General features: G+C 39.6%; 1 protein-coding gene across 1 annotated transcript; it reads left to right on the forward strand.

Annotated features, from left to right (window-relative positions):
* The first annotated feature begins 19,190 nt into the window (after window positions 1–19,190).
* Window positions 19,191–48,198, forward strand: EGLN3 (egl-9 family hypoxia inducible factor 3). Its single transcript, XM_049766837.1, has 5 exons — window positions 19,191–19,880; window positions 39,216–39,335; window positions 41,422–41,558; window positions 46,334–46,407; window positions 47,136–48,198. The coding sequence occupies exons 1-5, from the start codon at window positions 19,524–19,526 to the stop codon at window positions 47,165–47,167; spliced, it is 720 nt and encodes a 239-aa protein (XP_049622794.1). The 5' UTR covers window positions 19,191–19,523; the 3' UTR covers window positions 47,168–48,198.
* Window positions 48,199–72,089: the final 23,891 nt, after the last annotated feature.

Below are 72,089 nucleotides of genomic sequence, written 5' to 3' on the forward strand. Positions count from 1 at the left end.
GTCTTTACTCTTCTCCCTGACCTTAAGGATCACTCCTGATGGAGTTTGGGGAAATATCTGATGCTTTAGGGACTGAAAATAGGTTATGATTAAAACTTAATAGAAAATAATTAAAAAGAAAAATGTTGGGCTTTTGTTTGTTTGTTTGTTTTTTTTAGACTATACTTGGTGATGCTCAGGGTTTACTCCTGGCTCTGTGCTCAGAGATCATCCCTAGCTGTGATTAGGAGACTAAATGGATTTCAGTCTGGTTGCATACAAGGAGAGTGCCCTACTTGCTCTGGTCCTAATCATAAGTTTGACATCAATTTTAACTTTCATCTGCTCTTGTTTGAGATACCCTTCATTCCAGGGCTTATATGAGGAATAGTCTCTGTTCTATAACTTTTTTCCTTCTGTTTCCTTAATCATAATGCGTTCCATAATCTAAGCTTTGTTGCTGTACATTATATTTGTACTCATTGTATACACACAGGCAAAGTGTCATGACAATGGATTCATTGGGGTCTCTTTTTATAAACAGAAAATTAATTCCTGGGTTTTATTTTTGGTGTATTTTCAATTACTCCTCTATCCACCCCATTTGCAAATGAGTACCTTTGTTCTAGAAATGAATACAGTGCATATGTAACCAGTGAGTAAATCATGAAATTTAGAACTTTCTGCTTGTGTGGCTAATTGCACTGCTACGTGATTAAAGCAGGACCACGTCCATCTACAAGTAAATCTATGGTGAATGTAAAAGAGCATTTTAGGATTTATTTTCCTAGTAGATGTTTTCCCTCTTCGTATAGGTTCCAATTCTAAATTAGTGTAGTTGTTAAGTGAGGAAGAGAGATAGAACCAGAGAAGGTTGCCCCAAGGGAAAAGGAATTGGAAAGAAATTAGGGGATCAAAGCTAAGTATGCTGCTGTCTTCCTTTGAGAAAACACTAAGATATTACTTGGATGAAACATGGCCTTCAAACAAATATGATGTTGACTTGGCAGAGGAGCAAAGCTGAGAAAACATTTGCAACTGTATTTCTGTTTTCCTCCTTTCAACCCAGTCGAGCATACACTGGAACTTCTTTACCCAGCTGAGGCACACCCCAACACTCATTTGGAGATCTCCCTGCTGCCTTGTGCCAACAGGAAACTTAATTTTTTCTCTGAAGGAATGAGAGGAAGGTGTTCTTGAGGTCGGACTGGTGAAGATCTCACTTACTGGCCATGTGGACGTGGGGAAGCCACTGGGCTTTTCTGAGCCTCAACTTCCACAGCTGTAATGTGTAATGTGTAGAACTGCTATAAACTGCAATGAGACAGTTTCCAAGCACAGAGCAGTTTCTGGCCTAGAAAGGTATGTGCTGTTGGCAAACTCTTCTGTCTTCCTCCTTCTCTTACTCCCCTGGAGGCCCCTTTAAGTTCTGGTACTAGGCTCTAAGCAGCCCTTAGTTTTTTGTTTGTTTTTTTTTTTTCTTTATTTTCACATCTCTGTCAGATTCCATGGTGGCCTGTTTCTAAATACATGTGACATTGCCTATTATTTTGAAGATTCTTATGCTGGAAAGTTTATGGTTGTTTGTCTTCCCTCCCTCCGTCTGTCCATCTGTTTGTCCCTCCCTCCTTCCCTTCCTCCCTCTGTCCTTCCCTCCCTACATTCCTTACCCCTAAGCATCCTCTCTACTGCATTCTCATTTAGGAATACTCTATCGTTGGACTTTACCTCAGCTCTAGAGAAGGCTTCAAAATAATTTTCTGGTCAAGCTCCTTAGGATAGTCTTTACTCTCACTGTTCTAGATCTCTGCTACTAAGTGTAATCCAAACTATGATTAGGCCTGTGGATACTTGGTTTATGCATGCATATTAATACCTGCTATCTATTGAGTAGCAGTACATCTGTTTTCTGCATCAAGATAAAAACTATGGGTGAAAAAAAGATGTGTTCTTCACCCTTAGGGACTCATGGATCAAAGAGCTTGAGTACTAGGATATGAAAGCATACTAAAAAGAGAAGTCACTGAAAGTAGGCAGTCATTTTCACATAAATTCTTTATCACCTTTACCTTTAAAGATATCAGAGGAGCACAGAACTTCCACATGGGAGAGGATAATGAAAAGAACGAGAGAGAGAGAGAGAGAGATAGGAAAGAGAAAGAATAGCAAAGGGAAATGTGAAGAAGAGAAAAATGAGAAGGATTAAACCAAATAGAAATAAATCAAGAATGTAAAAGGAGAGAAACAAAGATAAAAGAGAAAATAGGGTAATATGAAATACCACAGAAAATATCAGAATTGTACTATACTTGAAAAAGGTAATGGGCCTAGAAAAAATAAGACAGAGTGTAATGCATTTCTCTTGCATGCAGCTGACTTAGTAGGTTCAATCTCTGGCACCCCAAATGGTCACCCAAACCCTACCAGGAATGATTCTTCAAGCATTGATCCTGGAGGAAACTGAGCACTGCCAGATATAGCCCCACCTCTGCCTTTAATAATTAAGTAAAGTAAAAGGCAACATTTGTCTATTTGTTGAACTCCTAATGTTTGAGTTTTCTCTAGAGTATTTTCATCCAATTGTGTTAAATTTTTGTCTAAAATTCCAGTGATAGGGACTGACTGATGAATAATACTGATCCCATACTGGCTGACTCTAATGATAAAATGCTCATCTACTAATATATAGGATTTAAAATTATTTTCCTTTTTTTTTTTTTTTTTTTTTTTACATTGACTTTGCTTCGTTGCTGGGACCCTAAGCTAATAAGTGCTTCTTTCCAGAGTTTTCCAAACCTTTAAGCTATGGATCTTGTTTCATCATCCCTCTTCATTGTGTACCAACCACATCTGGCTTATGTGCCACATTCTTAGAGCCCCTTTAACTGACATCCCTCTGACATACCAAGCATGGGGCCTTCTCAGTGGAGTGCTTGTCTCCTGCCTTGTGCATGACATTTAAGTTTAAGCTCAGATGTCACCTTTCTGGAGAGAGTTCCTGCCTGACCTCCATAATAAAGATAGCCCAAATTTGATGGTTAAATTTAATGACATTTAAAGAAATCTAATAGCAAAATATTTGTATATACCTATATATATTGGCATACATATATATCAATAAAATAACTATGAAGAACACTTGCCATGCATGTGTAAAATCCTGGATCTTATCTGTAGCCCTACAATAACAACAACAAAATAACTGAAAATATTTGTATATTATTTGTATATAGTATGAGGCTAATTTTCCTAAATAATAGATTTCTACAATTCAGTAAGAAAAAGGCCAATTAAGCTACTGTTTATTATGAACAGTACATAAAAAACTCACATTATTGTTCAAGTATATAAAAAATTTCCAAAACAGAAGAAATAGCATTTTTATTAGATTGATAAAGATGAAACAAGTATATTATATCACCAGAGTGTTAGAAACAGGGACTTTTAACATATCTCTGGTTATTCTATAAACTAGAACACTTTTAATAATGGCATTGATTTATATTTACCAAGATTATAAATACACAATTTCCTAAGTAATTTTTGACTTATAGAAATTTACCCTATAGGTATGTCCCCAAGTATAGGAATGTCTATATGTACAGTGTTCCATGGCAGTGTTGTATAGAAGCAAAGAACTGGCACTAAAACATCACTATATCAACAGGAAAATGGGTCCATAATGGTGCCTTCCTATAATAAACTAGCATGCTGGGGCCAGAGCAATAGAACAGTGGATAGGACACTTACCTTGGTTGCGGCCTGAGTTCCATCGCTGGCATCCCATATGGTTTCTGAAATCCCCAGGAGCAATCCTTGAGTTCAGAGCCAGGGATGTGCCCTGAGTACCACTAGGAGTAGCTCAAAAACCAAAGCAAAAATTAAAAAATATTTTAATTAAAATAAAATAACATGGCATGCAGGTTTGAGAAAGAATGGGGCAGAGGGTCTGTGACTCTGCTTTATTTTGAATACATTTTGAATTGACTGGCTGGCATGTTCTATTTTGTGTTCCTTTTTTGTTAAAGGAGGCCATTAAAAATTATTCAGCTTCAGGTGTCTTCAAATCTGGATTTATTCTTGGTTGTCACACACCCAAAGAAATGGCATATTCTGCCACCAACCCTTCCATTCCACAGGGAGAGGAGGGGACGGGGTAGAGGATGGTTAGGTGGCATAGGGAACAAAGAAGGGTCAAGGCTGAGCGACTGAAAAAGTTCCACAAGGGATTCTAAAATGCTCCACCCCTTTCAAATTCAGCTGAGCTGTAATGTGTTCTCCAGATCTGAGTCTCCATTCATGAGCAGTCCCCACTGCAAGTCCCTTCTGAGGCTAAACCATTCTCCCTCTCAAAGGAAGATGAACTCCTGCAGCTAGAGTCCAGGTCACCTACATTCTTTGTCTGCTTGGTTCCCCAGGCCTTGAGCTGGAGGCAGTTGCTCACTTTAACACAGGTTCCTATCCTTGACTCTTCCTTTTTCTCATTTGAAACATGGCTGCTATTTTGCTTATTGTTAGTAAGAAGATGGTAGTGTCTCTAAATAGCAGCTCTGAGCAGTTTTTATCTTTGAAAAATCATCTGGGTATTTCCCTTGCCTCTTTTGTGCCAGTTGTTTGGAAAATACTGGCTGCTGTGGGGGTTTGTAAACATTTTCAGGGAAGGGAAATAAACCTGGGTGGCAGGAAAGATTAGTCTCATAAATCAAAATGTGAAGTTATGTGTTTGTTTGCAATAATTACTTTTCAATGCTAAGGAGACAGAAAGCTTTGAAGTATAGAGTCAATTTCCCATGTATTTAGTTAAATAATGATGCCTTGACTTTTCTTAAATACCTGTCTTTCTCCATATTTTCCTTCCATTCCCTTCTTTTCTTTTCTTTTTCTTTTTCTTTTTTTTTTGGGGGGGTGTCACACTTGGCAGCGCTCAGGGGTTACTCTTGGCTCTACGCTCAGAAATCACCCCTGGCAGACATGGGGGACCATATATATGGAGGCAGGGATTCGAAGCAAATGACCTATCTCCATGCTATCTCTCCGGCCCCACCATTCCCTTCTTTTCATCCCCATCCTCATTCTCTTCCTTTACCCTCCCTTTTCCTTCCTCCCTCCCTTCCTTCTTTCCTTCCTTTCTTCCCTTCCTTTATTCCTTCCTTTCTTCCCTCCCTTCCTTCCCTTCCTTCCTTCCTTCCTTCCTTCCTTCCTTCCTTCCTTCCTTCCTTCCTTCCTTCCTTCCTACCTTCCTTCCTTCCTTCCTTCCTTCCTTCCTTCCTTCTTTCCTCCTTCTCTTCCTTCCTTCCTTCCTTTTTTCATTCCTTCCTTCCTCCTTCCTCCTTCCTTCCCTCCTTCCCTACTTCTTCCTTCCTTCCTTCCCTCCTTCTTTCTTCCTTTCCTTCCTTCCTTCTTCCTTCCTTCCTTCCTTCCTTCCTTCCTTCCTTCCTTCCTTCCTTCCTTCCTTCCTTCCTTCCTTCCTTCCTTCCTTCCTCCCTCCCTCTGAATAAAAGTAGCATAAAGACTATAATGATTTCTCTTTTATTGTTAATATCATTTTGAGATACCTCTCAGACTATTTTCATCTGACTTGCTTTCCCATTCAGGCAGTCTTCATCCTGAGGATTTCTATTCAAATCTACAATTAGTTGAAGAAGGCAATTAACTTTTTTTTTTTTTTTTGGTTTTTGGGTCACACCAGGCAGTGCTCAGGGGTTATTCCTGGCTCCAGGCTCAGAAATTGCTCCTGGCAGGCACGGGGGACCATATGGGATGCCGGGATTCGAACCGATGACCTCCTACATGAAAGGCAAACGCTTTACCTCCATGCTATCTCTCCGGCCCTGGAGGGGCCGAAATGACAGTACAATGCTATTTATAAGGTATTTTCTTTGTTAGGTTTGCTTTGTACAAAGCTGACCCAGCTTCAATCCCTAGCACCCCAGAGCCAGCCAAGAGTAATTCCTGAATGCGGAGCCAGAACCTGAGTACCACCATTCATGATGCCCCACCCCCAAAATGGAACTGAATCTTGAAAATAGTTCTATTCAGAGGTATACTCAGATCAAAAGACCTGCCCCATTAGATAAAGGAAATATTATCAGAAAATCCAATTTCTGTTGCACTTCACAGTTTATTCCATTTCCTACCCAGGGAGAGCTAGTAAGCCCCAGAAAGAAGGCTAATGCATACTTAGATGGAGCTCACCAGACCAGGTGCCACACCTTAGCAGAGCTCTTGTCTGGGCCTAAGAGGTCTGTGGCTGTGGCTCACCTGAGGAGGCAGAAGCAGCTTGGGGAGGGAAAGGAAGCACACACAAAGTCAGGTGCATGAGCAAAACTGAATCACAGGGAGGGAACAATTCAGAACTCAGTCTTCTGCCTCTAGTTTCTACCAGCTGGTCTCGAGGAGAAGCTGGGAATGCCACCAACACCCACAATGTACTCCTTATGTCTCCAGGCCAGGCAGAGGTCCAGGAACTCTCAAGACAGCTGGAAACCAGAAGAGCTATTAGTTCCAGAGACCTGAGATAGAACAGAAACTTTTCTCAAATGAAGACAGGAAGGTTTCAGAGATGCCCCCCCCCCTTTTTTTTTTAGCAAACCTAGAATGCTCTCAGCAAAGTAATGCCTTACTGCTGTCACTCTAAAAGACTGGGTCCTCTCTAACACTTGTGTTTCATTCCCAGGGTCTTAGCACTGTCAGCCTTTCTCAAAACAGCCACCAAAGCAAACTTTTATTTGTATTATTTTGAAGCACTTAGCAGTGCTTGGGGGCTATTCCTGGCTCTGTGCTCAGGATAGATCTCTCTAAAAACATTCAAGCATTTGTCACAGGGTCGGAGTAATGAAGCTTGGGCAACTCAGAACTTTTAACGTTCTAGTGCTTCCCTTCAGATTTAGCTGCTTAACACCAGCACCCCTCTCCTTGTCTAATTTTGTATGACCCGAGGTAGTGTAGAAGGGAAGACATCATCATACTTTTTTCGCCTTCCTTAAGGATTCTGAGCTGTCAGTGTGACCCTGCCAGATCCTTTTGATATTGGTGTTCTCAGGTCAAGCATTGCCTTTTCAGGGAAAGTTTCTCTCACTGCTGACTTGATGGTGTCCCTACCCCACCTGTCTTATGCCTGTGTCAGGCTTTTTTTTTTTTTTTTTTTTACATTTCTGTATCATTACCTAAAATTATTGTGCCTAGTTGTGTGCTTTCTAGCTGACAGTATCCTGTGCCTGTTGGTCTGAGAAGTACAGGAATCCTGTCTGTCTGGTTCACCTATGCCTCCTGCACTTTGTGTGGTAGCTGGTCAACAAAAGGTACACACTAAGTTTGTAAACTAACTGACTGTTTGACTGCCTTGAATTCATTGAATGTCTCAATGAAGAATACAAGAAAGCAGGAGATATAAAAGTTTAAAAAAAAAGAAATTTGATTCTAAGTGGAATTCTACTTGTTTATAGAGCCTTCAAAGTGATTTAGAGCCCATGCTGGATAACTAAATCAGCTTAAGCTAATGAACTTAAATCAATGTAGGCAAAAGCAGATTAATCAAAAGAAGAATGTAAATGAAATAAAATTTGGTAGGATATTTTGCTACTACCACTTGGGAAGATTTTTTCTTTTTAGTTCTTATCTTTATTCCATTTGGTGTGTTTTTCCAAAATGTTGTATTTTGCTCTTGCCTACTTTGTAGATGCTAATTAACTTTTGGCTTATTTCTTAGGAAAACATGATTTTAAGAGCCAATAGAGTTTATGGAAATAGGGCACATTTGTTTTATTTCTGTGCATATATATTGAAAACTTTAAATATACAGCATTTTTGTAGAGTGTAAATTGAACATATGACTAATACGGTGGGCTCAAGAAACACTATGGTGGGCATAGCTCTGCTTTCAGTCTTCTGGAAGAATGAAGTTAACAGACCCATTCAAAGGAACAAATAGCAAGTTAAGTTTGGATAGAGACTGAAGAACATAAACAAGGAATTGAAGTGGACAATGCCCACCTTTGCCATTTTCTTTTGAAGAAATATGATTGAAGGAAGAGAATGTACCTCCTTGAATATCAGGGGAAAGAGTATTCTCAGGTGAAGATACCACATATGTAATGTTGTTGAGACAAGGGAGCTTGGTTTGTTTCAAGAAAGAGTAGTGTCATTGGCTCACAGTGTGTGAAGAGGAGATCCAGTGATTATGGAGGCTCAAAGGCCCTGTTAATAATTTGGGCTTTGTTTTAAAAGTAGAGGATTTATACAGGAATGTGATGCCATCCTATTTCTGTCTACAGAAGGAAGATTGCCCCAATCTTTGGGTTGAGAGTGACTTAATAAGAGTGGAGGTTAAAAAAAAAAGGACGGAGAAGGAGAGAAGAATATTCAGGAATGTAGGTGAAAGGAGATTATGGTCTGGATCAAAACTGGCCATGGAGATAGGAAATATAAGTAAAGTTGAACTAATACATTATATGTAGCATTGAGAAAATGTGTTGAATTCCATGTAGAAGTTGAGTGTATGGAGAATATCAGATATGAAATGATTTGAGAGTGAACTTATCCATCAGTATCCACCTAGAAAAATAGAAGTCAAGACAATTTAGGAAGAGGGGATTTAATGAAAGACTCAGTTAAACATGTTGGAAGGTTGGAGGGGAATAAAGTAGAAGGTTTGGTAAACAAGAGACATGCATCTTTTAGAAGTTTGGATCCTGAGTCTGAGGGAATGAATGAAAGGTGGAGAGATTATCAGTATTGGAGTCCAGGAGTGGATGTGGAAGCTGCTGATGCTGTTAGTACTGGCCACTGCCCCAACCAGTGAAGCTATTCCTGGAACTGCTGAAGGCTTCTGGAGTTCACAGTGGCTGCTTGCTACCATACCACTAAAAGAAGATTTTAGTATTTGTAAGGGTCTCTCCATTTCATCCATTTTCTCACTCGTAACATTTAACTGGGACTGCTGTCAAAGGAGTCTGGGAAATTTATGAGATTCCAGTCACTTTCAACAGAGCAGGGTACAGAATGGCAGGAATGGTACCTAATTCCAATGAGTCAATGACTGCCCCACAGAAGAATTAAAGTTTTGTTTTCAGTAGAAAGAACCCATCCAATAATCTTGAACATTTATTTATTCCCTCTGTTTTTTAAAACAAGGGGTTCTTGCTTTACATTCATTTTTGCAACTCACTGTACTCAATGTATGCCTTATGCATTTGCGAGATGTTTGCTTTGTTCCCACAGAGCTTCTGATGTTGCATAGTTATGTCCTATTAGCACGTCCATACTCTAAGTATAAAAAAGGCATTGTTGCCTATAACTATATTTGCAACTTAAGAAAATGGCTTACAAAGCATAACTTGTAACTTCCAATTAGAAGAGATAGAATCTTTTTCAGAAAGATTATTTTCAAGGTAGACTCTGACTCTCATGAGAATATTTGCTTTGGGTAAAAAAGAGAAAAGAAATCAATTTAATTAAACATAAGGCGAATTTCCAGGTCTTTTCTTACCCTGTCCACTTTCTTTGTTGAGAAAAAGAAAACATCACCAGTTGTTTCAGAGCTGGGAGTGTTCTGTGTAGTAGTGGGGAGAAGCTTTAGCCACAAATGACCTTAGATGGCTCTGCTTTCCCCATCTCTCTTGGACTTCTAAGAGATAAGCACATCCCTGGGGTGCACAGAAGCACTGTCTCAACTCTGAGATGAGACACAGGGTCTTCAGGAAGGAGATAAATTGTCATGACTACTGGGTAATCAAGTCAAATGCCTTTGTATGTAAGCAGCTGCAACTGTGGCTTAAATGGTGCAGAAGAAGATCAGAACCCTTTCAAGAGGGAAATTAGCCTGTGTTGCTTCAAACGTGAGGGGATGTCTGTCTCACATAACTGGAAGCCCAGAGTCACACACTGGATCCAGGAATAGTTAGATAAGTGTCTCAGTGATGCCATTAAGGCCCTAAGTTATCTAAGTACTCTGTGCTGCCTTTCTTTGTGTTAGCTTCATCCTGAGACTTGGCTGCCTTCATTGAGACTCTGTGGCTGCCAGGTGCCATGGTGCTGCCAGCTTCCTTTCTGCAGTGTTCAGTGGGAAAAAGAAATAGACTTGTTCCTTCAATATAGATTCTTCTCTTCAGTTCAGGGATCCAGTGGTTCTCAGTACTGCCAAACACAAAAACTTCCCAGAGTGCTTAATAGTAATCAAATACTTATTTCTTTTATGTCTCTTTGCTTATTCATTTATTACTTTAGAAGTATTTGAGTTTTTGTTTGTTTATTTTTTGGTTTGGTTTTTGGAATGCATATGAGCTTAAGACTTACTTCTGGCTCTGCACTCCTGAATCACTCCTGGCAATGCTGGGGATTGAACTCAGGTTGGTTGTATGCACAGTAAATTCCCTACCCATAGTACTGTCACTCCAGCCCCAGTATTTATGTACTTTGAAAATTGCTGATATCTAGACCTGATTCTACAAATACATTTATTACTCTAGAGTGGGGTTCAACAAGGGGAAACTTTCAAAGTTCCCAAGTGATTCTATTTGGGGTTGGAATGGAGTGGTTGACCACATTCAGCAGTATTTAGGGTCTAATCCAGGCTCCATTTTCAGTAGTGACCCCTGACAATGCTTAGAGAATGATAGTCACTACTAGAACCTATACTAGAACAGGGTTTAGCCAAAGAGATTGCAGGCAAGGCAAGTGCCTTAGTTTCTGTGTTATCTCTGTGATCCCATCCCAAGTGATTCTAATGTGTTGCCCAGGCCTAAGGCCATTGGATCAGGCTGGCTAAATTCTCCTCCCCCATCTCCTAATAGCCCCCACTCAAGACCAGTGGCCATTAAGATAATGCCAGGGATTTATTGATTTAAAAAATAGATCTAGCAGTGTGGACAACAAATCAGCAGAGACAGCTCCTGAGATCTTGTTGGGGATGCAAGCTATTGGACCCTGTTCTAACCTACCCGCTGAGCAACTCTGGGGTAAGGCCCAGAAAAATATATTTAGACAAGCTTGTCAGGTGATTCTAAGGAACACTGACATTTGTGACCCATGACCTCAGGTTAGTTACATCCTTTCTCTGGAGTTAATAGGAAAGTTTGTGGTAGACTAAAGTGAGTTCTATTAGAAAGTGAACCCCAGGGTCTCTGGGCCTTCAGCAGTTCCTTTACCATGTCCAGGCCTGAAGGAAAAGAAGGCTGGAATCAACCTTTTGTATTCCAGAGTTCTGGCTATGTGGAAAGGGCCCCTAGCCTGGGCCTTTGCAGTGGGCCATCAGGAAGGGCAGAAGGAAAGCATGTTCTATAGGTAGCCCTTCCTTCCTCTCTTGGGAATTTATGAATAGTTCTGCAGGAATAAAGACTGAAAGGACTGACTTGGTACACACGTCCTCGAAAACATTGTCTACTTACTTCAATCACTATACAATTTCAATAGGATTCTGGAAAAGAAAAGGTCACTGAGTAGGAACAAAAGAAATATGAACACAAGAATGACTTCAGTGAATACATAATATGTCGATATTGGTTCAGAAATTGTCAAATGCACTATACCTACACCAGATGTCATTTTGGGGAGTACTGAGTATAGGGTATAAATCTTTACAACTTATCTGAAAATGTTAACTAATTCTAAAATATAAAGGTCATTTAAAATAAGTACATGTAGAGGTGAAGTTCTAATAAATGGAAGCATCTTTGACAAAGACTTTATAAAACCAAAAGTTTCTGTAAATTGTTCTGTATTAACATTTGCTTGATGCTGCTTTAATTTTATGATCAAGGACAGGGTTTTACCTAGGGCAAATGCTTTTTGAGACACTTTTCCACTTAAACAATAACAACAACTGAGTTTGGTAAATATTAATAAATATTCTTGATAGTGCTTCTGAGAATCTGTAAACAGCTGACATTGCTGCAGAGCATGAGAAATAGGCTTAAACATGTTGGTATGCTTTGGAATAATTAAGAACGTAATAGAATGTTACTTTTTAAAACATTTTGCCACACCTGGCAGTTCTTAAGGCTTACTCTTGTCTGCACTCAGTGGATCACTCCTGTAAAGATCAGTAGTACCAGTGATTGAACCCAAGTCTGCTGCATGCAAGGCAATCACCCTATCCACTTTTACTTTCTCTGTAGTCTCCTTAGATATGAAAGGAAAAAGCTAGCTCAGCTCCATAGGGAATTTGGCATAATCATACGCATCTTGCTCTAAACACAATTCATAGCAGTTAGCTCAAGCATAAAACCTTCAGGCACAACGTTGGTTCAGAAGTTCCATTTAGATGTTCTTTCTGTGTGCTGAGGGATGAGCCATGGAACCTGGTGGTCTGAGGTGTGGCTCATTACACCCGGTTCATTCAACATACTGTACATTGGTGGATTTGTGTGGGATTCCTGGAAATACTGGGCATAACTGGAACGAAATAAGAAGCAAATCCTAACATGTAGTTTGGAAGATTATTCTTAACATCAACTGAATCAGTTATGGTAAGCTCTGCTTATCTACCTTCTTACTAATAAACATAAGATATGCCAGTTAAATTTGTCCTTGCAGGATAAGAGTGTTTTAATTAAGAATTATAACAAAAAAAGAATAACTTAAGGGTAAAATATTGCTCTGCCTTGCAAGTGGCTCAACATAATTTTCCTTTTATCTTAACTACATTGAACTCTCAGATATTTTTAATCTTTCAAAATAAACTCATTTCACTATAATTAGAATAAATTCTGAGAAATAGCTTAAAAGAAATGATTATTTAACTTCACAATCTTCGATATCATTTTCAATGTAGCATTTCTGTTCGATTTGAGGGACACCTTTAAGTTTACAGCTAAGTTCTATGCAAAACAGAATAATGAAAACCAAAAAGTTGACCATATGTGTAAAAACATTAAAAACTCAAAAAAAAAAAGAAATAAATGTAATTTTCCAGATTATTTAGGGAAATAAACCTTTTGGAAACATTTTTGACAAAGCAATGGCATCAATTATTTATTTAAAAATTATTGAAATTACATATAGTTATTTTACAGCAAAAATGCTTTGTTTTTTTAATGTTAGGTGAGGTTCTGTGATTTTCCATACTATTAGTTATGGTTTTGTATGCATACAATCCCAATACCATACTCAACACACATGTTCCCATCTCTCTCTCCCAAGGACTCTTTCAATACCTTCTGACTTAATTGTGTGGATCACTTTTCTCACTGTGTTGTTATTGACTCTTTGTTGCTACCTTGATGTATATCTTTAAATCCTCACATGAGAGAGATCATTCTGTATTCCTTTCTTTCTTAGTAACATTATTTAGCATGATATCTTCTAGTTTTATTTATGTTGTGGAAAATTGCATGATCTTGTTCTTTCTTAGAGTGGCATAGTATTCTATTGTGTATATGTACCATAAATTCTGGATCCATTTATATGTACTTCGGCATTTGGGTGGTATTCATATCTTGACCATTGTTCTAAGTGCATCAGTGAATATAGCTACGCACATATAATTTTTAAATTTATTTTATTTTATTTTTGGTTTGGGGGTCACACCCAGCAGTGCTCAGGGGTTACTCCTGGCTCTCTGCTCAGAAATCGCTCCTGGCAGGCTCGGGGGACCATATGGGATGCTGAGATTTGAACCAATGACCTTCTGCATGAAAGGCAAACTCCTTACCTCCATGCTATCTCTCCGGCCCCTGTACATATAATTTTAAATTAATGTTTTTGTGCAGCACTATTTACAATAGCCAGAATCTGGAATTAACTTAAGTGACAGAGGACAGATGATGAGTGGATAAAGAAACTATGGTACATATACAATGGAATACAATGAAGCTGTTAGGAAAAATGAAATTATAAAATTTGCTTTTATATGGATAGATATGGAGAGTATTATGCTGAATAAAATGAGTCAGAGGGAGAGGGATAGACATAGAATGATCATACTAATATGTGGTATAATAAAAAAGTATTTCGTATAAAATACCAAATACTTTTGGTATTACTTGTTGTATTTGGTATAATAATACCAAAGACAACAGAGATGAGGAATAGGAGGACTAGCTCATGGTAAGAAGCTTGACACAAAGAGTGGGGAGTGCAGTTAGGGCAGAGAAGGAACCCCTATGACAATGATTTTGGAAATGATCACTCTGGACAAGAACAGGGTGCTGAAAGGAGATAAAGTGATATGCATAATACCCACTCAGTACCAATATTGAAAATCACAGTGTCTAAAAGGAAATAAATGAAAAGAGTGTAAGAGGGAGAGAGAGAAGAAAAATGTCTGCCATAGAGGCAGTTTGGGGGAGTCTGGGAAGGAAACTCGGGTACATTGGTAGTGGGATATGTGCACTAGTGAAGAGATGGCTGTTGGAACATTGTTTGGCTGAAACTCAATCATGAACAACTTTGTAGCTGTGTGTTTCACAGTGATTCAATTAAAAGACTATTAATTAAAAATAAATAAAAATTAATGTCATTATGTTTTGGAGATAAATACCAAGGATGGTGGTATCACTGGATTGTCTATGAGAATTTGCTCAGATTTTATCCAGCAGTGTTATATTCTATTATTGGCTTACTTTGGGTAAGTTCTTTTAGTGTCTCTAGGTCTCCTTTGTTTTCTTGTTTGTAATGGAGAATAATATTATTTCTATTTATTTATTATTTTTAGTAATTTATTTGTGGTTTGGGGATCCTATATGAAATAACTCTAGGGCTATTTTGGTTTTGTGCTCAGGGATTACTCTTGCTCAGGGGTGGCAAACAGAATTTTGACCCTCACTCAAAATGGCAAAATGCAATATGTATTTAATATATTATTGTTCAAATTAGATGCTTTTGTATGAGTGTTTGTCTGTTTTGGCAGGTCACTGCGTGGTGTGGCTCTCTGACTCTCACAGTTTAAAATTTTGGCTCCTTGTTTCGAACTTGTTCGCCACCCCTGTTCTTGCTAGTATTCAGGGGATCATGCAGTACTAGGGATCAAACCTTTGGATCTCCTGCATGCCAAGCATGCATTCCAGTCTGTTGAACTATCCTTTGGTCTCAGTAACTCTCTTTCTTAAAAATTAACTATAAAAATTAACTAAAGTCATGTTTGTTATTCTTTTAGCACTGTCTTAGAATGCTACAAAAAAGGTTGATAAATAAGATAAGCTTTGTGCATATCAAATGTGCAATGTTATGATAAACCTCTTACTCATGAGACAAGGAACTAAACACAAAAAGTGTTCAAGAAACAGTTTGGAGGGAGAGTTTCTTAAGAATGGCATGATGTTGAAGAGGCAGAAAAAATTTTGACCGTTTTTTTGTTTTTGTTTTTGTGTCACACCCAGCAGCATTCAGGAGTTACTCATGGCTCTGTGCTCAGAAATTGCCCCTGGCAGCCACGGGGAACCATATGAGATGCCAGGGTTCGAACCACCTTTTGTCCTGGGTTGGTTGCATGCAAGACAAACCTCCTACCACTGTGCTATCTCTCCAGCCCCACAATTCTGACATTTTTTATAGTAAGTGTAAAAAGATGTGCTGGAACCCTTCTGTGTTAATGGTGGGAATTTTAAATGGAGCAGTTGCTATGGAAAGTGGTTTCATAGTTCAAGTAAATATTGAGTTACCATATGACTCAGAAATTCCACTTTTATTATAAACCTGAAAGAACTGAAAGCAGGTACTCAAATATTTACAAACATATGCTTACTGTTCACAATAACCAAAGAGTACAAACAAACTAAATATCTGTAAGGTTATGATTGAAGGAACAAACTTTGTGCATCTATACAATGGAAGTGATTGAGCCATTAGAAGGAACAAAGTACTCATACATGACACAAGAAAGATGATCATGGGAAACATGGTGCATGAGAAACCACGTCCACATATCCTGAATACAACTATAGGAAATATCTAGGGTTGAATCCATAAACCTTAGAGAATGGTAATAGATCAGTTGATACCAGTGGTTGGAGTTGGTAGAAACTGGGAAGTAATTGCTTAATAGTATGGGGTTTTCTTTTGAAATGATGAAATAAAGGTGTTTGAAGCATATCCTTAGTAGTATCAGAAACTCTATACATAGAAAAATCATTCAAGGTCTCTTCATCTGGAGAGTTTTTATCTTAGGAAAAGGATGGGACTCTGTAACTACATGTCTTTCTCCCAGTTCCAATTCCAAGGCAAAGAAATCCAATAACCTTCTTTATCAGCTTCTCAGACTCACATTTAGAAATCTGCATCTAAACTGCAGATGTGCACTTAATTAAGACAATGTTGTCATAATTAAATTATGAGGAAATCAGTTTGTTTTAGTTATTATTAGCAAGAACATTTTAATATTCATGATCACAACATAAATGAACCCATAAATAACAAAAACAAATGTACTCGAATGATTAGCTTGGGGGTTTCCACTCTGATGTTTAGTTAAAGTGTCCACTCAACTTCTCACTACTCCCCTCTGGGATCACACATAGTGCTTCCAGCCAGGTCCCCCAGTATCACAGGCTCCTCCGCCAAGGACCTGGGCTGGTAACCTAGGTTGATTAAGAGGTCCTGGATAGATGATGAGGTATCCTAGCCAAACAGACATAGCAGTATGGGATTGAGTATCTTTTTAAACTACCCATACTTTGTAACCAAAGCAATCTCTGACAGATTAAGGCTATTGACCTTCTACACAGTTGCACTAGTTACAACAAGACTCACCAGAGTTTTATTATCTTACTACTAGTACATTCTTTCCATTGTAGTTGGAAGCACCCACTCCTACAATTGAAAACCCTGGGTCAAAATGTTTATTTTGGGAAGTGAGTAGGTAATTTGTTGTCTTTTCCTGACTACCCTCTCTTCCCCCACTCCTACAGATTTCAGATCCACTATAATTCCTCCTGTAACTCTATAGGTATATGTATAAATAAAGACCCTCTGGGTAGGAAAAATATTCCAGCCAACTCCAAGATTATCAATCATCTCCCTGTTCTGACTTTTATGTTTTAAACTTTCTTGTAAATACAGTGCCCAAAACTGTAATAGTCCTAAGATATGGCAATTAGGCTACATGCAGACCGCATCACCACATCAGTCGCATAGGTCCTGCTTAGCCCATCTAATAAGCCTCTGGAAAGAGAGATAAAGGGATTCCTTTTGGCTTCTCCAGTGCATTCTCTGAAGCAACCCGACACCCTCCCTTCCAGTGCTTACTTCCAGTGTCTTGTTCTGAAGCAGAACTCTTTCCCCTGACTTCAGTTAGAAGAACCAGGAGACAAGTCCCCTTTCTAGAGCCTCACAGACCCCCTCACAAGGCCCCACGGAGGTTCTGCCTCAACCCTGTTGAACAACCTAACATTCTCATCTAGAACTCTCTCTGAGGATATCCTCCAGTCCTCAAGCATATAGGCCTCTTCCTTCAGGTCGGCTATTAGATAAGACGGTTTCCAGATATGTCTGAAGTCCACCATGCATCAGAGTCCAAAATAGGTTCTTGGCAACTATTTATTAGGCATTGGTAATTCAAGGATGGACCCCTGTCACTGAGTTGCCATGGGAATTTAGAAGATGAAAAATAAGTTTTAGCCCACTTGAACATCTGCTGAATTTGGTGTTTTTCAGGTAAAAACTATGGCAAAGAAACTCTCATGGTGTTACTAGATGTTTCACCAGAATTTCCTGCCCACTCATCCCCGTCCCCTCTGAAATATTTCTCATGTGTTGCTTTCATGCTCTACTCTGATCTTGGTCTGCACACCATTCTTCTGCTCACACTTCTTCATAATGGCAGAGAGGAGAGGGCTCTGAAAGAAGTCAGAATGAAAAGGGCAGATTTGGTACAAATAACATCTGACCTTAAAAGTAGTATACTCCCAGCTGGAAAATTTGGAGTCAGGTTGAGACTTGCTTTCATGCTACTGACATAGTTTGATTTGGGTCTCTTGAGTTCTGCTAACCATTGAATGTGGCAACACACACATACAACTTGTACATTCAATTCTCATCTTACAACAATAAAAGTTTCTATACAATTAAAGCCCTGGGAATGGCTTTGCATGTGATTTATAAATATGACCTTGATTCTGATCCTTGGTATTCATTTGGACAGAAAAACTATATATAAAAACAATGCTTTCAGAAAACTAAGAAGTTTCCCAGTGGTGTTCAAACCACCCACTAAGTGAAATTTCTTTCTTCCTTTTTTTGAGGATTTTTTGAATCACACAGGGTCTGGGGAGTGGAGGGAGAGCTTAGGGTTATTCTTGGCTCTGACTGGGGGGGACTGTATGTGGTGCTTGACATGCATTAGAATAGAGTTTGCTGCATGCAAGGCAAGTACCTTGTATTTGCCTTCTACTATCTCTCAGCTCTCTCTCTCTCTCTCTCTCTCTCTCTCTCTCTCTCTCTCTCTCTCTCTCTCTCTCCTCTCTCTCATACTTGATTTAGGGGGGGTGACATTTAGGCTCAGTACTGGGGGACCATGCCATTTCAAGGGTTTGTTTAGACACCCTATATGTTTATAAGGCAGGTACTGCACCCATTGAGCTCTTTCATGTTTTTTGCAAGTTCTTGTGGGAAAAGTGAGATGAGAGAGAGACTCAGAAAAAAGACATTGGGGAAAAGGGCGCATAGCCATGTTGACTGTTACAGAGCATGAGGTTGGTTTTGAAGACAGATTTCTGAAACATTTTGTCTTAAGAAGCTGGACTGTAACTGAGAACACATTTGTGTCTCTCTGGGGTTCAGCCAGTGAAGCCCCAGCATTTCTCTATTGTGCACACACACCCTCAGTGAACAGAGTTGAGAAAAATGCTAGTTTGACTGAAAACCGGATTCCTTCCACTCTGGAGCGGTTTGAACCTCTAGACCTCAACCAACTCAGGAAAGGAAAAGCGGGTGAGGGAAAGAGCCAGGTGAGCCAAGATCACTCTTCCTCTGTGCTTTTGACTTTGTTCAAAAACAATCCAACACTGGAGGCCACAGAGAGCGCGGCTTGCAGTGCGCTGATACTTTCGGAGTTCGGTTCCAGGTTTTCAAAGTTTGCTGCGGGGAGTTGTATGCAGAAATAACATGCAAACCGTCCGCACTGTCAAAATCCCCTCTATGGGCCGCCCCTCCCGGGGGCGCAAACTAGCCGGGCCGGGGTTTGCTCACAGCTTCTCGGTGCGGAGCTGGCTGGCTGCGGGGAGGCCGGCTGCCGGGCGCGCGGGAGGCGGTCCCGGGGCGGAGCCTAGGCGGGGCCGGGGAGCCGATTCCACCGGCTCCCGGGGCCGGACCTCAGCCTCAGCCTCTCCCGGCCCGGGGCCGCCGCCGCCTCACCTCCCAGAGGGGCTCCCCCGACTCTCCGCTGGGTCAGTCCGGCGCTGGGTCGCGGAGCCCCCGCAGCCCACACTTGGGGTCCCCGCTTGCGGCCTTCCCTCTGCCCAGAGAGCGTGCAACTTTCCCTTCTTCCCGGGGCTTTGGCGGCGGCGGCGGCGGCTCGCGGACCCCCCGGGCCACTCACTGTCCCGGCGGCGCGCGGGGATCGAGCCCGCTCGCGGTCCCCACGGTAGCTGCCCAAGCGCCGCGCGGCGCGCGAGATGCCCCTGGGACACAGCATGAGGCTGGATCTGGAGAAAATCGCCCTGGAGTACATCGTGCCGTGTCTGCACGCGGTCGGTTTCTGCTACCTGGATAACTTCCTGGGGGAGGTGGTGGGCGACTGCGTCCTGGAGCGCGTCAAGCAACTGCATGGCGACGGGGTCCTGCGCGACGGCCAGCTGGCGGGCCCGCGCGCCGGCGTCTCCAAGCGACACCTTCGGGGCGACCAGATCGCGTGGATCGGAGGCCACGAGGAAGGCTGCGAGGCCATCAGTTTCCTGCTGTCCCTTCTCGACAGGCTGGTCCTGTGCTGCGGGAGCCGACTGGGCAAGTACTACGTCAAGGAGAGGTCCAAGGTAGGACGCGCCACGCGAGCACGGATGTCATCTCGTAGTAGCCCTTGGCGGTGTGGCCCGGGCACAGCTGCCAGCCAACTTTAGTTTCGAACCCAGCGGAAGAAGTATAGTCTGGTGCCCCCGCTTCTCCACCCCAACCCGGGCTAAGTTGGATCCCCCTTGCACACAATAACAGAAGAACCTGCTAGTGTGGGTGCCGTGCCTAGAAATAGGGTGTGGAGTGAGGGTGTGGAATCCGGACACGCCGAGCTTGGTGTTTGACTTTGAGATGGATGTAGGTGCCCGAAAGGTCACCCTGGAGTGATGAGAAGCTTTGCGTCTTTGTTGAAGTGCGGAGTGCGAACACATCAATTTAAATGTCCCCAAGCCCCTCATTACTGCTCCTCTGGATTGTGCTCAGAACAGAAGGGTTCCAGCAGAAGCACTCCTAATACCCTCTGCAGACAGCTGGGCTTTTGGAGTGTGGCACTTGGCTTGTTGGGAGTTGGCAGGTTTGCAGAGAGTTGGCCCATGAAAGGGTATATCTCCCTTCTCCTAATTGCTGCCCTAGGCTCCTTGTATCCTTACCAAGGATACGACACCCACAGTTGACTGGGAAAGTTCTGTGGTTCTGAGCCAGACCTGACTTCCTATCTATCAGTTAAGAGATGATAGAGGAAAACTACCTCAAACAGCTGGTTAAGTGATCATGAGAGGGTGTCAAGTTCCTCTGACCAGAAAGCATGTTTTTCTTCACATGGCCAAAGTGACCCCCTGGTGTGATTTGTTTCGGAATCATTTATAGGTAGATGGGTAGAAACATGGTTGTGCAGCCATTGATGAACAGACAAGGCTTTGAGATTGCCTAGTCATTCAGTCTCTCTACCAGTGTTAAATTAATCCTGTCAGCTTTCCTGAGTGGCAGTTTTGAATGACTTGCACTTCTTTGTGGCCTGGTCAAGGGGCATCACAGTGTGGTAGAAAAGTTCCCAACAGAGTTGAGACGAAGATTGAGACAAAGCCTGAGAGGCAAGGTGAACATTGACCTATGAACCTTTTAAAAACAATATATGTAGCATTTCTTAAGTTAAGATTTGATTCTGTGATAAAAGCCTACGATTGTTAATAAAGGGCAAGAGGTGAAGAATGGAAACATGAGAAAATGAAGGGTTTGAGGCAGATGAATAGACAAGGAGTAAACTGATAATACTGTCTATACCTTGGAAGCCAGGCAGATAGAATAGAATAGAATAGATACTACTCTGGATAGAATCTCTGAACGAATAATTATTAGTCCAACACAAATAAAGTTAATCATGAAGGGGAGACAAATAAAAGCATGCCTCTAAATTTTAATATGAAAGGAAGTTATCTGGATTCTCTCAATTAAGGTTTCTGTATTCCTCGACTGTCCCATCACTTTGGTGGCAAATGAGAAAGCCATTAGTCTGGATTAGTTTTTTTTTTTATTATTTACTTTAGTTTTTAAATGTTTTTCCTTATTTAAGCACCACGATTACATACATGATTGTAGTTGGGTGTCAGTCATAAAAAGAACCTCCCCCCCCCCTCACCAGTGCAACCTTTCCACCACCAATGTCCCTCATCTCCCTCCTTCCCCACACCCCAGACTGTATTCTAGACAGACATTCTACTTCTTTCACTCATTAACATTGTCATGAGAAGTAGTGTAGTCATCTCTCTAACTAAACTCAGCGCTCTATGTGGTGAGCTTCACATAGAGAGCCGGTCCTTCCAGCCCTCATCTCTGTTGTCTCTGGGCATTATTACAATAATGTCTTTTGTTTTTTCTTAAAACCCATAGATGAGTGAGACTATTCTGCATCTATCTCTCTCCCTCAGACTTACTTCACTCAGAATAATAGATTAGTTTGGTTTTTGCATCAGATGACCTTACATACAGGGGTGGAGGCTGGAAGAAGCAGCTAGTTTCACCAAGTGAAGGAGCTTCCACCTGGAAGGATGATGACTTTTGAAAGTGTCTCTTCAACTCTGGTGTGAGGAATTTCTACTCTGTGTTTTATAAACTCATAGTTTGCTGGAGGGAGGTCAGAATTATGTGGGAGATAGCTGCCAGAAACATATTATATTAGAAAGTTAAGCATTTTTATGTAGATATAACCTAATGAACAGTGGTATGTGGTCTGAGGCTAAATAATATTTATTTCAGAAGTGAAATAAAAAGCAGTGTTCATCTAGGTAGATCTCTAGATGTGATGCTTCAATTATGGGTTACATTTGGGGGTAAAAGAAGGAACAATGTTTCAGCCAACCCTCTCAGAAGCTACGTTTCAAATTAAAAGGAGAAAATACACCTTTTATTTGTCAATTCTAGACAAATCCTAGCTCTCCTTTGACTGTTTGAACTAAAACTCTTCATTCCTATTCTGAAGGAAAATCATCTCGGATCAGGATACTCTGACTAAGTAGAACTAAATGCAAAACATGCTAAGCAAACAATTAACAGGGTCAAGACAAAAATGAAATCCCAAAACAACAAAAACCCAAAACAACTTGACTTGCTTGAGTAAAAAAGTTTCCCAAGTAATGTCCTATGGACTTGGGTTTCTTGTTTGAATTTTATTGGTATCACTTCAAATTAAACCTTTCTTTTTTGCATTTCCTTCCCAGAGTGTCTTGTTTTGGGATCTGCTTCCAAGGGAGGTATACGACTCAAGTTTCCTGCTTTATCCTTTAAGCAGGTTTTCAGTAAAAATGAAATCTTTAAAAGGTAGAATTATTAAGTTATTGAGAAACATTTATTTGTACTTTTTATTTGGGAAATTTCAAATATAAATGTGGAGAGACTAGTCATGATGAATGCCTTTCATCCATCCATTTCAGCCAGTTTCTCTCTCTGTTTTCATTTTATTATTATCATTGTTGTTGTTGTTGTTTGGGGGCCCACATCTGGCAATAATACTCAGGGTTACCGACTCTGCACTCAGGAATCTGGCTTGGGGATGCTGGGGATTGAACCCAGTTGGTTGTGTGCAAAGCAAACACCCTACCTGCTGTACTAGCTCTTCAGCCCCCCCTTTTTTATTTTTAACCATTTTTAGGTACTGTAAATTTGGAGGAATTATATTTAGTTGTTTAATCCTAATTATGCATAATCCTAATTGTATAATCCTAATCATAAATAGTGCGTTCATCCTAATTCAATATTTGCCTCCCTGGAAGGAACTATTAAGGGTTTCACCTTGTCAGAAAAGTTGTTGCTAGTCAGAATTTGTTTACCTTTATTATTATTATTATTATTATTATTTTTTTTTTTTTGAAACATAAAAAGTCGGCCAAAGCCTAAGCCCATTTGGGGAAGTGGTTTGGTAATTTACTACAGCAGTATGGCGCCCCCTAACATTAAGCATGATCATTGCTTTCAAGCTATCAAAAGATTTATTTGCTACTCCCTTTTGGAGAATTTAGATCATATCCAAGATAAATATTGGTTATAATTTTCTCCTTTTACTTTGGCTGCTTAGATACTGAAAATGGCTGTTTTCCAGAGAACGTGTAATTTATGGAACCAAAAGTTCTTCTGTTAAACATCTCACTGTAGACTAACTAGGAAGTAACTTTAATAATAATAGCAACCTTTCATTGAGCAGTTTACGCTGTCTGGCACTGTGCTAACAACTTATAAAATACTTTCTTACTTCATCTCAAAACTGACCAAATTTTTTGGTCAACGACACAAAATCATTGTCAAGAAGTATTTTTTCACAGGAATTAGGGTTTAAATTTGGAATTGCTAACTGGAACAGTTGCTTAGTTTTCACCAAGTGTAAATGAGGGGAAATAGTATGTTAAAGCTATTTTGGGGAGGGTTATTAAGAGAATTAAGATTCATGAGGTGATTAGTAGATTCAGAATGTACCTAAATGTTAGAAGACTGTAAGAGAAATTTGAGTGATAACCTAAATCTTACCCAAGATTTTGTATTTTTTAACGGTGATGCTCTACTTCTTCATCCTTCCACTTTTCTAGTGTATTGTGCAGGGTATTGTAGAGGTTGGGAATACCAAGCTGCACAGCCTTAATTCCCTGCCTCATGCAATTCATATTCATACTTTTAAATTGTAGGATTTCCTAGTACATACTTTAGTAATTATTACACTTGAAAAAGACAAACCCAAAAGCCTGGAGATCTCACAAAACTAGTACACATACTATCTATACATTCTAGAAGCCTAGAGTCCTTCTCTAGCATCAAATGGTTGCCTCCTACTACCTTCTTGCCTCAGCACTACTTGATGTGACCCTCAAACAGAAAAGACAAAACCTAAACATTGAAATGAGTCAAGTACCTAGAGAAAAGAAAAGCGGAACACAGTGTTAATGTTACAATTCTTATGTGCAGAAAAAGTATTCGTTAACAGAGTTGGGGATTGAGTTCTCTTGGAATAGTTCTGGACAATGGTAGTGGTGTGGGGTTTGTTCTGTAAACTGATAGTTTAGTTCTTTCCTGAAAACAAGACTCAGGAATGATGAGTGAGCAGTAAGTTATGCTTCAAGGAAACTGTTGCAAAGTGATGGATTTGTTCCTCCCGTTCAGCAATAACAGTTTTGGCCCACCCTTCTTGTGTGATGTCAGGAATATATATTACTCAGTGGAGCTTATCATGGTTGCAAGCTACTTTAATCAAAAGTGGGATCATGTATTTCAAAGATCACGATCTCTCTCAAGTCCCAAGTGCAGGAAATGTAATCAGAGTTCACCAAGGACTGGAGCCAGAAATTGGATCCAGACATCCCTAAGCATCTTGTCAGCTGATATGTTCATTCTTTTCACTAGGGAGCTTCATGGCTTCCATCTTTGCTTCTCTGCATGTGCTTTTTTATTCTCACCCTGTTCATTCTGCTCAGGAGTTGCTGCTTTTCAACATATATGATTCAAGATAGCCTACAAGGCTGCCTCAAGAATCAACAAACCCTTGACAAAATTTCCAAACTATTCTCATTCCCTGGGAAGATATCTGATGGTATCTCTTTTGCTTCAAAAGTCCTGTCAGCCTTGGTAAAGGGTGGTATTCATGCATGTAGATTTACACATATGTTACAAATACTGTTGTATTTATATTGTCCCAGAAGACCTTTGTGCTCAGAGTCTGTCTGCATGAAGAATAGGTATCCTAAATGGCATTTCCTCAACTGAAATCTTACACAGGTGTGAGTGAGGTGTATTTTTTTAGGGAGAGGAGATGCTGATTTTGATGTACTGGCAACTCTTTGTAAGGCAGTGAAGGGTTCATACAAAAAGTTGACATTTAAAAATAACTAAGCTCCTGAAGGAAGGAAATGAATCTAAGAAAATAATACATATGATGTAGCCTCAGAACCTTTACTATGCAAAGGTCTTTAATAATACTGGTGTTGAGGGGCCGGAGAGATAGCATGGAGGTAGCACGTTTGCCTTGCATGCAGGATGGTGGTTTGAATCTCAGCATCGCTTATGGTCCCCCTGAGCCTGCCAGAAGCGATTTCTGAGTGTAGAGTTGGGAGTAACTCCTGAGCGATGCTGGATGTGACCCAAAAACCAAAAAAAAAATACCAGTGTTGAGGGTTGGATATCAGAAAGCACTTCTGTTCAGTGAAGTTGTTTTTAGATTTGGATCGAGGAGCTTCCAACCCACATTTCTCACAGGGCTGGGGTATTTGGTGTTCTTGGGCTCCTGCAGAGGTGGTGTAGTGAGGAGAGATTCTGTAGGCTTAGGTGTGCTCCAGAATCAGGTAGATGGGGAGACGTAGTGTGCTGGGCAGTACAGCTACATCAGTCTTACTTGGAAAATTAAATATATTTCTAACTTAAAATTGATCAGCACCCTTAGCTGAAATACCCTTAGACCTCTCACATGCCATGAATTATTTCCCTTTTTGATCTTAGTTGATTTCTGTACTGTTTCTTCAGTCTTTCCTGACTTCTCCTGTCTCTGGCTGGAAGAATGTTAAACTTTGCAACTAAGAATTGCCTGAGCAAGTTACAACTCAGTTCTGGAAACCCCATGGTTGGAAGACATCTCTGATGAGACTTAATGGGGGCAAAGGTGCTGATGGAATTTGATCTCTAATTAGCAGCACATGTGAAAAGCATCCCTGTGTTTCCCACATATGTGCTGAGGGGCCAAGCACAGAGGGTACTTTTTCTGTGAACCACAGCTGCTCAGTTTGGCACCATGTCTACTTTCCACTCACCTTTGACACCTCTGAGACCTCAGGTAAATTAAGTGACATTTTGACCTCTGTCCATTGAACACCAAGGATTATTTGTTAACCCTTACAGCAAGGACTTGATAATCCTTTATAGCAGCACTTTGTAGCTGTTATTTAATATTACTCGAAGAAATGGGTGTCAGTTTTTCGCTAGCGCTTGTCAAGTGCACATGTTCTGACAGTAATGATAGTTCAGATGTGTTCTGCTGGGAATCTGCCAGGGGTGCCCAGCGGGTAGCTGAATCCAGAGACACTGGAGTTGTAAATGCGACAGACAAATCATTTTATGATGCCAGATGAAGGAATTCAGCATTGGCAGGTTGCCAGGAGCCGTTATGTCGGTTCAGATTCAGAGCTTTGTGTCTGTTTGCCAAGAGAGATTAGATAGCTTGATTCGTTATAGGTAGACCGTGTACCCTTGTTTCCCTAGATTATTTCCATCTTAAACCAAAATGGTACTTAATTCAGTCTTGTATTTTCTTTTACCATTGACTGGTGGGTGACTTCCTGTGCTTGCTTTTGGTGAACTGGTGATGGACTCGATGTCAGTTTTTTTTTTTTTTTTTTACTGTTCTTATCCTGGCTATACAGAGGTGTCTGATACGGTATTAGATTAATTTAGTACCTTCATGTTTGGTACAATGTTAATACCTCTTTATTAAATCAAGGAAAGTTGGAATTTTGTTGTTGTTAGGAATAGAGGCAGGAATGAGGGGCTCCCACACAATACTCAAGAGGCCCTGGCGCCCTTCTGGGATATTCAGTCAGCCAAGGGGGTCAATGGTTCAATGTCAAGGTGTACCAAGGGGGTCAATGGTTCAATGTCAAGGTGTACTGTTGGGCCTGATAGTGCCTGGGCCTTTCAGGGCTACACCCAGCAATGACTTGACTGGAGAAGGTCTGGTGCCATGGATTAAACTGCCTTATGGTCTCTCAGCTCAGGTTTTGGGATCCTAGAGGTCACACCTTTTACTGCTGGGGGAGCTTTTTCTAAGATGGTACTCAGTTTTTGTTCCCACTGATACTGGGAGACCATATGGTGTAAGGAATCAGGCCTCCCGCATATTATATGTGAACTCTAGTCTTTTGAGCAACCACCAAGATTTTATTCTTTGGGTGATTCAGTGACAGTATTTTTCAACATGAAGTAGAGTGCTCATAGCATACTCAATAATAATTTTTACTTCCAAAAAGAGGCCAAATATTGTAAAAAACAGTAACACCAAATACAGAGAATCGGAGCATGTGATTGTGATTTTGATTATTGGCTAACTAGAAAAAAATTAAAACTTAATTTCAAGTATTAGTGAATCCTTGGTTCTGTTTGGGAATTTGAAAATGTTCTGAAGTTTTTCTGATAATTCTTTCCTTGGAAAGCATTAGAAGTACTTGGAAGTAACAGTACTTTTTTCAATTGTATAAAGATTTTTAGTGCTTACTCTGTGCTGGCTCTGTACTAGCCTGAGGGACTAGTACTCAGAAATCTCAATACTTACAAAATTGCTAGTGAGTCCTTTTTTTTTTTTTTTTTTTGCTTCATTTTGGGGCCATGCTTGAGGCTATTTTTGGTGGTATTCAAGGGACATCGCAGTGACATCGCAGTGCTGGGGACAAATTGGAGACAGTAGCATGCAGACACCTTAAGCCCTGTCCTGTGTCTCCCAGAGGCCAGGATCTTTTTAGGAGGTGGGCTTGCTTCTCTATTCAAGCCACTTTTTACAGGTTAAATCGAGTAATAGGAGCAGATGAACAAAGTATTTCTAAAACATAGACTACGGAGGACTCAGGCAGGAACAATTTGTAATTTGTCCTGTTTTTCTTTTTATTTAATTATTTATAGGTTTACTGGGGAGCCTCAAGTTTTATCCTTGTTATTAAATATTGGATTTCATTTTTAAAGGAGAAATCATGCAGAAATATTTTGAAGTGTTTGTATTTATGGCACTTGAACCATAAATCACTTGACTGCAATTCTCATTCCCTTTATAATCCATTTCCATGTGCTTTTGCCAGACTGTCAAAGTCAACAATAATCATGTCGTTTCTCTGTGCTTAAAACAACAACGGCAACCACCAGGCTCTCTCCCCATTGTCCACTGTACATGTTGCGAATTTCTTAGCATGCCTTCTGACCCCATCTGACCTTCATGCACTTAATCTTCCACTGACTACCTTCCTTCCCACCCAGACCCTGAAATTCTGGAAACTGATTTGACCGATAGAATACGTTTCCCCCACTGTTCTCTACTCCTCAAAACTTATCCTTGAGTCTTCCTCGCTGAAATTGCCCCCTCTGCTCCAAGGACTCTGGGAAGCTTTATGTAGGCCCTCTCTCCACATTTATTTATTTGGTGGCTTACTCTGCCCTTCGTTACTTATTTCTTATTCATCGAAGGCAGGACTCTCAAACCTAATACATACTTTTATTGTCTCAAACAGTCTCTTATAATTCATAAGCATTTGTTGATTAAATTGCATCTTTAAAAGCCCTTTGATTTTTAAAGGCTGTCAGGGTGTCCAAAAGCTATAAATATTTTAGAGAAAATAAAAGGGTTTGCCAGATGGCCCCTGATTTGATGCCAGAGTGTGAAAAGATTTTATTCAAGTAATGTGCTATGAGAGACCATCTCAAAGAAAAGTTACCCCACTGCTTCCTTAATTCTGAATTTCTATGCTCAGAACATACACAGGTCACACAGCTCCTTTGTACAGCTCTCCTTCAGATAGGAAAGGGGATCTGGTGATGTGAGGCTGAATTTAGCTCTGCCCCGGTCAATATGATCTCAGGGTATCCTTTCCTTCTTTTTATTTATTTTTTTTGGTTTTTGGGACACACCCGGCAGCGCTCAGGGGTTACTCCTGGCTCTATGCTCAGAAATCGCTCCTGGCAGGCTCAGGGGACCATATGGGATGCCGGGATTTGAAGCACCATCCTTCTGCATGCAAGACAAATGATGTATCTCCATGCTAACCCTCTGGCCCCTATCCTTTTCTTATGAATAAAGTTGATGGTTGATTTTTTTTTACTTATTTGTTTGTTATGGTTTTTGGGGTCACACTTGGTGACACTCGGGTCACTCCTAGATCTGCGCTCAGAAATTGCTCCTGGCAGGCTCTGGGACCTTGTAGGATGCTGGGAATAAAACCCCGGGTCCGTCCAGGGTTGGCCATGTGCAAGGCAAATGCCCTACTCCTGTGCTATCACTTTGGCCCCTGATGGTTGATTTTTATTTGTTTTTAATTTAATTCGATGGGGCACAGTGTTGCTCAGGGCTCACTCCTGGTTGAACCATAATTGGTGAAGAGAATCAAATCAGGTTTAGCCATCTACAAAGCAAGCACCTTTGTGCTTGCTGTACTATCTCTCTGGCCTCTTATCTTTATTACTTTTTACTCCCTTACACCTTTCTTTTTCTGTATGGCGATGACATTGATCTGCAAAGCTCTGTTTTAGGATTACCACTTCACATCTCTGTCATGTTGTTTACCATACATCATCCACCACTGTGACTTTTAGTTTTACATTTTTTAGCTTAATTTGGTCTAGTACCTTTTCCTAAGCACAACAATGGATGTGCGACATTGTATTTCATCTCCCTCTGATCTTGGACAGGTCAGTGCTCACCTACTTCATCTAAAACATACATGTAATAATATCCATCTACTTGTAGGATCATAAAGAATTCATGGAAAAATCAAATAGATGCTTTCAATTTCTCACTCTGAACTTCTGAAAATGGGTATGTGTAGTGCTGACATGATATGCAGCTCTGTAAAGCTTCTGTGTGCTTGTCCTCTGGCTTTAGGAATGACAGTGTGCAGGCCTGTGTCACAAACCAGTGTAGAAATTCCTCTCACTTCCTGTGTTCCCCACCACCTGCATTTCCCTGAATTAATCAAGCTGCTGTCTAATTTCTTTAGAATTGAGGTCTTGCACAAAAACTCTTTAGTTTTGCCATAAATAGCCTTGAATTTTAGAGTGTGATGATCATAGGCACTAGCCTCACCACCACCTGGACATTTAGCAACAATTGCAAATTCATGGACTTCTCCCCAAATCCCAGTGAGGGTTTCATCCATGTTCAAATTTGAGAACCAGTAAGTAAAATGAGTCGAGCAGGTTAAATAGGGATGGTGCTCTATCTTCCTATAGTTTTTGAGTAGAGAATATCAGAGTTTAAACAATTGACCAGATCTGAGTTTATTTATTGCTAAAACCAAAACTAAAAATATTTTTAGGTCATTTGGGAAATCTCTAAGGAACCCCTCATCATATGTTAATGAAATAGTAATGTTTTCTAATATTTGGATCAATAAACTGAATTTTCAGGGGTTTTTGGTGAGGTGGCCTGGAGTTGGGCTTTTCCCAGCTGTGCTTAGGGCTTGTTCCCAGCTCTATGCTAGGGATCTCTCCTGGTAGTACTGGGGGAGCCTAATAAGATGCCTGGATTGAAGGAGGGTCAGCTTTGTTTTAAGGAAGGTATCTTAATTTTAGTAGTATTTCTTCACCCAGAGTGATTTGTTCAGAATCACAATTGCAGCAAACTTTTCCCCCTGTTGTGTTAGATAGAAGGGAAAATCTTGTTAATGACTGCAGAGTATTTGCTCCCCTCTGTCAGAGTCCAGTACATTGGGAAGGAGTTAAAAGGGAGGTACTCAGAGGGCAGGCCAAAGGCAGAAAGAGAAAGTAATTTTGGATGAATGAAAGCTGGAAAATTGCGTGTGTTAAGTAAATGATCCTGTCTATTGAGAGCCTATGGTGCATCTATTAAGTGTTAACTGTGAACACACACTGAATCCTACAGTGGCCTTTGTTCCTCTAGTCTCATATGGTTGCTGGAAGAACAGTCTGAGTGAACTCTCAGTTTCCTCAAAAGTGGGGTGGGTTGATTGATGTCAGACAGTAGATGAGCAGTGTTGGGAAAGTGTGCTTAGATGAGAGAAGGCCTCACACTGTAGAAAGGCAAGTGCCCTGTGTCTCCTTGTACCTCAGTTTGGCTCCTGTTGACTCAAAGGGCTGAGGTACAATGATTTAAGGGGCAGACTCTGAGCACCACCATGTGTGGTCCCCTAAAAAAATATCAAAAACAAACATCAAAGTTCCTACCTCCCAGAGTCATTATAAAGATGAATGAGCAATATTTGTTAAGTGCATACAATGGTGCCAGAAATATAGTCAGCACCAGGCATGTTTTTTTCCGTGAAGAAACAGAGCTACTACATTTTCATGAGTTTTGAATGGTTCACTTGCATATCAGGTCTTTCAGTCAGCAGGTATTTTCCAGGTGCTGTTAAGTGTGAGTGTAAATATAAGATCTGGTTTCCTAGAAAGTTCTTGAGCTCTTTTTTTTTTTTTTTTTTCCCCTAGCATTGTTGTAGTAACCCAATTTAATACTTTTAAAAATCCCAGGGACTTGTAGGTGAAATTGTCAGATACTAAAGGAGACCTTTCTCATAATCTCAGAACCTCTCTGACTATTTTCTTTCCCAGGCTTTCTGTTTTTCTAAATCGGGTCTTTTGCTCCCTAGCTTTTAATTTTGACTGCTTGAAAACAAGAATCTGAAGATCTGGTCCCTGCTACAACAAAATGATTTGCTTGAAGGGTAACAGTCTTGTTCTTCGTGAGTAAAAGTCTTTACTTACCAACTATACTTAATGTTCCATGGACTTCTTCAAGTATTTTAGAAATAATTTTGATGGGAGCTGAGTGACAGCCACGCTTCATTCTCTGACCAACTTATAATCATGAAACACTGTGGCTATCCACATCCCCACCCCTGTTTTGTTCAGAACCTGTAGAAAAACAGGGAAAGTTTTAATTCTTCTGATAAGGCTGTTTTTCATATCAAAGGGAGTCAAATGTTTTGAGTCCCTATCCATGTTTTCTGCCTTAAGGATAAGTCCTGAAGTTTTTTATGGGAGGAAGAGAGCCGGATGACTTCCAGGGTTAATGAGAATTTGTGAGCAGTGGGACACAGGGCAGATGGCAACCACTTAACCTTTCCCAGCGCCTGGCAATCAATCCCTTGCTTGGGTCGGTCTCTATCAGGTACCACCCTCAAGCGCTCGCTCAGGTCCTCAGCAAATCGCTGCTGCTCTCTGGGGCAAAGCCTGAAAGGAGATCCCTGTGGCCTTCATTTCTGTACCAATGCTCCGCTGAGGATTTCATCACTGCCTGGGAGCCGGTGTGGGAGCACTTCCCCTCCTGGAGGCCGCCCAGTGGAGGTGCCCCTGTGGCCCGCCGGTGTGCGCCTCGGGTGTGGGCCAGCGCCACCCGCACGCAGTGCACGTAGCCCTGTCACTCAGCCGTCACTGGGCTGGCCCCTCGCCAGGGGGCCCCTGCCAGTGTGTGGGGGAAGGGCCGCCACGGAAACCCAAACTCCCTCTTTGCTCTGTCCCTATTCTGGGCCTGTTGACTGTGCCTAATTGCCGGACTCCTGTTGAATCCCCTCCAAGGAGAGGAAAGAATCATTCATCAGAAAGGAATGACAATTTCTTAAATTCTTCCTGCACACTGTGTGTGTGTGTGTGTGTGTGTGTGTGTGTGTGTGTGTGTGTGTGTGTGTTTTGAGCCTACTTGGTTCAAAGCCACCATCCAGGGGCAGGAGCGGTGGTGCAAGTGGTAAAGCATCTACTTTGCCCACGTTAGCCTAGGACGGAATGCAGTTTTATCCCCTAGAGTCCCATCTGGTCCCCCAAGCCAGGAGCGATTTCTGAGCGCATAGCCAGGAGGAACCCCTGAGCATCACAGGGTGTGGCCCCCAAACAAAACAAAAACCCACAAAAAAAAAAAAAAAAAAAAAAAAAGCTATCATCCAGATGATAAGAAAAGAAACCTCATGCCAGGCTATCCAGTGTTGGTGGTGAGTGCTGTTCCTCCCAGGCACTATATCCCTCCTGACCAGAATTAGGCAGAGCTACCTACCAGAGCAGCTGCCTTGGTTATAACTTTGGACATTTCTTTATTGGCATTACCGAAGTGTCAGCCTTATTACAAAATCCAAACAGGATAATGGCTGTCTGTGTTGGAGGTAAGATTAGTTGTAGGTGTTTGGGGACCACAGGGTGGCTCCCTAATTTTTCCTGTTAATTTAGAGCAGAGGAGGAAAGTAGAAATAGTTGTCAGTCATGGATCACTGGGCATTGCTGAATGGATTAGTATAATAATAATAATAATAATAATAATAATAATAATAATAATAATAACCCGACAGTTATTTGACTGTCTGGCAATTTGAATTTTCCAAACTATCTGCCCAGATAGTAAAGCTTTGGGAAGTGTGGGGCATGGTTGTTGGACACTGCTGGTGTTATTACCCACCTCAATGCATGTTTCCGATTTCTGTCCTTTGTGTTGTGACATCAGTCTTGCACTGGAGGCACACGAGGAGGAAGGAAGTAGCCAGCCTTGCTCTTAAACAAGATAGATGAGGAAGCTGCCAAGATAAGTAGTCACAGTATGTGTGCAAAGTTCCTACTTTTTCTTCCACATTCCTTTACACCTCACTCCTTTTTTTCAATCTAGATGAAATTAGAGTGGTTGTTTATAACTTCTAACGCATTTTTAATGCTTCTGAGCATAATCACAGAGAGAGCTTACATTTCTCTTCGGTTTCATATACAGGGTGGCACTGGTGGCATTCTGGACGCTGTTTCGTGGCATTTGATTAATGCTTTAGGACAGGGGTCTCAAACTCAATTTACCTGGGGGCCGCAGGAGGCAAAGTCGGGGTGATCCTTGAGTGCAAAGTCAGTAGTAAGCCTTGAACATTGGTGTGTGTGTGACCCAAACAACTAAAACAAAACAAAACAAAAAAAGATTCCTCTAGGGCAGAGCCACAAACGGCCGGCCTCGGTCTCAAACATGAGTTTGAGACCTCTGCTTTAGGAGAAAGCTTTGCAGCATTGCTATCCTTTCCTACAGATAACTTCTTAGGTAGTTCTATAGGAGTTGAAATGACAATGGATCTCTGAAGATCACATTCTCAACAAGGAAAGTGAGGAAAAGCAATTAATTTGCTTTCTATTTTTCCCCAGGTTTAAATTCATTTGCTCTTAACAACATTTTTGGACTATTTTCATTCTTTTTAGAGCCAGATGGAAACTGACATTTTGGCTTCATTTATCTATGTTTAGGTTGTCCATTCCACACCCTTACATGGTTGCTCATTAAGTGGTCACACACATTTTGGTTTCCTGTTACAGAGATTGTACACAATGGTCATATCACCAGAAATCTTACACAGCAGAAATTTTGGGGTCACAGAGGTATGTATTATATATATGTATATATATACATATATATGCATATATGTATACACACATACACACACACATACACATATATAACAACTTGCAGCTCAATGTCTCATGCTTCCAAGTCAAATGCTCTACTGTGCAGCTCTCCTCACCCTACCAGCGGTTTTCCCAAGAATGAAATTTGCAGATCCATTCTGCATGTTCTGCTGTTTGTCTCAGGCTTTTCCTGTGAGGAGCCTGCATGTAACAATGTAAATATTTAAGAAATTAAAACATTGTAATTGTCTTTTTTTTATATTTAAATACAAACACTCCCGTTTTAGGATGGATACTGGCTCATTGGTGCATTTATTGTAGTAGTTAAACCCTCAGACACATTAATTTATGGTTTTAGTTTGTGGATTATGCCCAGCTATGCTCAGGACTTACTCTCGAATTTATGCTCAGGAATCACTCCTGGTAGTGCTCAGGAGACTACATACAGTGTCAAATATGAAACTTGGGTCAGGCCCATGCAAGGCAATCCCTATCCTCTGTGCTCTCTTTGATCCTCAAAGGTGCCTTTATGAATACAAGTATTCATAAGTATTCAGGAAGTACTCAGCTGTGACTTTGTACTGCTTACTGTTTGCATTGCTTGTGTGTGTGTGTGTGTGTGTGTGTGTGTGTGTGTGTGTGTGAACAAAAAATCATCCTTGGAGTCCCCACCAATAGCTGACTGAAACATGGCAAGTTTGTCACTAAGCTGTTGTTACCCACATATAAATTAGATCAATTTCTCATATTTGGGCATCATCTCAATGCCCAAAGCTCTTTGCAAGATTGCTAGCTGTGGATTTGAAACTGCAAAGTAATTAAGTAGAGGCAGGTCTCTAAAAAGGAAACATTCTGAACCCCAGTTTAGAGGACGATGAGTACATGAACATCAGCTATAAAAATAGCAATGATAAGCAGTAGTTAGAGTGTGTCAGACTTATGCTAAGCACTTCACGTGGCTTTTTACTTTAATCCCCATAAGCCCATTTTACAGACGATAAAACTACATATTAAAGACATTAATTATAGATTTTTCTATACAAGTACTATAAATAAACTCAGACTTGATTAATATTTTAACTTGCTGAGTTAAAAATACATAAAATGTTGTTTCCAGAGTCTGGCTATTGTAAATAGCACTGCAGTGAATATAGGTTTAAGGAAGGGATTTTTGTATTGTATTTTTGTGTTCCTCTGATATATTCCTAGGAGTGGTATAGCTGGATCGTATGGAAGCTCAATTTCCAGTTTGTGAAGGAATCTCCATCGCTTTACATAAAGGTTGTACTAGACAGCATTCCCACCAGCAGTGAAAAAGAGTTTCTTTCTCTCCATATCCCCGCCAGCACTGCTTGTTTTCTTTTTCTGTGATGTGTGCCAATCTCAGTGGCGTGCGGTGGTACCTCATAGTAGTCATATTAATTTGTTACTGAATTCCTATAAACTTCACATATTAATCCTGTCCGGAAGTTTGGCAAAGAAAGTCTATTATAATGATGGTATGTCTTCCTGATCAGTGTCAGTATTCTTGGCATGCTTGCCACATGAAAATTGAGGTACTCGGCCCTGATCTTATTGTCCTGAAGCGTTCTTTTCCTTTGTGCACTCTAAATCCTTTCCTGGGTTTGATGAAGTTTAGATAATAACTTAAGTTGAACTGATCTGTTTCCGGGGTTTGTTTCTGCCCCGTGCACAAATTGGCACAGAAGACAAGTTAAGGAAGTGAAATTTGTTCCTTGGTATATCCCCTGCCTCCTGGTGTTAAACTGTGTCAAAGACAAATAAATAGTTGGGAATGTGCCCAAGCCAGGACCCATCCAGCTCCTGTGGCTCTTGTCCAGAAAAATACTGATAAAAATTAGACAATGTAGTTGCTACAGGCCCACTGAGGCCCACAATAATTTCCTTCTATTGTTTCTAACTAGGTGTTATTTCTATAGGAACCAGGATAGAGAATGAAGATTCACTTAGCCAGGGAAAAAATGCTCTCTGTTCTTTCTCTTTAGCAGAGATACTTTTCAGACATAAGTGGTTCTGTCTGAAGAGTTAGTACCCTGGATTGGACATTAAGAGAAAGCCATTAAGGGATATACTATTTTCTCCCACATTTGAATCTAAGTGGAGTCTTGATGTGGATGGGCACTCTTACTACCTGAAGAACTCTGTTGGTTCTTCTGAAGATTGAGTCTTAGATGTTTTTGTATTGTTGTGGGTCACATAATCCAAGCCCCCTTTATAGAAAAAAAAATGAAGCCTGGGAATGAAGCACCAAGCACCCTTTGTGGTCCTTTGAGCTCCCCGAGATTGATCCCTGAGTGCAGAGCTAGAATTAAGCCCTGAGCATTGCTGGGTGTGGCCCTCCCCCCCATCCCTAGACCACCCACCAAAGAAAAAAGAAACGAAAGAAACCTGGATCATGGGATTAGTTGTAGGGTGAGCTGGGTGGCAGGTATCCAAACCACTGACTTTTCCTTTAGGTTGAGCTGTTTAAGAATATAAGAGTATGTAGCATTGATAGAGTACTTTTTCTTTCCAGGGTTTCACTGTGCCAAGAAGCTGCAATGGTAAAGAATCCAGCCTTTAATTGTTTGTGGCTTAAGTGACTTTCATTACTGGCTTCTTAGTTGCTAGTATAATCCTAATAGGTGCTTTTAGGGATGGATAATGTGTTAGTCATTATAGGTGACTTTGTATTTCTCTTCTTTCCCAGCAAGACCCATCATTTTTGTTTACCACTCATTTCAGTTCTTAGTGTGACCATCGTTTTGTTAGATCTTCTTGCAGTAACCTCAGAATCCAACCTTCAGAAAGAAGTTAAAGCCGTGAGCCTAACATTAGCCTTTAGATGACTTTGCATTGACACTTCAAATGCTCAAAGGAAGGATATAAGGGATTACAAGTTGCAAGGGGATATAAAGTTTGAGAGAGGTGGTGATTTAAGCATAAAGATCATTATAAAGCCTTTAGCGTTGTTTTCTCAACAGTGTGTGTGAAGCCTTTCAAGTACATGTCTAGATTATGTTTTCCTACTACCATTGGGAGTGACCTGGCACTTGGAGCATTGAGTTTGTTTGCTCATGGATATGTCCTTGTAGAGTAGAGCCTCTTTGCGTATAATTATTTCGCCAGTGAAACACCTCACCAACCATTTATAAGGTAAAATAAAAAAACCTGGACTGCTGCTGAAGGCTTGAAGATAAACTTTAAAAATGACAAAAAATCTTTTTTGATCTAAACAAATTGCTCAGCAACTAATGATCTTTCTTTAGAATAGGGAGCTATTCATTAATTTGTCCATTATTTAAAATTTATCAAGTTTGTTTTCTGTTTGCTTTTGTTTGTAGGCCTGACCTGGGTCTCAGGGTTTTCTGTCTTCTCTGTGCTCAGAGATCACTCTTGGTGGGCTCTAGGAACCATTTACAATGGTAGGGTTCTACCTCAGTCAACTACGTGCCAGTCAAGAGTCCTACCTGCTGTACTATCTCTCCAGACTCCCCAAACAGGTTTTGAATAGACACATTTATGCTATGTCATAAATCATAATGGTATCAAGAATGCATCAGTGAACAAAACAGGAAAATATATCTTTTGCCCCTTACATTGCGAGTTTCTAATATCTATACTTTATATATCTTATCACTTAAAAATACTTTTAACACTGTTCTGTTGTCCTATAGGAAAATTTTACTCTTTACACTTTTTTTAAATTCCTCTATAAATTTCCCATGGAACAATTAGAAATTGGTTATGCTTTTCATATTAATTTTATAATAGTAATTTTCAGTAGGATTTAAAGTATTTTAAATGAAGAAGAAAGATTATAATTTGATCGGTATTATCAGGAAGAAGACAGTCATTAAGAGACGTGTTTTTGGGTCATACCCAGCAATAGTTAAGGCTGACTGCCCTCAGTGATCACTCCAGGCATTACTAGGGAGGACATATTCAGTGCTTTATGTTAAGATCTAACCTGTGTCAGGCTGGGTGCATAGCAGACATCTTACTTACTCTGTATTATCTCTTCTGCCCCATGTCTGCTTTTATTTTTGGTCTGACTCAGACCTGATTGTAGTGTCTGCTGACAGAGTGAGGAATAGTTTCAGACTGATACTCCTTCTTTTTTGAGGTTTAAGGATTTTATTGTGTACATCTGATCTTCAGGATGTCTTCCTGATTCTCTATAAGTACAAGTATCTTTAGCCACTGCTCTGAGACAGCATATGGAGATGCAGAATTATTGCCAAACAGGCATAAACTTTAAATTTCATAACATTTTGACTTTGGGGAGAACTCAGAACCTAATTTTTCAAAAAGGAATACTGAAGGAGCTTGCTGGGCATCCTAATGATAATGTAGAGAGTTTCCTATCCACACTGTTCCAGAACTGTAGGAATATTTTGGAACACTTTCTACTAGGCTGAATCATGAAGTATGTCTTGAGGGTTAAACTTTTCTGCTGGGGGCTGGTGAGGTGGCACTAGAGGTAAGGTGTCTGCCTTGCAAGCGCTAGCCAAGGAAGGACTGTGGTTCGACGCCCCCCCCCCCCCCCGGCATCCCATATGGTCCCCCCTAGCCAGGGGCAATTTCTGAGCGCTTAGCCAGGAGTAACCCCTGAGCATCAAATGGGTGTGGCCCCAAAAACCAAAAAATAAACAAAAAACTTTTCTGCTGAAATGTCTAAATTTTGGTGCTATATGTGCAATTAAGTATCTAGTAGTTACCTGTAAATGGCATTTAACATCTAAGGAAACTGTGTTACTCATATTCTCACTAGAGAGAAGATCTTCTCAGCTTTGTTAACCAATTTTTGGTGTATCTCTCCATAGGCAATGGTGGCTTGCTACCCAGGAAATGGAACTGGTTATGTTCGACATGTTGACAACCCCAATGGCGATGGCCGCTGTATCACCTGCATCTACTATTTGAACAAGAATTGGGATGCCAAGGTACTTGGATGGAGTAGAGTATGATAATGGAAACTGTAGGAAGAATAGTGCAGATGTCTTAAATGACTAATCAGAATTTATATCTTCTATTGATGAGTTTTCTCATTTATAACCCTCACACTATTGTTCTCCCAATGATATTAGTACTAATGTTTATTCATCATAAAATTGAAAAGATCAAAATAATGGCTATACAGTTAATTTGATGGGGAAGGAGAAGGTTCTTTATGAAAAGATTGGAGAAGTTGGTGTGAAGAGAAGGCCATTTGTTTTATTTTCTGATGATTTAAGGGATCAAATTTTATTTTTGATGCAATTTTCAGTGCAGACATACATACTTTTTTTCTTCCAGCAATGACATTGAGAGAATTCTCCCCAAGTAGAACTGTAAGATGTAAACTTATCCTCAAGAAAGATGTTGACAGTTCTCTTTCTTTCTGGGTCATCCTTTTTATTGGCTTCTTGCCATAGCTTAATAGGGTTTGCGAAAACCCAAGTCTTTGTGACTTAATTTTGTAATTCTGAACATGCAAATAGATAAAGATAGGAAGTCTGGTTCTATACTTAAAAACATTTGTCTGTAATCTGTGTGCTTTTTGAAAGTTAAAGCTAATTTAGGAGTCTGAGAAGTTGTGACATTTTTTAGACATACTTGTCTTTTGAAGCTTCTGCATCTCCAGTTTGTGTTGTTAAGACATATACTAGTTGTCACAATTGCAAGAAAAATGAAACCTTGGAAACTAATGAATTAGTGACAAGGCTTGTCTCTTCTATTTGTTACCATGACTGGAATATATACTTCTCCAGTGTCCACTTTTGAAAATGTTGTTATAGACAAGCGAGTAGAGTTATGTGTTGTCAACAGTAATGCATTGCCAAGTATGAAATTGCTTAATAGGCAGAGAGACAATGCAGCATCATATTAAGGAGCTTTTCTGACAGGTATCTGATTCTGATTTCATTCTTGGCACTACATGGTTCTCCAAGCACCACCAAGTGTGGCCCCTGAAGGTCCCATACACTGCTGAATAATCCCAGGGCCACAGGACCTGAGCAGTATTGCATCTTCATTCCCTTGAATTGAACCCTCATCCTTTTGGCTAAAATTCACTGGTATCACTGGATCCCTTGGGATATTACCCTCACCCTCCAAAAGAAAAAAAAATTTTTTTTTTTGTTTTAGGGCCATACCCAGTGATGCTTTTGGCTATGCTTTCAGAAATTGCTCCTGGCTTGGGGGACCACATGGGACACCGGGCGATTGAACCATGGTCCATCCTAGGCTAGTGTGGACAAGGCAAATGATTTACCACTTGTGCCACTCCTTCGACTCCAGAAAAAATTTTTTGACATATTGGAGTGCTTGCTACTGCCAAGCATTGTGCTGATGGTAACACTGATGGGAAAAGTCTAAATTCTACCCTTATATGATTATTCTAGTACTAGAAGAGATATGCATGTAACAAAGATGTACTTTTATTAAAAGACAGGGTGATCTGAGAGTTCAGAAAGAAGAATGTGGCACTTCTTTTTTGTTTGTTTGGTTCTTTTGGAGGTCACACTTGGAAGTGCTCAGGGGTTCCTCCTGGCTTTGTGCTCAGGAATCATTCTGGCAGGTTTGAAGGACTATATGAAATGCTGAAGATGAAACCAGGGTTGACCACATAAATGCAAATGTCCTACCCACTATGCTACTGCTCTGGCCCAGAACATGCCATAATTAACCATTAAAGTCACTAAAATGAAAAGACTAGGAAAATTCAGAAGAATATCACCGATTCTAAATGAAGGCAAAGTCCTTCTCAAAAATTATTAATATTAGATTGAACCATGATATATTTGGAGATTTAATCCTATAGTATCCTCTATTTTGTGTCCTTGGAGTCCATGAAAATAAGTGGTGAGAGTTCATTTTGCATGAGGTAAAAGAAGAGCTGTCTTCAGCTTTACTAGGTTTCTTTACTGCAGTAAAATGTGAGAAAAATTTATGTTTGGAAGATTATTGGAAAGATAGCATTGTTTCTAAAGGAAACTGAAATGCAACAGAATAAGAGATGAGAAAATAATTCATCTTGTTGTCCCTCAGCTACATGGTGGAGTCCTACGGATATTTCCAGAAGGCAAGTCATTTATAGCAGATGTGGAACCCATTTTTGACAGACTCCTGTTCTTTTGGTCAGACCGCAGGAATCCACATGAAGTCCAACCTTCTTATGCTACCAGGTAACTGCCATGGCCACAATTCCTCTTGGGAGGCTTCTTGTATAAACCCATTTTCAAAGTTTTTGTTTTGTTTTGTTTTGGGGCCACACCCAGTGATGCTCAGGGGTTAGTCCTGGCTATACACTCAGAAATCGCTCCTGGCTTCGGGGACCGACCATATGGGACTCCAGAGATCAAATGAGATTCATCCTGGGTCAGCCACATGCAAGGCAACCGCCCTACCACTGCACTATCGCTCCAGCCCCAATTTCCAGAGAATTCTTAAAACTCTTGTTAGATTGATGTTGATAGAGAATTCTATCAATTCTAGAGAATTTTAGAATTTTGGTTGTTACATATAAGAAATTATGTCTTGTTCACTCTGAATGAGCTCATCAACTGCTAGTTGTAAGTAGAAAGTTTTAATAACTGAGGTGGAGAGGGTGGCCAAAGAGATGTTTACTTGCGCACCACGACCCAGATTAATCCCCATCATGTCTCCACCCAGTATTACTGCCAGAAGTAATCCATGAACAGGGAGCCAGGTATAAGTCCTGAGTACTGCCAGATGTGGCACCAAAACCGTATCCAGATTCCTGAGAAAAAACATTTAAGAAGATGATTTTGTTCTGACTTCTTTTTATAAACCTTTTTTTTTTAGCCTTGCTTTGTTCTACAGACACCATATTATGTCCCAACAATAAAATGTTTTTGTGTGTTTTGGGCCACATCTGATGGTGCACAGAGGTTATTTCTGGCTCTGTGCTCAGAAATCACTCAAGGGAATGCAGGGGATCGAACTCAGGTTGGCCTTGTGCAAGGCAAATACCCTACCAGCTGTGCTCCAGCCCCAATGAAAAATTTTAAACACCTTCCTTTTTTTTGTCTTTGTTTTATTTTGGGTCATACCCAGTAGTGATTAAGGGACCATGTGTTGATGATTGAATCTATGTGGCATAGGCTCTTGCCTACACTCCAACCCTTTGGGGCTCTCTACATACCCATCTTTCCCCAAAATCTTAACTCACGCATAATGAGAATTTCACAGTAACTTAGCTTCTTTTTAGTGCTACTCTAAAATCTTTTGATGTAACTTCAATTATCTAAACATAAAAGTTCAGTTCGCTACCACTTGAGGGTCAGTCAAATGAAAGACATGGTGATAGCTTGAGAAAGAGCTTTATTGACCACCTGTGGAAATTGAAAGATGGGGAACTCATGTCCTCAAAGCAACCATTTTGTCTACATGGTCATAATAAGGGTTTTTACAGAGAAGGAAGGGTATGCTATAGACTGATAAATGACAGGGTAATTAATAAATTCAGGGACTGTCCCTGAGACACACTTTCAGTGCGACTGTCAATAAATATTTCTGATTAAGGTTTCCATCCTCTTCTACAGGCAAACATAAACGACATTCTCACATTTTTGACCACCCCTAACCAGATGGGTGTCTTGTTTCCTAATATTTAATTCAGTGCCTCATTTCTTCTAAGTCAATGTTGCTTTTATGACTAAATCAGGAAACTAGGCTGCATGGGAGTATAGGCACAACTTTTGTAGTGGAAATCAGTGTTGAGGGCAGGAGGAGAGAACTTAAAAGAATGATTAAACATTAACGAGGTGAATTAAATGAAAAATGAAATGAAAAGCACATGTGTAAAGACTTGTAACTAGCCCTTTCTAAAAATACAAAGCCACAGAGTTGATTATTAAATACTAGATTGAAATGTGTTCAAGGTGAACAGGTAACTTATTCTGCCAGTGGTGTCTGCTTGTGACTTGTTTAAAGGGGTGCAATAACTGGGTCCTGTAATTTGTGCAGAATTTCCTAGTGATTCTCCAGTTTCTTGGCAATGAGAGTTAGTGGGAAAACATTAGCAAAGTTGATTGGAAGCTTTTGGAAAAATATAAAGTGCAATAGAAATTCCAGTGGCTAATAATAATTATAAAATGATATGTTTTGAAAGCTTGCAAGCATGAAATCATTCCTGTTGCCATCATTCCTCTGGCTGCCACAAGCAAACTAATGAAAACCAAGTAGAAAGCTTGAGGGCATCATTATTCCAGTGCATGTTTGCCACAGTGTCCAAAACTATGTCATTTAAAAGAAAGAAAGCCCGGAACTTGAAGTGGTCTATCATTTAAATAAGTCATTCTCTTTCTAACATTTTTCAATATTATGATAATATGATTTTAAATTATGTCCATGTTTATAATTTTGGCAAAGTTGCTACACCATTGCCATGGATGTCTAAAATCCTCCTTACTGCCCTTATGTCTCTTCTAGAACTCGTCATCCTTCCCTAATTCCTCCTTTCCCAAAAATTATCTTTAAAATTTGTTTGGGGACCACATTCAGTGGAATACAGAATACCACTGGCTCTATGCTCAGGGATCATTCTTGAAATGAGGAATGAGATGTGGTGTCCAAAATAAATGGATTAACTGCTTGCAAGGCAAGTTCCTGTTCCCTGTTATATCTCTAGGCCACTTTCATATATATATATATATTTTTTTTTTAAATTTGAGAATATAGACTTATTCATAGGGGTTCTTTTCTTCATTTTTCTAAAACTGATTCAATTTCTTTTTAGACACTGGTTTACAAAGTTGTTCATTTTACAAGTATTTCTGGCATTCAATATCCAATCTCAATCCCACCACCAATGTAACATTCCCTCCACCTTGGTTATCAGATTTTCAACCTTCCCATAGCCTGCCTCTTGGCATATATGAATAACTTATTGAATATTGCTTGATACAACTAAATGGTAATGGAATTATAGAAAAAACTGCATAAAAGAAAATTTGTGAAAATTGTCATATATAGCAATGAGGTCTTATGTCATAGTCTGAAAGTCTTCTAAGCTATATATTCCTGGTTGTGTATTCTGTTGTTGATTTATTTTGTTGAGTTCATGTGGCTCTTATGATAATTTCAAATCTAAGTTGGTATATTCCTATTGGGAAATCAGTATTAAAATAATGGGGGCAGCAGTGGTAGAGCATTTGCCTTTCACACAGCTGATCCAGGACGGACCGTGGTTTGATCTCTGGCATCCAATATGGTCCCCCAAGCCAGGAGCGATTTCTGAGCACATAAAATAATGGGGGTGTCACGTGTCCACGACTTTGAGGATCTGTAGAGCTGGGCTGAAGAGCTCATATGGTGACAGCAGTGGTTTGTAGGGGACCTTTCAAAGGGCCCTAGTGCAATCAGCTGCGAGGCCAATACGTTCAATTACTTTCTTGCTAGTTAGTAGGCCACTTATCTTTGAAGACATTTTCACCACTGTGACTCACACTAAAATGTGGTTTTCAGTGCCTGCATCAATGTAACTCAAATGTACCTTCCCTTTTCTGTGTTCACTCCATCAATTTAGACCTCTTTCAGGTTTCTGGGTTTTTTTCCTATGTAAATCTGTTATTTTATAAGTTGAATGATCTATCTTCCCTGTTAGAGCTTGAGCTCCTTAAGGAAGAGGCAGATTTACATGATTGTAAATTCGAATTTCACTTGTTGAGGCTAATGCTTGGCATGTACTTTGGACTCATAAATGTTTAATACATTTAAATAGAATGGAAATCAGAGAAGTTTATGGTAAGTTAAAATTGGGATGGAGGTACCAGATAGCACAGTGGGTAGTGTCTTTGCTTTGAATGCTGTTGGCCCAGATTCAATCTGCAGCATCTCATATACTGTATATAACTTGAGTATAAGCCGACCCCCCCCCCCCAATTTCACCCTAAAAACTGGAAAAACTTAGTGACTCGAGTATAAGTTGAGGTAAAAAATGCAGCAGTCACTGATAAAATTCAAAAATAAAAATAGATACCCAAAACAATTACAGTAATCGAAGAATCAGTAGGTTAAATGTTTTTCAATATTTATTGCTAAGAAAAACTATAAACTAGCAACAGAAACTTTAAAACTTTAAATAAAGTGCAGAAAACCATAGCTTAACAGGTAATAAAGATAAATCACAAAGGTTAAAATCCTTCAAAATTGGATTTCTCCTACTACTCATCTGTATATCCAAACAGAACTTCAGCTGTATCTGATGTGAGGGTATCAGCATAGACATTATCATCCTCACTGAGTTCGCAAATATCATCACTGCTGTCGATCTTATACAGAGCACAGAATATTGTGGGTAAATAGTTCAGTGACATACAGTGCAGTTCATCCGCCTACCTCTTCAGCTCAGCCCTGACTTGTGTGTGGACTGAGCTGAAGCACCGCCCCCTCCAGCAGACGACAGAAGACGACTGGAGACTACATGCATTTGATTCGGTGCAAGTGCATTGATATATCTTGCACAAATAACCCGTATGACCCGAGTTGTGCCCCAAAACTCGGCTTATACTCGATTAATTACCCCAAGCATTACCAGGAATTATTCCTGAGCAGAGAGCCAGTGGTAACCCCTGAGCACCACCAGGTGAGGCCCCAAAACAGTACCCCCCCCAAAAAAAAAGGATAGACTTCCAATAATAGAAAACATTTAACATGTTGATTCTGATGAGAGATTTATAGAATTTTTTGTTTTAAGGAAGTATTTTTAAACTTATTATATCTTGGGTCAGAGTAATAGCCAGCAGATGAGGTGTTTGCCTTGCACACAGCCAACCAGGGTTAAGTCCCCAGTATTTCATATGGTCCCCTGAGCCTGCCAGGAGCAGTTTCTGAGTGCAGAGCCAGAAGTAACCTCTGAGCACCTCTGGCTGTGGCCCCAAACCCAAAATAAATGATTAAATAAATAAGTAATCTTATATCTGCTTGTTTTTCACAGATATGCTATGACTGTTTGGTACTTTGATGCTGAAGAAAGAGCAGAAGCCAAGAAGAAATTCAAGAATTTAACTAGTATGTATTTGATAACCACTTTTGACTTTTGATCCAGTATTTTTTAAGATTTCTTTATGTATTATGTATTCTAATATACTGTGTTTAGTTCCAAGTATGACTTGACCTCAGATGTAAAGATACCTTGATGGCTTAATCCAGAAACTCCTGTCTTAGCCTTGCTAAGGCTGGGCTATACTAGATGAGAAAGTTACATCACTAATGATTCATCAAACATAACATTACATTTTACATGTGATTTTGGAACATTATAAAGGAGATATAATAAACCCAGATGTAATTAATTATTTTATTTGGAGTGAGTCATGACTCAGTATAAAAACTGGCTTGTTTAATAGAAAACTTAATATAACTTAACATTATTCTTGTGTACTCCTGACCATATTTTAAGGCAAGTTTTCTCAAAATATGTTGCATTGAGGGGTCAGGTCCAGCCAGATTAAAGTATTGCCTATATTTTTTTTTGAAATATCAGTGCTCATTGGCATATGAATGGAAAAATATTAATTTAAACTTTTTTGCAATGAACCTATAATATTGCATAACACCTGGTCCATCCAGGTTATCTACCATCAACCCAAAGACATAGACAAAGCTCTACCAGGAAACAGTGTTCAACTTTGTTATCTGAGATGGGAGTATTGATTAAAAGATCTTTTGATGATACTTGTAACATTAATCAGATCTGATCTCTTGTCCTCTTTGCTTTTTGTCTTTCCCCAATGCAGGGAAATCTGAGTCTGCCCTTACTGAAGATTGATTGTGATGGAAAAATCTACTGGTCTAATGTGTTTTTGCAATGGTTCCCAATTTTTTTAAAGCTTGAGTTCCAAAGATGGCCTCTTCTGTGACTTGAACTTCCCCTCACTGCTTTCATCGGTCACATCCTTGTCTTGCCTATGGTACTTTGTGTTTTCTTGCCAAGACTACCTCAGTCTTCAGATATTCTTAGCCAGATTGACTCATTTGCCAACTCCAGAAATACCTGCAAATGATCTATCTGGCTGGTGGTTTAACTGATAGATTGAGGGATACTGGCTCTCTAAAACAAGAGCCCAGAAACATGGGCAAGAGAATGACTCTTACTTGCACTTTATCTGCAATTTCAGATTTGAAACAAGGAGGTTGCAGAAGGAAAAAACCATGATGATACATGTTACAGAGAGATGGCATTGAAGCTTTCACACTGGGAAACCAATTTGTGTCATCAGAACAATTTCCAGATGTGCCCTCTCCAGGGCTTTTGGGGGGTTCTGGAGAATTATCAGAACCTAATGACTTTATTACCTCTAGAAAGGGCTGCTGTCATAGGCATCAATTATAAGTGTCCATTGGGGTGGACACTCCTTTTTCCTGGTGTGCTACCTGGATTTTCTGCCTCTGCCCCCCTATTGCTGAACATAGGACTTTTAATTAAATATGACAATACCATTTATTCTCTATTTTCACTTTATATTGAGAGAATTTAATTTCTTGGAGATTAAGCTAGGCATTAATTATTTTTGTTGCTTTGTTGAAATAACATTTGCATTTAAATCTAAGGGGGTAGGGGAAATCTACTCAGTAGTTTAGCATCAACAACCTGTGATGTTGATTCTGAAAGATCAGAATCTGTAGCTATACAGAAAATACAGTGCATGGTGAACAGCAGAAATGGGATGGAAATGGGTATGTGGGCATTTCCATTTTTCACTTTTTCTTTTTAATGGATTCACCCTTTAAAAAAATAACAACAGAAAAATATAGGGTGCTGTATTTTAAAAGGAAATGGAAATAAAACCAAATTTTGAATCAAGTTCTTGGTGTGATTTTATTGTCTGTCGATAGCCTCTCTAGCTGGCTTGACCCCCATTTCACAGCAGTCAACCACTGTGAGTTCAGGAATGGAGACATAAGCTACAACCCTGGAAGGTGCTACCACTGCATTTAGCAGAGATGGTGCTGACTTAAGACTTCAGTATTGAACTTTGTTTTTTTGAAAGTTACTACTATTCCTAGTTATCAGTTTTGTAGAATTTAGGGAGGTGGGGTGCAGAATATTTTGAATCCTTTTATTGCCAGAAATATTTCCTCTGGTCATTTACAGATAGGCAGAATTTCTAAGGAGGAAGTTTACATGTTTCCTTCTCTTGTCTGCGTTTACAATGACCTTTTAAAAATACTTAATATTTTACTATGTTATTTACTTATTTATTATGTTTCTTGTCTTTTGTCTTTCCTCTAGAGTAGAAGTAAGATGAATATAGGGAGTTTATATATTTATTTATTTTTTATTTTTTTGGTTTTTGGGCCACACCCGTTTGATGCTCAGGGGTTACTCCTGGCTAAGGGCTCAGAAATTGCCCCTGGCTTCGGGGGACCATATGGGACGCCAGGGGATTGAACCACGGTCCTTCCTTGGCTAGTGCTTGCAAGGCAGACACTTTACCTCTAGCGCTACCTCGCCGGCCCCATTGTATGTATTTTTAATCCATAGAATATATTCCCAGCAAATAACTGCCTTAGAGTTAAGAACTTAGTAAAAATGTATTGAGTAAAATATACTCTCTTAACAGTGTTTTTATGGTTTGATTAATCTCCAATAGCTTTGCTGAGAAAGGTTTGCAAGAATTTTTGCATGCGTAGCTTTCTCTCATTGGCATAAATTCAGACTAAGTGTTTTAGAATATATTGTTTGTACACAGAGTCAATAAGACTAAAACCAAAAAGTCCAAACATCAACAACCAAACTTAAAAAGGTCAGGTCAGGTTGGCAGTTTATAGAAAGGAGTGGTGGGAGATAACCTGGGAACCCTGTTGGAGAGAAGACTCTGGTGAAGGACTTGGTGCTGGAACATAGCATGTCTAAAATCCAACTATGAATCACTTTGTAGATTGTGGGAATTTAATAAGTTAAAAAAAAGTTTTGGTCGTAGAATCACTTCATCTTTGTTTACCTGTTTGAATAGGTCATTGATCAGTCTCCACCTGCAAAATGAGCAAAGAAGAATTTTTCCCTTCAGTATCTGGGGACAGCTGAAATAAATATAGGACGCTTCATATAAGATGGAGGATATTCGTCCCTTGGAACAACTTTGAAAAATATTTTTGCTTTAAGTTTTTTCTTTGTTTGAGAGCCATGCCCAGTGTTGTTCAGTGGCTATTCCTAGCTTTGCTTCCAGGAATGTCTCTGGTAGTGCTTAGGAGACCATATGTGCAACTAGAGAGTCAAACTGGGTGTACTTGGTACAAGGCAAATGCTTTAACCCCTGTGCTATGTCACTCTAGCCCCTATAATCTAAGTTTTTCTCTATGATTATTGTCATGAAAATGAAAGTGACAATATTTTGAAGGACTATATCAAGTCATTCTAATAAGTATGTCATGTATTTTTTTTTTTTTGGTTTTGTTTTTGGGCCACACCTGGCGGTGCTCAGGGGTTACTCCTGGCTGTCTGCTCAGAAATAGCTCCTGGCAGGCACAGGGGACCATATGGGACACCGGGATTCGAACCAACCACCTTTGGTCCTGGATTGGCTGCTTGCAAGGCAAACGCCGCTGTGCTATCTCTCCGGGCCCATTTTTTTTTTTTTTTTGGTTTTGTTTTTGGGCCACACCTGGCGGTGCTCAGGGGTTACTCCTGGCTGTTTGCTCAGAAATAGCTCCTGGCAGGCATGGGGGACCATATGGGACACAGGGATTTGAACCAACCACCTTTGGTCCTGGATTGGCTGCTTGCAAGGCAAACACCGCTGTGCTATCTCTCCAGGCCCGTATTTTTAAGTCAGTATTTTGATATGCCAAAATATATGACCTCATTCTGTTCACAAAAATAAGAAGTCCTATAAACTATATAACAAAATTTTTTTAATGCACTGATTTTTCATGGGTGAATTTGAGTCCTAGAAAATTAACTTGGAAAATGCAACTATAATAGTGTCTGCTTTATTGCTCCTCTCTTTGACAACCCACTTAGGAGAGGGCTTAACCCTGCTGGAGAAACATTATTTGGCAAATAATCTGATCAATTTCCTTTATATTCCTGGCAATGAAATGTTAAGAGCCTACCTCAGTGTTACGTCATCTATATAGTGCAAAGTTCTGGGCAGGAGATTAAATTTTGAAGCAAAGATCCAATTTCATGGAAATAAAAAGTCTTACCTAAGTGCACTAAATAGATCTTTAGAGGAGTAGTTAATACCAATTAAATGCTGGGCTGTCTGAAACATGAATTATCCATTCAGGCATGATTTTGTTTTTTTTTAAATGACTCAGGCTCTTTAGAAGCTGGATCCTAATTTCTTTTGGCCATTCATTCTTGAAATTTCCTGTGTTTCATAAAGCATTGATGGAGAATTGGTGCTGGATCAGCATTTTTTTTTTTTTATAAAATTGGGAGTTTGTGTATGTCAGGTGCTTTTATATTTGATCAACTGTGAGGATAAGCACAAAGGATATTCTTGGTAAAGTTATTTTAAATAAAAATAATGTAGAGCTGAGCTTCTGTCTTGAGTCTTGGAATGCCATGAGGAGAATACTAGTTAGTAAGGTAGTTCGAGACTATTGCCACCCCTACTCCTGCCAAAGGAGTAGAAATAAGTAGCTGTATTCAAAATGAAGTTGGCTGTGGTTGAACACTGTTGAAACGAACCTGTTAGTTTTTCTATTAAAGTCAATTTACTGTCCAACCCAATGTTCTTCCATTCACATACAATTTTACTACACAGCTGTCTCACTGGAGAGAAAAGGGCTAGGCCAGAATCATGGTAGAGAATGATCGGGATCTGTTAGCAATGCATTAGATGCCACTATAGCTAATTCTGTGCTCTGTGATCTCACATGAGTATTCTTTATCACAGACAGTTCTTTACTGATGACCTTATGTAATGTTGAATGAAGATTGACAAACATTCTATTCTAAATATTTGGGCAGCTGTATGTGGACAGTTAGCATACATGATCTTGTAAAGGTGGCTTGTAAAGCATGTCATTTTAATTTAACACACACTCTTACTTCAGTACTCTAAATGACATAGTACTGAAAAGCACTGAATTCTTTTTGGATCCTGTTTGTTTGACCTTTGATAAACTTAGCACTTAGAAAATCAGCTTATTTTGGAAGTAGTTACTGCTTACGCTCCTGTGTCCTGAAAATTTTCATAAATTTATTATTCTGTGGTTTTTATTTTTTTTTGGTCAAGTTCTAGAAATATCTCCTGTGTTTTCATCATCTGAATATTTTTTTAAATAAAAATTATTTCAAGACCATCTATCACATAATTGGCATAGCACATTTGTTTCCAGGTTAGTGGAAGCAAAATTATTTTAAAAAAGAGAAGAAAAGAAAAAATAACAAAATTTGTGAAAATTATTGTATCCTCTAATGAGGTTTAATGGCAATGTTATTATCTGAAGGTTTAATAAGCTCTTGTTTCTAGTCGGTCATTCTGTTACTTTTGTTTCTAAACATTAGGTGACTTCAGATGCACATTGGCATCAGTATTGGTGTGTTTCTATAGAGATGACAGTATTAAAAAGTTCACAGTCATGTGGTCCAGAAATTCTAATCATTATTGTTGATACTGAGGCTTTTGTGGGGTGTTTTGGTTTCTAGGGCTTCTGGAAGTATGAGAAGGTGCGTGAGAGTACCCCACATTAACTCCAAAAAGGTGTTGGTGATGTCAGCTTAATTATGAGCATACCTGGATTTTTGGTCAGATTGTAGTCTGCAGAGAGCCATAGTGAATGGTGAATCAGAGCCATTAGTAAAGTGGGTGCAGTAGGCATGGTTTTGGTAGGGTAGGGTTTGTGGCCCTGCCCTCTCCTCCCAAAATTATCAGCTTTCAGCTGCATGAGCTATAATTTTTCACAGGTTGGTATATTTCTCTTTCAAGATATATACCCGGCCCAATGCAGACATAGAAACTGTGTTTGTTTCAATTTTTTGTTTTGGTTTTTCGGCCACACCCGTTGGATGCTTAGGGGTTACTCCTGGCTAAGCGCTCAGAAATTGCCCCTGGCTTGGGGGGACCATATGGGACGCCGGGGGATTGAACCGCGGTCCTTCCTTGGCTAGTGCTTACAAGGCAGACACCTTACCTCTAGCGCTACCTCGCTGGCCCCTTGTTTCAATTTTTAAGCATAGTTGTGGAGTAGAATTCATTATTTAAGGTTATATAAATACCAGCCATTACATATGAACAAACTAAATTTTTGTGCCCATTTTTTGAGGGAAAAATGCAGGACCCCTATATAGATGTCAAAGGTGCAAAATTTTTTTTTCATTTCTTCTACAAAAACTTCCATGACAATGGGAGTTATAACTATGGTGTGAGAGGTATATTTTAGAGAGTGTTTGGAACATCCCAAAGTCAGTGCAGATCTCAGAAGAGCTAATGGAGAGAAGCTGGGAAGAGCTGCTGTGAGGGAGGAAGCAGAAACTATCAGCCAGAGAATGAACTGATAGCCAGCTATTTGGATTCTGAAGAAAAAAAAATCAGTGTGTTCCAGGTCAATTGCCATCAAAATGCTAGAAAAGGGGCAGAGATATTGGGCAGGGTTAAGACATTTGCTTACCTTCAGAGGACTCTGTGATCACACCTCATGGTCCCATTAGTCAGGGGTCTTCAAACTACGGCCTGCGGGCCACATATTGTATTTATTCCCATTTTGTTTCTTCACTTCTAAATAAGATATATGCAGTGTGCATAGAAATTTGTTCATAATTTTTGTTTTTACTATAATCTGGCCCTCCAGCCGTCTGAAGTACAGTGAACTGGCCCCCTGTTTAAAAAGTTTGAGGACCCCTGCCTGGGTGTGGCATAGACACCCTCCCCATTGCCTTTGTAAAATGTTGGGAAGCAGAAATGTCTCAAGACCCTTTTCTATGAATTTGGTCTTTCTGAAAAGGTACTAAATGTCCAAGAGGAAAAGCTACTAACCAATCTGTAAAGAGGTCTAGAGGAAACAACTCCACCCCAAACTGTCCCACAGCCCATTTCTGCTATCTCCCTGGAGGCCTCTATGCTGTCCTGGAAAGCAGCACCTCGAGCAAGGCCTCCTCCTGCACGCTTGGCACGTCTGCATGCTCATTTCCTCCTATTTTTATGCTTATTCATCCTGTGGCCCGTGTTCTCTTTGACATGCCTATTTTTTTCCCACCCTCCTGTGGTGAGAGATAACATTCTCAGGACTTAATTCTCATCTGATAAGTTTTATTTTTAAACCATCTCTACATCCTTTCCTCTTGACTTCTCATTTTCCCAAGTTTATATGCTCTGGGCTTTACTGGCTTCCTCAGAAGGTGTGAACAGAAGGTCTGGCTTTGTGTTCTTTGTGCTAGGGGTTTTCCAAGATGAAGCAGCTGCACTGGGTGCTGGGAACCCAGTGGAGACTCCCAAGACAAGAACCCACTCTCCTCTTCTATGTTCCTCTTTCTCACAGTATTATTCACACTTTCCTCCTGTTTCTCAGTGCAGCTGCCAGAGTTTCTTCAAGTCAGCCAATTGATGTTATCTCGATAGGGCAAACATACTTTTATCAAACAAGTCTGCTGTGAGTAGCGATCAGAGTGGACTTTGTCACATCTTCAGTGAGTGACCCTGAAGCCACTTCAGTCTCCTACAAGTGTGACAAAGCCATGGCTTGACACAGTGACTCTTGGCTAGAAATGAATCAGAAGGAACAAGCACCCAGCCAATGGAAGGGAAAGGTCTCTGTGTTATTTTGGTTTGGTGGTTTGCTCTTGTGAGTTTGGATGGAGGCTTTCCCAGAAGAGTACGTGAAGAGCAAACTGTGATCTCAGTCACTCAAGTACATATACATTCCTTTTTCCTTTTTAGACACTGCCCCAACATTCCACCCTCCCTCCCCAAATATGACTAAATATGGTGGTGAGTGAACATTTTCCAACTGATACTGGATGAAGAGGAAGTTTTTAACCTGAAGAGGGGACTGGAGTTTGCAGTCACTTACTATGTTCCCCAGAGAGCTCAGGGCCTGGGAATGCTGCTCAAGACAGGAACTTGATGGCCACCAATGGCAGTTTGTTCCCAATGGCAGTTGGGTCTCAAGTATCACTTAGCGTTGACAAGCATCTTGTATAGAGTGGCTGCACGCTCCTAGAACACTAATGGCACTGAGATGCAAACAAACGAAAAATTCCTCCTGAGATAGCCTTATAGGATAGAAGACTATTAGCAGAAGACTGATGAGTGAGCACAGGTACTAAAATGTGAGCACTTTATCATGGTGAGTCAATTAGTGTCCTGGGAGGAAAGATGACACATATGAATGAGGACAATGGGAAGAGTGTTAAATAAAGGACTTTTAAAACAGTCAAGGTAGGAGCAGGTTAAGTATGGAGCCTAATGATATAACAGCAGGTGATACAACCACATATGGAAGAGATGTTGAAAGGAAAAGGTAAACAAGTTGAGTAGAGAGTCTGTGTGTGTGTGTGGGGGGGGGGCTCTAGGGTTACATTTGGTGGTGTTCAGGGACCATGCCAGGTTTAGTGCCTTGGGGGTGTCACTCCTTATGGTTTTCAGGGGACCATGTAGTGCTGGCTTTTAACCTAGGTCTTCTGCATGCAAAGCATAAACTCAGCTTGTTGAGCTGTCTCTGGCCCAGTTGGTCCTTGGTGGTTGGTGGGATGAATTTAGACCTTGATCACAAGGTCCAGTAAGAAGGGAGCCAGAGGACTAAACCCACCATCCTCATGCTTTTCCCTCCTCAAAATGCTGGAGTATAGCCCTGGCTGAGCACATGGAGAAGCTACCAGTCAAAAAGCCCACTGGCAGAGGCACAGGCCAGGTTCCCATTGCTCAGATGCATAAAGATGAAAAGGCAAAAAAGAAGGATCTAGGCAAAGAGTTCCAGAATTCTCCATGGGGAAGTTTCCTCCTTGCTTCTCTCCATACACCACTCTCTACCTATTCTTAAGCCTATTGTTACTGACTTCTGCCTTCCCTAGAATCTGTTCCCATACTGTTGTGCATGGGTGATGATAGTCATTCAAATCAGTGGTCTTCAACCAACAGTTCATGGACCAGTTCTGGAACTTGGGTGTATAAAGGTTAAAACCACTCATCTACAGCCTTGGTTATAAGTTCTGATATAAGTTCTGATCAGTATGCAGACAGGTGCCAACCTGCAGGTGTATAAAGGTGATAACAACTGGTCTAGAACTCAACACCTTTAAATGAATTTATTTTCCTTTCATATCCATCAGTCATTCTAGCTCACTATATCATATTTTTTTATTACATTCAGAAGAGTATTGGAAATTTTGATTTCTAGTATTCTATCACATCAATACTTTTTTTGGTTTGTTTTTGGGCCACATTCAGTGGTGCTCAGAGGTTACTCCTGGCTCTGTGCTCAGAGCTTATACCTGGCAGTGTTTGGGGGACCATATGGTATGCCAGGGATCAAACTGGGGTCCACCTTGTGCAAGACAAATGCTCTACCCGCTGTGTTATTGCTCTGCCCCCCAACATGAATACTTTTACTTAAGGTGGTATTCTTTGCATCTGTGTAAAATAAAACAATTTTGATATGAGGGGCATTTCTTTTTATTGATTTGGAAGGGTAGGATGTCAGAATGTTTAGGCATCGCAGAGAGAAACTAAGTTCTCCATGGAATGGTTTGAAAGGGACCATTGTCACTTGAGGGGATAATGCATCTGACTTTGCATGTCCACTTCATGTTTTTTCATCCATGGGAGTCCATGAACTCTCCCTCAAAAGATTTGAAGTGTTTCTCACTACTCTGACAGCCCTTCTGAAACATTCTCACTCATGACCGACCACACAGCAATCCACATTTGAAGCAACTTCCTTAGTTTCACCTATGGATTTTGTTTGTGGTCTACAATATCCTTGGCAAAATCTCCCTCGTCCTTCAGTAGAATTCTCCCCTTTCTTTTAAGACATCATTGGGTGGCAAGTGAGGCTTGAGGAGCAGAGCCTGGTGGGAACACTCTGCAGGCTGCATCACCCCTGATAATTCACAGAAAATGCAGTAGCATCTCCTCTGGGGAAGGATGGGAAGAAAGCTGCTCAGACAGCCTTCCTCCAACTTCAGTGACTTAGAGCTTCTGGCTGGCAGTGGACAGGGCAGAACTCACTGTGGATCGGGTAAAGTGGTCATTGTTCCATATTATTCTGCATTTTCATGAGCACTTCTGCTTTTGAGAGACACATTCATTTGGGCCTGGAGATCTGGATTTTACTCTGAATTTGGCTGATCCTCCATGTCCTGTTTGCATCCTGCTTGAATGCAAGAAGAAACATCACAGATACACAAAAATAGGCCAGGAGCAATGGACACCTCCCTGGATAGGCATCTGCACTGAGCAATCTGGAAACATGTAGGACAATTTTCAACTCTGTACCTGATCTTCACTTCTTAGCTGAGGAATTTCTCCTGCACCATGGTCCCCAGCTCTTTTACTTTCCAGTTACATGACATACCAGCTTCCTTCAGATTTTTAAATCCCAAGAAAAGAATGTGGTGGGCTGGAGAGATAGGATAACAGATAAAGCACTTGCCTTGCATGTAGTTGTCCCAGGTTTGAATCCAGCACTACATATAACCCTGTCTACCAGGAGTGATTCCTGAACATGGCAAGGAATAAGCCCTGAGGACTACGTGGATTGAAAATGTGGATCCAAAGCATTCATTCTGTTAACTTGGAGCCAGACCAGAAGTCTCAATAGCTGGCCCTGCACTTGGGCAGCCAGTGTTGTGAGGGTATAGGAAGGAGAACTCCACTTTTCATTGTGGGCAGCTTAAAGCTGATACTCCAAGAAGGGATCTAGGCTGCTCAGGCCTCTGCAAATTAGAGAGGATTTATTTTTCTGAATTTGGTCTCTCTGACAATCACAAGTCAACTCTTTTCGATTACTCCTCATGGAAACAAGGGGTGAAAGCTATATCCCACCCTAACCTCCCAAATAACCCAAAATGCTACAGATTACCAAAAAAAGATTAAATGCATGTGAGCTTGTCTGAGTCTAGCCACAGGCATTGATAATGCAGATCAGATTTATTTTTGAACATCTGGACTCTGAGATCCTGAGCTGCAGGGAGTAGTTTGCAGAAAGTAAAGGAGGAAGACTGGGCTTGGGGAATTTGGAAGAGGGGAGGAGGAGGTAACCTCCAGGTGGTGGACAGTAGATAGAGTACTTTGTTCTCACGACAATATTTCCATGACTTGTTATTAAAATAGCAGGAGTGGGTGAGTCATGCTGGTTGAGCCCGGGTGCTCAGCACTGTCCCAATTCTATCATGTCTGTAAGATGGCTATCATAGGTTGGGGGTAGGAGATGACTCTTGAAGCGAAAATCATATTACTAAGAAGTTTCATCCTCAAGGGTAATAATTACTTCATAGTCCTTTATTTTTTAGATTATAGATAATTTCTTTAAAAGTAATAAAAACAAACAACTTAATTTACTACAGGACCTAGTTATTCTCCCTGCCCCAATCCTAGGCCCTGTTTCTCCTGCTCCCACTAGTGTGCAGGGAAGCATAAAATGATGAACATAAAACAGACCTGTGGGGGGCCAGAGCGATAACACAGCGGTAGGGTGTTTGCCTTGCATGCAGCTGATTCAGGACAGACCTCGGTTTCGTTCCAGTATGGTTTCCCAAGCCAGGAGCGATTTCTGAGTGCATAGCCAGGAGTAACTCCTGAGCGTCACCTGGTGAGACCAAAAAAATAAAAATAATAAAATAAAATAAAATAAATTAAAAAAAACAAGACAAAAACCAAATCCGTGGGGGTGATAGCTACCAGCCCACCAGCTCAGTCTTGTAGGGAAAAGGCACCAATTACATTTAATCCCTAAAGGCAGCTTCTTCCCAGCTGTGGTTCCTTCTCTCAACTAACACAATTTAGGCCTGAAGGCATTCTGAAAGATCTGCCATTCCTCTTCTCAGAAGCTTGAATTCCTCCCAGCATCTCATCAGTTGCACCTTATTTCTATAAAACCACGCTTGCAAATATTCATCACCAATACTTCAGCCAGATTAGCAGAGAGCAGGAAACAACATCCTCTATGGAAACGAAGTCGTGGACTTGGGAGTCAGACTGGGCTTGACTTTTAATTCAGCTGTTCCTAATTGCGCAGCTTTAATTGTTTCTTCTTCTGTTGTTATTGGTTTGGGACTATGTCTGGCAGTGGTCAGGTCTTACTCTTAGCTCTGTGCTTAGGAATTACTCCTGGTGGGTTTTAGGACTCTATGTGGTACCAGAGACCAAACCTGTGTTAGCTGTGCAAGGCTAGTGTTATATTATCTCTCTAGCCCAACCTATTTCTGACTCTGTAACCTTGCCTCTGCAACCTCTAAAGATGACCTGACAACCCATTTACAAATCGTTTGTTGTCCCTGGGTACCTGGGCTCAGATATCAGAGAGGAGTAGGGCCCAAGGATATGGATTGTCCTGGAGGCAATTATTTCTATGAAGTCTGGATTCTGAGGAGCCACTAAACCCTTTGTAGACCCAGGACTCAATATCTGGTAAATGAGTTATGAATTGTTATGAAGAGCAGTGAGTGATGACTCTGTCAAGGAAATTAGGGGCAAAGTTGTGCAAGTTGGCGTGTAGAGCACTGTAGATGACAGGGGTCCAGGGCTTCCCCTGGGATCCTTCCTAGGAGTACTGTGCCCACTGGAAGGGAAATAAGATAACATCTCTAGTGAGACTCTCATCTCTGCTGGGTTTCTGTTCCAGCAGAGAGCCCTGGACAGCTGAGAAAGAAAGAGGCTTGAGGTGCCTCAGAGCGAAAATAAGCTAAACAGTTGCCAATTTACGGCCTCTTTGTTTCAAGTCCATCCTTCATTGCCTTAATAATGGAGCGAGACTCCAAACATTTCTCATCTCCATAGACCTGATGCTGAACTTTGTCAGTAGAGGGTGCTGGAGAGACGTTGCTGGTTTCAGGATGCTCCTCTTTGACTAGCCCAAAATTGTCAGCCTAACGTGTATAGTGCTCAGTAGAGCTCACCTCATGTTTTATTGCCTATCCTAGCTCAAGCTCTTAGCCCAAGGCACCCAAAGCACCAGTGGGGGGTTCTTGACCACCAACCACAGTCACCCACTTTGAACTTTGTGAGACCCCAGTCCCAGCTCGATGAAGAGGCTACTCACTGTCCAACTTTGTTTCTGCCTTGCCTTGTCAGTATTTATCAGTATTATGTATTCCTTACACATAGTTCAACCTGGCAAATCTTCAGTGCTTAAATTTCTACAGAACCAGGGTGGCCTCTGAGGGAAAAGTGTGTGAGCATGTGTATGTGAGCATGTAATCTGGGATATTTTTGGACTGAAATGTAGCTCTCAGCCATTTGCCAAAATTGAATATAGAGATCATGTGTGGCATGCTGTGGAGGGTTACTGTTAAGCAAGCTATCACCTGTGGCTAATTGTAGTGTGATGTCACTAAAAGCAAATGCTTTGGAATCCCTCAAGTCGTTGAGCTTGACTGTTCCTGCAGCCATGCTGACCGCAGGGACTACATGTGAGTGGATTGATCTGAGCATGTTCTGGTATTTAAAGAGAGAAAAAGATGAATGGGTCATCTAACTTCATTGGAATGATGGTGTGACTATATAGATGGCTAGAACATTTCTATTATAATCCTGAGAGAGATGTTATATCTTGTACTGATATGGCTGATATTGCTGAAAACCAGATATAATATTTACTTGTGTGAGCTGAATCATGACTGCAAAGTACAGACTTGCCAAGTTCCTTAGGTTAATGTGTAATGAGAAAGAATAGGTTTGAGGCTTGAATGGGAATACATTGTTAAAATGGTATTATCATTATTATTATAATTATTGAATGGTACTATTATTAAATGGGAATACCATGTTAGATTTCCATAAACCTAACAATCCCAGACTGGGGATCTAGTTCAAAGGGCTGGGAAGGCACAATGATCCCTGGAACAATCACTTGAGCACCTTTTGGTATTGCCCCCCCCCCCCCGAAACAAAAAGTCAGACCATAAAAATAGTACCAAGGTTAGGATTCTTGCTTTTCATATAGCCAACAGAGCTTCAATCTATTGCACCAAAATGGTCCTCTAAGCCTAGCCAGAAATGATTCCTGAGCATAGAGCCAGGACTTTGTCTTCAACACAATAGGATGTGGCCAAAAAAAAAAAAAAAAAAGCCCACAAAAATAATAAGTGTGAAAACAAGACACCCCTAAATTCATGGTGCCAGTGGATGTGTTTGTCCTGTATCTAATGAAATTAACTTTTGTTGGAAGCCTCATTATAAAAAACTCATTTAGGGCAGATGTCGGGTATCCATCAGATATCATAGCTATCCCTTATTATTGATTTATGCACTTAAGACTTATAATGATTATAATGATTCACACGCTTAAGACTTAGGAATGGTTTGTTTGGGGATAAGTGGAATCCTAAAATGGAGACTTACACACTGAACGTAGTGCAAGACTTTGCATTGATATTGGAGGTTACATATGTGAGTGGATCTCAAAATGGTTTTTCTACTGTGCTTGGATTTTATTCATAATTTCCCAAGACTTTTTTTTTTTGTTTATCTTCTTTGAAATTCTGGATATATGCACAACTATTTGTGGTTACTATTATTTTTGTGAATTATAAGATTTTTTAATTACAATATCCGCAAGTTATGATTGGTCTGGGATTGCTATAATGCTTCTCATATTGTTTTAGTTGAATGTTTTTCTGATATTTGATTTTTTTATGACTTAAAACTTTTTGGTGCCATTTTATTGTTTAGGGCATCTTTGCTAAATAGCTCAGAATCATATATTTTCACCTATTTGGACTAAAGTCTCATGCTTTACTTCCTTTATTTTCTGAGATTTCTAATTTTCTCTCTTTTCTTTTTTTTCTTTCTGCCTTGAATCACTGTTTTAATCTACATTTATTTTACTGTATTTTTACTCTGGTGGTTCAGGAACAAAACCTTCAAATTTGTATGAGCCTTGATAATCTAGACTAGTATTTCTCAGTGTTTTTGCTGACTTGAGTTCCCTTCCAAACTTGTTGCCTTTCTAGAGCCCATCTACCTACAAGAACCCTCATGCTGTCACACCCAGTATCTCTCTCCCCTACAATTTATGTGGATTTTTTCCCACCTTTGGACTCCTTAGACTATTCTGTTGGCCATTTTTTCATTTTGATTTGCATTTTCCTGATAAACAGTGGTATTAATTTTTTTCATTTGGCTAGTTATCTTCTCTGAGCTGTATGTTTAGCATCTTTCCCCATTTTGGGGTGTTTTTATTGGTGATTTATATATATTGGATATATGGTATGCAAATATTTCTCCCATTCTTAGCACTGTTCCTTTTGTAGTGCAGAAATGTTTTAATTTGATATGGTCTTATTTATATTTATTTTTTCTTTGTCAGTGAAGTTGAATAATTGAAAATTCCTCTGAAATAAATATCATCATGTATCCTGCTTTTTCTCAATGTATTTTATGAATTCAAGTCTAAAATTGAAGTCCCCAATCTATTTTATTTATTTTTATTTTATTGAGACCATTGTGATTCACAAAGTTCTTCATAGTTCAGTTTCAGACATACAATGAATCTGGACCAATCTTACCACCAGTGTTGACTTCCCTTCACCAGGTTTCCAAATTGTATCCCAACTTCCACCCTTTCCCCAGTCTGCCAGTATAACAGGCCCATTTAAATTTAAGACTATTAAAATGGGTCTCTTGATTTCATTGTTGTTAACTTCAGCTTGGATATTTGATTTTGCCCTTTGTTTTTTTTTTCTCCATGCACCGAGACCACTTGGCCCCTGGCCCCTATCCTTTTATATTTGAGTTTCTCCTCCACTCAGTTTCTTTACTTCTCCTTGCTATACTCTGGGGCTAAGGGTGTTCAAGAGAACTCCCACTGCATTTCTTCATGCATTTATTCTAAATATCACAAAGAAGTGATATTCTGTATTTATCTTTCCTTTTCTGGTTTATTTCATTTAACACAATATCTACCAGTACATCTTTATTGCTGCAAATTGCATGATTGCATCATTCCTTACACCTGTGTAGTATATTCCATTGTATATATGTACTGCATCTTCATGATTCACTTATCTGTTGTTGGACATCTAGGTTGATTTCAAGTCTTAGCTATTGTACTGAGTGCTGCAATGAATAGTGGTGTGCATACATCCTTTTGGATGAATATTTTTCTTTCCTTGAGATAAAGACCTCAAAGAGGGATTTCTGGGTTATATGGCTGCCCAATTTTTAGTTTACTATTCCATACTGTTTTCCTTAAGGGTTAGACCAGGCAGAATTCCCATCAACAATGGATGAGAGTTCCTTTCTCACCACACCAACAGAGATTGCTCTATCATTTTTGATATGTGCCATCCTCACTAGTATAAGATGATATCTCACTCTCTTGATTGGATTTCCTTAACACTAAGTGATGATGAGCATTTTTTCATGTGTCTGTTAGCCATGTGTTGTTCTTCCTCTGAGAAGTGTCTGTTCATTTCCTTTCCTCATTTTTTGATGGAGATTTAGGTTTGTGGAGTTAACTTTTGTGTTACTTTGTTATATACTTTGTATATCCTAGATAGCAAATCTTTATTTGAAGCATTGAATGCAAATATTCTTCCCATTGAATTAACTATTTTATAATTTTAGACCATGTTTCTTTTGCCATATGGAAACTTTTAGTTTGATGTAGTCCCATTTATTCAGACTTGATGCTATAGCCCTTGCCTTTGGCATCCTATCATTGAAGACTTCTTTGAGGTCTAAATCTTGGAGTGTTCAGCTGTTTTCCTCAATGAACTTTATGGATTTGGGTCTAATCTCAAGGTCTTTCATCTATTTTGAACTGACTTTGTGTAAGGTGTGAGATAATGATCAATATTTAATATTTTACGTGTGCTTATTCAATTGTTCCAACACCATTTGTTGAAGAGGCTTTATTTATTCCATTTTAGGATTTTGGCTCCTTTGTCAAGGATTAATTGACCATATACTTGGGGGATTTGTCACTGGATATTCTAGTCTGACCCATTGGTCTGTAAGTCTGTCTTTGTTCCAATACCATGTTGTTTTGATAACTATGGCTTTGTAGTACAGCTTCAAATTAGTTAGTCTCAGGAAATTGTATGAGTAAAATTTCATCTATTTCTTCTAGAGTCTATCTATAGATTAATATTATAAAAATTTTCAGCATTCTTTCCTGTGTTCTCATGTATAACATGGCATCTGTTTTACTTTCTGATTTTTCATTTATGAACTGATTTTTCTTATCTCTTTATGAGTCTAGCTAAAAGCATGTCCATCTTGTTTTTGTTTTGGAAAAATAAGCTCTTAATTTATTGACCATATTGTTTGCCTGATTTCTATACATATATTTCCATTGAAATTTTATTATTTCCTTACTTGTACTTTGAATTTAGTTTGTTATTTTAGTTTTTATTCACTTTGTGTGCATATGCATGTGTTTGGTGCATTGGGGGTAAGGGTGGGAGAAGATGCCAGTAATTGAATCCAGACAAGCACCCTATGACTTAGCTTAGCCCATGTCCTTTCCTTTGTTTCGTAAAATGAGAGGTTAAACTATTTATTTGCGCTTTTTCTTATTTTCTATTTCAAGTCTATATTTTAAGAGTGCTTTGCTTTAGCTGCTTTCTTAGGTTCTTCATAGTTTATGTCTTTTTTCATTTCCAGGTCTACTTTTATTTCTTCTTTGATTTCTTCTTGGTTTTTCTTCTTCTAACTGGTTGTTCAATAGAGTATATTGTTTTGTCTCCAAATATTTGAGGTTTTACTGGTTTTCGTTTTAATGCTTTAGTTCTATCTTCTTGACATTGTGATCTGAAAAGAAACTTGACTTAGATTTTGTTTTCATGATCTCATGGACACCTGTTTGGTGTGCTTTAATCTAGAGAATGTTTCAAGTTTGCTGGAGAGAAATGTGCATTTGGATTTTGGGGTAGAAGGTAGAGGGTCATGTACTTGTATCATATATTTAGTCTTTAACTTTTTAATTGTTATTGTAATGCTTAATTTTTTTTTACTATTGCTTTTATGCTGATTGATTTTTCCAAATATGAGATTGAGGTTTCTCCTCTCATTAGTGATGAGATTGTTATTCTTAATGATGAGAGTGGTAATCTACTGCTCTTATGTTGCCACTGATATCTCCTATTAGGTCTGTTAGCGGCTGATTTTTGAACTTTACTGGTCCTATGTTTGATGTATATATGTTGAAAAGAGTTATGTTTTCTTGAGCTAGTGATCCCTTAATCAATACGTAATGCCCACCCCAACTCTTATTACCTTTTTCAGTTTACACCCGGTCTGGCACATGTATCGCTATCCCTGCCTTTTAAAGGCCACCCTTTGCCTATATTCCTATTTTTTATTCTGAGCTTTTGATTATCATAAAAGTTCAGGTGTGTCTCTTGTAAGCAGCAGAAGGTTGGATTATGTTTCATGATCCATCCAGCAGCTTTGCCTTTTGATTGGAGAGCTCAATCCACTGACATTTCGAGATATTATTGACATAAGAGAATTCATTGCCATGTTATCTGAGAATCTCAGGTATTTTTACAGTTTTTCTTTGCTTCTTTGCTTTCCCTATTTTCTCTGCTTGCACTTTGGTATCAGTCTTTGTTATCTGTCAGCTTCCACTTACCCCCTGTTAGTTTCATCTAAGTACTTCTTTACTTTGAGGTTATCATAATTCAGTTTAACACTTAAAGTGCTACTTACTTCCCTTTTAAAATTAAAGCAATTTTTATGTATTGGAAATGTATTGCTACATAACAACATTACAAAAACACTGACTTATAAAAGCACATACTGCATAACTCCGTTTCTGTGGTGCTGGATTCTGGGAATACTTTACCGGGTCTCTGTTTCATAGATCTCATAAGGCTGCAAAGGAAGTGGCAGCCAGTCTAGGATCTCATTCCAGGATCAGAGTTTCTACACACATGATTGGTGGCAGGATTGGCTTTCTCTGGAACTATAGTTATCAGAATATCAGTCTCTTTCTGGTTATAGCCACTTGGGTCTTTCAAACACATCTACTTAAAATCTGAAGTTCATTCTAAAAGTTCCATTTATTACTCTCCATTCACTCATTTAGTCTGTGTGTATGCATGTATAACTGTGTGTGTGTGTGTGTGTGTGGTGTGTGTGTGTAATGTATCCTACTACTTTCAAAGAGTGGTTCCTTCCTTTATATGGAAGAGTTCAGTATTTCTCAAAGAGCTTTTAAGACAATGAATGCCTTCAGTTGTTCTCCTGAAAATGTTTTTAAATCTGAGTGATACCTTATCACTTTAGAGAATTATTAGTAGATGGTTATTTCATTCAAAACATTAGATATAGCATACCAGTCCCTTCTGTAAAGTTCATTTGAGAAATGAACCTGTAGATCTTATTTGATAAATTAGATATGAGTCTTAGTGGAGTTCTTATATGTATTTGCTCTTCTGCTAGTGCTTTTAGGAGTTTCCCTCTCTCTCTTCCTCTCACTCCCCTAATTCTTGCCATTTTGAATGTACCTTGGTTGTTTGGTGTTCTTTTTTTCTTATTTTTTGGGGGGGCCACACCCAGTGATGCACAGGGGTTACTCCTGGCTATGTGCTCAGAAATCGCTCCTGGCTTGGGGGACCATATTGGATGTCAGGGGGTTGTACCGCAGTCTGTCCTAGGCTAGCGTGGGCAAGGCAGCCGCCTTACCACTTGCACCAATGCTCCAGTGCCTGACGTTATTCTTTTGGACTTTTTAGACTTCCTGAGTCAATATATATATGTCTCTCTCAGACTGGGGAATTTCTCAGATATTATTTTTCACCAGCAATTGCCCTTTCTCTCTTTTCCTTTTCTGACCTCTTTAAGTATGAAGTTTATTTTGATCAATGTTGTTCCATAAGTCTCTTCATTTCCTTAATTATTTTAAATTTTTTAATTTCTTATTTAATTTTTGGTTTCTGAGATGCTCAGAAAACCATATGTGGTGTTGGGATTTGAACCAGAATTATCTGTGTGCAAAATAAATTGCCTTAAGTCCCAGTCTTAAATATTTTTTTCTTTTTTGTCCATTTAATCTACCTTTCTTAAGGTCATTGGTTCTATTTTTACTTCTATCATTCTGCTTTTTAGTTCCACTATTCATTTATTTGTTTTACTTCAATAGCTCATTGTTGAATAGCTCATTGAGTTCTGTTTAAACTTTTTTCCTTCATTTATTCATACCTCCTCTAAAATTGTTGATACTCTTCCACTGGTTTATTAATTTATTTGGACATTGATAGGATTGTTACATTTCTTCTGGGGAGCTTAGAAAGTTATGTGTGTTTGATTTTCCTGGGCATTTGTCTCAATGCATCACTGCAGCTCAGACTTGACTATTTATGAGTTTATACCTGGTGCCATGTGAAGGCAGGGGATGAGGATTGAACACTGGCCTATACCATGGAAGAGACTCACACTTAAAATGAGTCAATATCTATAACTACATTTTGTGGAATTTGTGGTTTTAAATAAGTGCCCAATACTAGTGAAAATGTTGAGGCCTAGCAGGAGTTGACTCTGATCCATAGTTGCCAATGTCTAGCAGTGGATATTTAGTTAAGGACTCTTTGTCCTGTGTAGAGGATTCTGGATCTTACCATTAAGTTCCCTCAGTTGTTTGTTTGTTTGTTTGTTTTTGTTTGGGGACCACAGCTGGAAGTGCTCAGGGGTTCATCCTCGCACTGCACTAAGAAATTACTCTTGACTGGCTTAGGAGATCATATGGGAGTAAGGGTTTATTAGCAGAAGCTACTACTAACTACTGTTTACAAGCTACTCAGGTGAAATTTTTTCTTATGTGTATTAATAATGTCTTATATGGTTTTATGTTTTTTATTTTTGGTCAGTTTGAGATTTTTCCCTAGTTCCATTAATTTTTTTGAATAAAAATTATTAGCCCAGGGGCCAGAGCAATGGCACAGCAGTAGGATGTTTGCCTTGCATGCAGCTGACCCAGGATGGACCTTGCGTGATTCGATCCCTGGCATCCCAGAGGGTGCCCCAAGCCAACAGCGATTTCTGAGTTCATAGCCAAAAGTAACCCCTGAGTATCACCAGGTGTGGCCCAAAATAAAAAAAATCATTAGCCTGATTCAGATGTCATAACTCTATAAAAAAAGATTCTGAAAAGTCTTCTTCCCTTCCCTGTCTTTTTCATTTCATAGATAACAATGTCTTTCACTCTCATCGGTTGTTGACCTTTTTTGTTTGTTTTATTTTGTCAGTGTGTATTCCTGTTTATCCCTTCCTCTCCCTTCCTCACTAGAGGTGATCTTTAAGTGCAGAGCCAGGTGTAAGCTCTGAGCACTGCTGGGTGGGCCCCAAACACACACACAAAAAAATGCAGCATGTATCAAAGTCTTAATAGATAATTTTGCCCTTCTTCTGAAAAATATAATGACTTTTCTCTCTGTAAAACTTTCAAGACCCAGTTTATATATACAATGTATATTTAAATGCACCCACAAATCCTGCTAATGTTTCTGGTCTTCTATTTTGAATATTTGCTTTTGCCTGAAACACATCTGTTAGACTCTTTTTTATTTGTTTGGGTGACAAACTCCATTTTCCATTTTGATTATCTGAAAATATCTTCATTTCACCTTGGAGATATTTTCATTTTTACCCGTTTTCACTTGGTAAAATAGTCTTTTATTTGCTGATGTTTTCAATAATATATAATCCCTTTCTTTAAATGTGAAAAGCAGAATTCTTATCTTTTGAGTCTCTTATAGGTTGTGAGTGTACATGCTGACATACACATGTGCCTGTAGGTACTATCCTCCATTGTGATGTTTTGTTTTTAGTGTGATCCTTAGGTATATTCCAGACTGTAGATTTGGAACTCCCTCTCAAAAGGAGTGGAGAACTTAGGACAAAGCTGAGATCCTCCAGAGAAAATCTGAGTTTGCTTTTGACTGATGTCCATAGGAAATTTAGTACCAGGATTTTCCTCATTCTCTTTCAGGGGTTGGTTGAGTCTGGACTCATGTAGTCTAGATGTAAGACATCAAGAAGGTCTGGATTCCCAGAGCTCATCCATACCTTGATTTACTTAAGGGAGATTTTCTAGTTATATTCCCCACCAGGTGAATCAGATCTGTGACAAATAACCATTTTACAATCAGTTCATTTATCTAGAAGTTTCTCTAGTGGGAGGAACAGACCCTCTAGCAGAAAAGTGGCTTCTAAAAGTCATTTGTCCCTGGAATTCTTTGCTCAGATTATTTTGTAACTTTTAATTTTAATATTCAAACCAGATATTTTGGCTTAATTTTAATGCATTTCAAAAGCAGATTGTTTAACTATCCTAACCCATTATTATAGAGAATAGTCTGATTATTTTCTCTGACAATTTATTTTCTAATTTTTAATAACTTTTGGAGAGTGGGTATTCATTTCTTGGCTTGCTTAATAGCATTATTTTTTTCAGAACTATGTATAAAATGAATGTCAAATGAGAGAAAGGAACTCTTCTGTTCCAGTCATCCGAAGGAAGAATTTGTAATTTGTATAGCAACCTCAAAAGATGATACTTGGTTATTATTTTTTTCTAAGAGGAAAATAAGGTTAAATAACATTACTGAGGTCATTAGACTCTCAAGTAGCCAAACATAGATTCCTGTAAAGATCTCACCGTAGCCTGTATACTTAGATACTTCATTCCAGACATCTCATTAACAGAATTTGAGCAAATTACTATAATCAAAACCATTTGATATGTAGTAATATAGGAATTAACTTGATTCACCAAGGGAATTTTCTGTAATAACTGTGGCATGGCTAGTCCAAGTCATAATCTCCACCAGTCTTTAGTTGTGTTTGTGGATCTATCTAAATCTAAGAACTCTCCTCAACATCATTATTATAAATACTGTTAAATACTTAGCTAGAACAATGACATTTCCATTTCCTGGGTCCCCAGCTTTTTAGAATAAAAAAAGGTGTCAATCTCTTTTTATTAAATATAAATATATACTAGGTGCTTAATTATTAAAAGCTGTCCTGGAAAGCCAAGGAGATAGTAAAGTGGATAGGGCATTTGTCTTGCACAGGCTGACCCAGGTTTGATCCCCATATCCTGTATGGTACCCTAAGCAAAGCCAGGAGTAAGTCCTGAGCACCATGTGGCATGTTCCTTAAATAACAACAACAAGAAGCAGCTTGCCTGGGTATAAATTGTCTCTTTGTGACTGACCTTTCCTGTGAGTTTTTTTAAAATAAATTTTTATTGTGACAAAAGTGCATTACAAATCTTTCACAGAATTGTTTATGGTACATAGTGACAATGAATGAGGGGCATTCCCACCACCAGTGTTGTCCTCCCTCTACCCCTGTTCCCAGCATGTATCCCATATCTCCCTCTTCTACCCCCCCCAGAATACTAGTGTAACTGGTCTCCACTTTACAGATTGTTGTAGATTGAGTATCCTGTTGTCATTGGAGATAAAAAGGATAAGAAAAAAGGAAGGAAACATTTGGTAGCAACTACCAAAAAGAGAAAGAAGAGAAAAAAAGAGGGAAGAAAAAAATGCACCCAGAAAAGAAAAAAAATCAACAAATAATAACCACAAGACTGAAAAAGAAAGAAAAAAGTGGAAGAAAAGAGAGAAGGAAAATAAAGTAAAAAACTAACAAATCAAAACAAAACAAGAAAAAGAAGGGGTGCTGGAATGGCAGGGTTTGGCTTTCCCCCACTTTTTTTTTTTTGCATAGGCACAGTAAGTATTGGGAAAGAAAGGGAATTCTCGTGGTCTAAGAGATTCAGGATTTCTCCATCCTTGAAGCATATCATCATGGGATCAACTGCTGGCTCCATATATACTCATTACCCCATCCCAAGGGCTTTTTTGTGGTGCCAGGAAACTTTCCTCTCAGTTGTGGGTGAGAAAATCAGGCCACTGTAGCTAGTGATCTTGGTATTTGAATAGGTCATAGGACAGGGTCTAGGATAGAGTCTTTACAGTTCTAGATTTTCTGTTCCATCATTGTTGTTGTGTTCAGTCTTCTGTAACAAGTGCTCCCTGTTTTCGTTCAGTTCCTAAGCCGAAGCCTAGGATATTATGGATCCAAAGGTTCTGCTCAGTCTCTGTTGTCAAAGTTGAGCCTCTGTAATAAGAAATCTTGTTTTTTTTTTTTTTTTAATAAGAGTCCTGGGCTACAGCCTAGGGTAGGGTTTTCCTTATTGGTCCCAAGGTAAGTTTGGTTGTCAAAGTCACGATTGTCAAAGTCAGTTTTCTGTAGTTGGTGTTCTTATTTTTCACAGTTCAAAGGACAATACATCTTCTGATTTCCATTTAGTGTTAGGTAATGTGATAGGACAACCTGGTCTTAGGCCAAGTTGTCATTTCCTCATTGTCATATCAAAACTGGCACAAGTTGGTGCTAGAGCAGTGTTATAAATCTCCCAAATGGAACTTGGTTCTTGGTGTTGTTGCCCTGAGCAGTATCAGTTCTACCTCTGGGATCTGGGGCTTGGGATTGAACTAACATTGTCCAATCTCTGGTACTGTGTTTAAAGATGTGGACGTAAGAGGAAAACTATCTGAAAATTCTGGTTGTTATCTATTGCCTCTATTCCCTTGAGAAAACTAGTTGACCTCTGTGTGCCTTAGTTTTCATTTAAGTGGAGATCATAACATCCACTTCATTGGAATACGTTGAAAATTAAATTAATGTAAAGTAGCTCAGTGTTTGACATTTGAATATTGCTTATGAAAATGTAATCATTTAATTATTCCCAAAATGGTCTCTAATGCTAAAGTTTATTTTTTTGAACAGTTTTTTGGTAAAAATTTCAGAATGGTTATATACATCATTTGGTTTATACTCATTTCAAGTTTATTGCATATAACTGAAATCTTAAAAGCATTTTAGTAATGTGATAGCTAAACAAATCTTATTCCACAAGCATTTGAGTATGTCTATTTTCTACTAAATAGAGTTACTTGTGTAAATACAAATATCTATTAAATAATCTTTGTTAATAATATTCTTTAATATTCTTCATCTCTTTTTACATGTACATTGTCTTGTATCTTTTTTAAAACCACTGTACTATAGCTCATGGATTTCTTGTATCTGTTTGGGGAAATATTTTTCTTTTAACTTATATATTGCCCTCTTTTCTACTACTTTTTCTCAGAGTCATTGAGAGTCAAATTTATCCCGAGATTAAGAGGCTTTTTCTGGGAACTGGATAAGCCATGATGGAGAGAACCACCGTGTAGTGTGTTACAGGATTGGTATCAGCAAACACTGAAAAGAGAAAGTGATGGGAATTGATGATATTTAGTTTGCTATTGCTTATTTTTAAGGCACAATATTCCTTTGATTTCAAATAATATAACCTCTCTTCCTTCTGAAAGCCTGAAAAGCAAACTTAAAGAACCAATTGGAACTAGATTTTATTGAAGAATCCTGAAAAGATAAGAACTTGCTCAAATCTCGTTGATTGGGAGGCACCCTGGACTCTTCCACAAGCAAGTCTAAAGAGATGGTGTTTCTTTACCCACAGATGCTGTGTAACTGAAATTCCCAAGAACATGATGTCACAAACACCAACCTGTTTATTTTTGTACTTCCACGAGAATCACTCATGTCCACAAACTCAAC

Source organism: Suncus etruscus, chromosome 2 (assembly GCF_024139225.1).
Source record: "Suncus etruscus isolate mSunEtr1 chromosome 2, mSunEtr1.pri.cur, whole genome shotgun sequence".
Taxonomy (NCBI): Eukaryota; Metazoa; Chordata; class Mammalia; order Eulipotyphla; family Soricidae; genus Suncus; species Suncus etruscus.

Bases quoted from the DNA above. Each gene is read 5' to 3' on its own strand.
- EGLN3 (XM_049766837.1), top strand. From the start codon at position 19,524: ATGCCCCTGGGACACAGCATGAGGCTGGATCTGGAGAAAATCGCCCTG. The intron at 19,881-39,215 runs GTAGGACGCGCC...ATCTCTCCATAG, and splicing joins ACGTCAAGGAGAGGTCCAAG to GCAATGGTGGCTTGCTACCC. The intron at 46,408-47,135 runs GTATGTATTTGA...TCCCCAATGCAG, and splicing joins GAAATTCAAGAATTTAACTA to GGAAATCTGAGTCTGCCCTT.